Genomic DNA, 72,089 nt, shown 5'->3' with positions numbered 1-72,089 from the left:
GAACCATCAGGTACAACAAATGGAGAAGTTTCGAATGCTGTGTATAAGTTCACTTACCTTAGTAGTATACTTTCCAAGGATGAACACATTCACAATGAGGTTGATGTGTCACTTGGCAGGGTTGGCTCAGTGTTTGGAAGGTTCTGAGGAAAAGTTTGGAAGAGAAGAGGTATTAGACTGACGACCAAACTGAAGGTCTACAGAACTGTTGTGCTGACCTCGTTGTTGTATGCCTGTGAAACATGGACAATCTATCAGTGCCATGCCAGGAAACTAAATCCTTTGCATTGGAACTGTCTTAGGAAGATTCTGAGGATCCCCTGGCAGTATAGTGTACCAGACACTGAATTCATTGCTTGAGCTTAGCTGCCAAGCATTCAAACTATGCTTCAGAGAGTGCAACTCCTATGGACTGGCTACGTTGTTCTAATGCAAAATGTTTGCTTGCCAAAAAGACTATTTTATGAAGAACTCACATGGGGCAGGCGATTACATGGTGGTCAGAAAAAGTGATACAAGGACACTCTCAAGAACTTGGGATTTGACTGTGCAACATGGGAGACACCAGCACAGGACTGCTCAGCATGGCATGTCCACATCAAAAAACGTGCTGTGCTCTATGAGCAAAGCAGAATTGAGACAGAACAAAGTAAACACAGGTTGTGCAATTTGAAGTATCCACACCAAATATTCACGTGGACTATCTGTGCCCAACCTGTGGTAGAACATTCTGAGTTCATATTGGTCTGATCAGCCATAGTTAGACACACTGAAGTTTCACTTAATCATGGTGATATCATTTTGGTCCTCTTCGAGAACGAAGGACAGCAACCATATTTCCATATATGTGTAGGTATATGTGTGGTAACTAGGTGACATAACATATACAGAACCAATCTTGGAGTCAGGAAGATCCAAATTCAAATAATATCCTAGACAATAGTTGTGCAATTGTGGACAATTCACAACTTTTGTCAACCTCATTTTTTTTTTCCTGTAAAATGGGCATAATAATAACCCTTGCCTCCGATGATTGTTGTGCAGCTAAAATGTAATATTTGTTAACTGCTTTGCAAACTCTAAAGTACTTACAGATAGTAGCTATTTTATGCATATTTTTGTTATTAATATGAGTATCTGAATATGGATCTACTGTATGTCTATACATGTATGTGCATGTATTATAGCACCTCTTTTATATTATAATTGTGATATTGTTAAGTAGGTGAGTAGTGTCTGGCTCTTCATGACCATGTGGACTAATTGTCCATGGGTTTTTTTTTGGCAAAGCTTCTGTACTGGTTTACCATTTTCTCCTCCAGAGGATGCAGTAGATGTTCTCATTAGTCAATCAGAGGTAAAGTGATTTGACCAAGGTTACACAGCTAGGTCTCCCAGTTTTAAAGTTTAAAGGGAGAATAGTGTAAGCAATAACTAGGAAATAAACTTTAAATACTGCAGAGATATAATCAGGATCTCACAATAACTAACAGTTCCTACACAAAAAGATCATAGGGCTTGGAACATTTTATTTCAAAGAGCAAAAGAGCTGGAGTTGAGACCAAGACTAATATACCTAGAAAATTTAAATATAATACCAGATGGGGAAAAAATGGACATTAGATGAATTGAACAGTATTCTGGTATTTATGGGAAAACCATAACTCAATAAATTCAACCTACAAGTTCCAAAAGAAATATAAGGAAAAGATTAATAATAAAATATGAAGGATTCATTAAGAGCAAACTGCATATTACTCATGCATGAAAATATTATCAGTATTAAGACTGTCAACATTACTAAGATAAATTAAAAAAGAAAGTTGTGGATGAGATGAGTATGATGGGATAATTCTAAAAAAAAGGTAGGAAAAGGTAAAAAGAAGCAATTATCTCATGCAAATGGGAAGTGAAAGGAAAAACTGACACAAAGGAAGCAGATAAATGTCAACGGCTGGTAGTGCTGAAACCTTACTTCAGATCAGGGTTAAAAAGGAATAACACATACATCTAAAAAGGTATAAAAGTCTTCTCAAGTTACAAAAAAACAAGAGGACTAGGAGACAGCATAAGGGAAGGACTTTCATAAGGCTGTGTAGATTAAGATTTTAGAGGGTGTAGGGGAGAAAATATTGGAGGAGCTCTTTCAGGAATGGGTAGAAAAAAGAATAAGAGGGTAAGGGGAGACAATGTGCAACAAGGAGAGGAGTAAAAGAGAGGCTGAGGACAACAGTGAGTAAAAATAGCATGAAGGAAAACTGACGAATAGTAATTATAACTGAATGTAAATGGGATGAACTCATTCTTATAGTGGAAATGGATAGAAGAATGGATTAAAAATTAAAATCCAACAATAAGTTGTTTACAAGAAAAACATTTAAGACTGAGAGATACACACAGAATTAAAACAGAGGATTGGGGTAGAATCTTTTGTACTTCAGTTAATTTTAAAAAATCAGAGGTATCAATTATTATCTCAGTCAGAATTATGACTAAAATAAATTTATTTAAAATGGATAAACAAGGTAACTACACTTTGATAAAAGATACCACGGACAATAAAGCAGTATCTTTACTGAAACTATATCACTAAATGCTACAACATCTAAATAAAAACATTCAAAATGGACAGATGGAGGAAGAAAGATGTACTATAACAGTGGTGTGTGTGTGTGTGTTAATCTTCCTATTCCTGAATTAAATCAATCAAACCAAAAAATAAATAAGAAAGAAGCAAAGAAACTGAATATAATTTTAGATAAACTGGATAAGATAGACATCTGAAGAGAAATTAAAGGAAATATAAAGGAGTACTTCTCTCCCCAACCCCCGCAGTGGTTTATAGTAACAAAGACTGACCAAATATTATGACATAAATTGAAAATTAAAAGCAGAAATATTAACGGTATCCTTTTCAGATCACAATGCAGTAAAATTATATTTAAAAAGAGACCACAGAAACATAGATTAAAATTAATTGGATATTGTAAAGTCTAGTCTTAAAGAATGGCTGGATTAAATAGCAATTCACAGCAAAAATCAATAATTTCATATAAAAATGCCAGTATTGAAACAGTATATCAAAACTTATGGGATATAAAAAAGACAGTAATAAGGAGAAAATTTATATCTTTAAATAATTATGTCAATAAATTGAGAAATATGAAACCAATGAATAGAATATGCAATTAAAATAAAGCTAGAAAAAGAACAAACTAAAAAGCTCCCAATAAACACTACACTGAGAATACTAAAAATTTATAGTGACATTTGAGTGTAAAAAAACCCCATTGAATTAATAAAAAACTAGGAGTTTCATGAAATAAACAAATAAAATAGATAAATCATTGGTTAATTTGATTTTTTTAAAAAGAGAGAAGAAAGCCAAATCACTAGTATTGAAAAATAAGAAGGATGACTATATCACCAAAAAGGATGTAATTAAAGTAATTGTAAGGAGTTATTTCACACAATCACATGTCAATAAATTTCAGTATAATGAAGACTATTTACAAAAATACAAATTGCTTAGATTAGCAGAAGAAGAAATAGAATAACTAAGTTGATACATATTAGAAAAAGAAACTGAATGGGTCTTCCTCAGAAAAGAAGCACTAAGTCCAGGTGGATTTTAAGGTGAATTCTATCAAGATATACAGATCATCTAATTCTAATATTAAATAATTTGAAATCATAGCCAAAATAGGAATTCTACTAAACTCACTTTGTAAAATAAGTATGATGCTTCTATCTAAACCAGGAAGAACAAAAAGAAATGAAGATTAGAAATCAATTTCATTAATGAGTGTGAATGCAAAACTCTTAAAATGCTAGCCAAAAGATTGCAACTATATATTACAAATATTATACATTATGACCATATGGAATTTATGTCAGGAATTCATGAATGGTTTAATGTAGGAAAACTATTGTCACATTTGATAATATAAATAATACTAGTTTTAACATAATAAAAGTTTTACAGAAAGTCTTATATTTATATCAATAGATGCAGGAGAAGCTTTTGGTATGATACGGTACTCATTTCTATTTAAAAAAAACTCTTGAAATTACAGGCATAAATGTATTTTTCTTTAAATTAATAAAAATCATTTATCTAAAATAATCAGCAAGCTTTATTCGTAATAGTGATAAGTTAGAAGTCTTCCCAGTAAGATCAAGTAGGGAATAATACCCATTGTCACTAATTTTAACTAATATTGTATTGGAAATCCTAGGACCAGTAATAAGAGAAGAAAAAGAAATAGAATGAATTAGAAGAGAGAACAGTACAATAAAGATATCTGTTTTCACAGATATGATGATAAAATCGCAAAAGCCCAAAGATTCAACTAAAAACTTAGTTGAAACAATTAATAATTTTAGCAAAGTAGCACAATATAAGGCAAAAATCCATATAAATCATGAACACTTCCATTTATCACTAACAAAACCCTACACAGAGGTAGTAAAGATAGTAAAAGAAACCTTATTTAATATAAATCTTGGCACCATAAAATTCCTGGAATACAACTGCAAAAATAAACCCAGGAACTATAGAAATAAAATTACATTAAGAAATTTATACTAATAAAATTAGATTTAAATACTTGGAGAAATATCGTGCATGGGTAGGCAAGACCAATATAATAAAAATGGAAATTTTATCTAAACTACTTTATGATGTTAATGACATAACAATTAATCTACCAAAAATATTTTAGAAAAAATAACAAAATTCATTTTTAAAAAGTGTCAAGAATATCAAAGAAAGTAATTAAAAATATTAAGAAAGGAGGTTTAGCAGTAGCAGATCTTAAACTACATTACAAGGCAGTAATTATCAGAACTATCAGGATCTGGACAAGAAATAGAAAGGTAGATAAATGGAACAGAGTAGATACACTATGCATAGCAGCAATTATGGTAACCTTGCATTTGCTAAGTGTAAAAATAAATTTGGGGGATAATTGTTCATTGTTTGGTAAAATTTGTTGAGAAAGCAGTCTAGAAGAAAGTGGGCTTAGAGCAATATATTCCATCATTTACAAAGATAAGGTCAAAATGGAAACATGACCTAGCTACAGAAAGAAATTTTACAAGAAAGTTTGAAGAAGGTGAAATATATTACCATCAGACTTATGGACAGGTGGACAATTTATGAACAAAAAATAGAGAGCAATGTGAGATTTAAATTAAAAAGGTTATATTCAAATAAAACAAATGTAGTGAAGATCCAAAGGAAAACAAAAAATTGGGCAAACATTGTACAGGCAGTTCATCAGAAAAAGGTCTCATTTCAAATGTATAAAGAATGTTACCAAATCTATAAAAATTCACATCATTCCACAACTGATAGATAATCAAAGGATATGAACAGTTTTCCAATAAAGAAATTAAAATAATTTGTAGTTATATAAAATATTCTAAATCATTATTCGTTAGAGAAATACAGATTTTTAAAATGTTGAAATATTATTTTACACCTATCAGTTTGGTTAAAATCATTGAAGGTGAAAACAAGTCCTGGAGAGGATGTGGGAAAATTGGGATAGTAATTTATTGCTAGTTGAACTGTGAACTCATCCAGTCATTTTGGAAAGCAATCTGGAATTATGTTCAAAGAGTTGTTAAAATGCCTATAAGGTTTGTTCCAGCAACACTAATACTTCATCTATTTCAAAGATGATTAGGAAAAAAATGAAAAGAATCTTCATGTTCTAAAATATGTGTAGCAGCTCTCTTTGTGATGGCAAAGAGATGTGGGGATGCTCATCAACTGGAGAATGGTGAACTTAAATATGGTACAGTATGATGATGGAGTACTTTTGTGCTATAAGAAATAATGAACTCATTGATTTTAGAAAAAAAAGCATGGATATGCTTGTGCAAAATAATGATAAGCTAAATGAGTAGATCCAAGAGAACACTGTATATATTAACAGCAATATTGTTTTAAGAACAACTTTGAGGGACTAAGTCATTTTAACTATTATAAATACTTCAAACTACTACCAAAGATTTATGTGGAAAGATACTATCTGCATGCAGAGAATGATAGATGTGTAGAATGGTTTGTGTGTATATGTATATGTGTGTATACACACATATATAAGTCTAATAGTAGCCATCTCTGGGAAGAGTGGAAGAATAAAAAAAGGGGAAAGTTACATAATAACTTTGCTATAAATTTAAAAGGGATAGCAAGTTGTACATAAGAGATTTTCAGTTTTATTTACAATCATCTTTTATTTTAAATTCTACTATGTTATGGAAATGTTTATTCTAGTTTATAAGTTAAAAATAAAATAAATTCAAAATATTTTCCTATCTCTAACTCCTGTCTACTGTATCACATACAAATCTATGAATATTGAAAAAATTAAAAACATAAAAAAAATGAAATAACCAACCACAGAAGAAGAAGAATATCAAATCCAGCAAATCGGCTAAGATATTATTGGACTAGATAGTCAATGTTGAAGAAATTGTAAGAAGAAAGGAGTATTCATGTATTTTTGGTGGAATTGTGAATTGGTATATTCATTCTGAAAAATGATGTGGAATCACACAAATAAAACTAGTAAAATGTCCATACCCTTTGATCCAAAGGTTCCACTGCTAGCTATATATGCCTAAAGAAGTCATTGATAAAAAGATTCAATCTAAGTTGAAACATAGAGCCTTTCATAAAACTTATATATTGATATTTACATCAGTTGGCATGGTAGAAAAGAACTGGGGACCAAGGAAATATATATCAATTTTGGAGTGACTAAAGAAAATATGCTGAATGAATATACTGGAGAATTCACAAGTATGCTAAATACAGAGAGAGGAAAAGAATGATACTACTGGAAGCAAAGTGAATCAACAACATCAGGAAAATGAATTGTAGTGTGAATGGTTATATTAACATAAGTGCAATGAAAAAAATGCATAGAACTATTGAAAATAAATGTTACAAAATTATAAAGAAAATGTTTTCCTTATAGGAAAAATAATTTCTTATACTGTTCAGAAAAAACAAATACTATTTAAATTCAACCTTGTGCGATAAAAGGTTGTCTACATCTAGAATGTCTCCACTTAAATAACTTTCTAATACCAGATGACTACAAGGTATTTTTGATTTCTCTAGGCCTTGGATTCACCTAAAGTATTCTTATCCACCACAAGCTTCTGTTTTAGGTTACAATTACTTAAAACTATCTCAGGCCACCTTGCTTTCAAGTTGCTCTCTGAACAAAATTGCTTAACTGCGTGCATGGAGTATGCTGGATTCCTCTGCGGGAAACCTTTGTCAAAATCCTATGCATTGTAAATCTTCCAGGATTTAGGGAAAGTCACTCTTTTTCCTGCTCCATGTCCTTTACAAAATGACTGAATGTTTTATTTTTCCTACGGTATTTCAAATTTGGAAGTTTGTTCTCATGAACAACAGAATGGTGTTGGTGGTGTGATTCCTTAGTGGTCACCCAAATAAATCCAAATACTTTAAAAGGTCATAGAAGCTAAGTTTCTGATTCTAGGACTGATCATGCTTAGGACTAACCAACAGAAGGTTAAACACAATGAGAAACTGGCAAGTCTCCTTGGGTTCAGGTCAGACGCAGCCCAGGTCCTGACTCTGGTTTTCCATTAGATTAAAAGGCTGTGGTTGGCCTCAGCCCAGGAAAAAACTAAGTCAGGGTTAGAATCCACCCACATCACTCTAATTCCTAATCACCAAATGAGTAATCTCCTTGACACGATCAATCAGGGGCCTGGTAAACAGGTGCCAAAAACTAAAACTTTTTAAATTAGGATGGGGGCTTTTTGGTAGAGTCTTTTCCCCTCTTTTTCTTCTCCTTCCTCTCTTACTCCTCAACTCTCCCTAGATACCTGGTCTATGATTGGTTTGGAGCTGTCCAGATATACTGGTGAACATGGGCACTAGTTCTACACTCATTCATTTAGAATGACCCTAGTTTAGTGAGCGAAGTTTGTATTTGGCATTCAGTGAGGTGAGCTTGATGGGGCTTCCACTTCAGAAGTTCTCTAGCCATGTTTACCATGGAAAAGTTTGGAGGGGAACATCTCATCAAACCATAATAATTTGCTGTGAGATCACAGAAAAGGAGCTCTGAAGGGTAGGAAAGACTAAGGAAATCTCTACTTAAATCAATTCTCCAGGCTATGTATGATATGAAGCAGAGACTCTCACTAACTCTTTTTTTTTAAATTATTAGACTTTCAGTGGGAAAACAGAGGGAATAAGAGGGAATAAAATAAGGAGGGAAACTGCCAGTTTCTTTCTTTGTCTCTGCCTTCACAACCTTGGTGAGACTAGAGATGACAGAGATAAAAACAGGAAAATAAAGGATATCTTTTTCCTGATTTTTGAACTAATTAGAAACTAAAATTTATAACTGAAATGTGGTATCTTCACTATAACTTAATGGATTTTGCAGCTAGGTTTAATATTTAAGCACAAACAGCACACACCTCTCTCCTCTTCTCAGAAGGCAATAGAAGCATTTTATTCTAGAAGAAGGTGATTTCACCAACTAGAGAAAAGCCAAATTGAAGCCAGTTTGAAATGATTCAGCAGAATTTATTTAAGTAAGACTATTACCAAAGTCACCTAAGTTGAAATAGACTATGCAACTTTAGAAGTTAACGTTTAACAATTAATTGGTATTGTATTGGGAAATCTGGAGAGGTGAGATTCTTTGGAATGTTAAACTAGAATATGACTGGGGAATAAGATGAGATGTACTTAAGAAAGTAGTGAAGGTAAAGAGAAGAAGTTGATAGACTTTAATAAAAGTCCACTGGAAGGGGAAAAAAGTCAAAAGAGAAAATTTAAATAGATATAGGAGAATGGGTGGAAAGTTAGAGAGAATTGGAGCATGCATTGACGGTGTAAATAAGGATTTGGAATTTTGGGAAAAAATGTTTGAAAAGTTTTCATTCCATTGAGATAAGAAGGCTTTGAGAAATATTTTGGAGAAATACCTGTTGGCAATTTCAGACAGACAAATATTCTTCAAGTTATTACATTTATCAAATGTAAACCATAAAAATAAATTTTCAGCATGGAATTATTTCAGTATAGCATATTAAAATTCTGTCCTCAAAGACACATTAGAAGGGTATGTCTCAAAGCTCAGGGTGTCATGCATTCCAAAAGGAGGTGGGGAAGGGGATGTGAGATTGCCATCATAAATCCTTCAAAGTCAGCGGACTGAAAGTACTGGTCTCCAAAATTTAAAGTTCTAGCAGCTAATGGCCCTTTGGAAAAAATGAGATTTTGAGTACCACCATTAGCGATTGTAAATCTATTTTTGATTTGGATGAAATTTTTCCTGAAACTAAATTATAATGTTTTCATTTAATGTGAGATGTGTTCTCCTACTAGAATAATTGCGGTAAATCAGAATTTAATGCAAAACCCATTTAACATTTCACACTGAGGCACTATACTGGGAAACTCTATGGATGAGGAAAATCCTGAATTCTGTTCCATCTCAGAAATTTAGTAACTGTGTGACCTTAAGCAAGTCACTGTATCTGTTTACTTTAGTTTCCTCATTTTTAAAATGGCATCATAATAATATCATTTACTTCCCAAAGTTGTTTTGAAGATCTAGTGTGATAAATTATAAAGTGCTTAGCACGGTACCAGGAATATGGTAAGATTTGTATATAAATATGTATGTACATACATATATATGTGTGTGTATGTGTACATGTTGTATGTATGTATGTATATATGTGTGATTTATTATATTAACTGCAATTATTCCATACTTTTTAAAATATGATTGGTATTGTGAACATGACCTCTGTAATGCTTGTACTAACCAATTAAATACTCTAGAGATTCACTTTGTCACAAGAGAACCAGACAATGGAGTAGCACAACTTTCCAATCAAGAAAGAGAGGATTCTGAGAAGATGGCAGAGTAGGTCAGAGAATTTCAAGCTCTCAAGATTTTTCTCCACAAAAGAGACAAAATAGCACCTCTGGGTGAACATAGATCTGTGAAAATGAATAAGAGTAGGGGCAAAATTGGGGTACTCCTGGGACAATTTGAGAAGATCTGAAGAAAAATTCCAGTGATACATTTCCTTCCTGTGAAGAGTAAACACCTTGAGGCTAGGGTTCCCTTTAACAATAAGCTGTTAGCTGCTTAAACAAGTTTTAAGCCCTGGGAGTAGCTAAATTGGGAGTCTGCCTCAGCCAGCCACCGAAACTTTTACCCCCTAGAGAGTGAGAGGAATTGGATATCTGAACTGGGGAAGATCTAGGGAAGCCCTGTTCACAATGAAAGCCAAACCCAGCTGTGCTGAGGAGAGTGGTGGGGCAAGAAAGAATCAGCAACATTCCCAGTGAGTGCAGAAGCCATGGGGCAGGTAAGCTGCTGGCAGTAGGTACTCACAGGAGGCTGGAGGTCTTGGTTGGAATTTAAGGTCAGAGGAGGAAACTGAACAGGATCAGAGACCAGAGACACCATCCCCCATACTCCAGGACTAGAGGTGATTATAGAAACTAAATTATTACCAAAAAAAAAAAAAAAAAAGCACAAAGGAGAAAAAAATCCAACCATAAATCCAACCAACACTATGGGAACAGAAAAGATCAGGGTTCATCTTCAGAGGATGCCGACGTAAAGAAATCCTCTTCTACCCTGAAGAGTAATGTCAACCGTCACCTGCCCAAAAGAAATTCATTGAAGAATTTAAAAGTGACTTTAAAATCAGATGAGAGAGACTGAAGAAAAAGTAAAAGGAAAAACAAGACTAATGCAAGGATAACAAGAAGATTATGAAAAGAAAGTCAACTAATTAGAAAAGGAGATCCAAAATCCTAAGAAAATGAGTCCTTGAAAATCAGGATTGGGAAAGGAGAAGTCAGTGAAGTTATAAGAGATGAAGAAATTAAATATATACATACATACACACATATAGATATACACATATACATATACAGAGAGAATGAAAAAATAGAAAATAATATGACATGTTTCATAAGATCAAGAAGAGAAAACATAAAAATTGTTGGACTACCTGAAAGTTCTGATTAAAAAAAAATCTTGACATAATAATACAAGAAATAAATAAAGAAAATTGTCCTGAGGCATTAGAACAAAAGGGGGAAGTAGAAATAGAAGAAATCCAGCCATCACTGAGAGCTCTAAAAGGAAAATTCACAGTAATAGTAGAGACAGATTCTGAAACAGATCAAGGACTAAATATTACAAACAACAACAAAAAAAATTCATATGACAGTACTACAATTAGAATCACACAAGACGTAGCATTGGTGACACTAAAATATCCCAGGTCTTCTAACACTATATATGGAAGAACAAAAGAATTGGACCTCTGGCCAAAAATATCATACTCAACAAAGCTAGGCATGATTTTGAATGAAAAAAAAATGGACATTTGATCAACTGTCAGACTTAAAGGGGTCTGTTAAAAAAATAACAACAAAATGACAAGAACCTCAACTCAATAGAAGATTTGACATACAAGAGCCAAGAGAAATAAAAGGTACATAACAATGACCAATAAATAGGGACTAAATAAGGAGAGAATACTTATCATTTATGTATGGAAAATGTAAAACTTATCTAAGATTGTTACTAGTAATTAGGCAGCTTATAAGAAAGATTAAGGTAGATCTGAGTATGATATGACTTCAAAACGTAAAACCATTCAAGAACAGCTAAAAGAATAATCATCTTATACAAAATGAGATAGAAGAGAAAGAAAGAATACAGAGAATTGGATAGGGGAGGTGAGTCATTAGTTCTGGAAACCTGCTTTCATCAGGAATGGGTTTAAGTGGGGAAAATAGATGCACATCTAGAAGAGTTTAAAAGTCTTCTAAATTAAAAAAAAAGAAATAAAACTCTAAGGGAATAAGGGAGTTGAGAGAATAAGGGAGAGCTATTTAGAGGGGAGGGGGAGGGAATAGGTGAAAACTGGGGTATAGGAGCCTGTTTACATTTTGAGCAACACGAGGATAAGGGAGGGAGCTTTAGAGGGCAGGAGATGGAATAGGTCAAAGGGGTGTTTGATTTAGGGAAATTGGGTGGATAAGGAAGGGACTGCTGGAGTGAGGATAGGTTAAGTAATAGGAATGCAAGGTAGCAGTAAAGTAGAAGAGTTAAGGGAAAGGAAAAAAGAGACATTCGCAAACATAAAAACAAAGACTAAGAGTAGAATGTCTCAGGGAAAATATAGGCTTTATTGGACTATACATGCATACTGATGAAACCAATCTTGACCACCCCAGAAAGAAAAGCAAGAATCTTGATTTCTGACTCATCTAAAGAGAAGGGGACATCTTGGTTTCTGACTAATCTAAAGAGCAGCAAACATCCTGCTTTTGGATTTATTGTATTTACAGATACCTTCTCGCTAGAGCCTCATTTCCACCTGACTTCCCAATTTACTGTGTTTTTCCATTAATCCTGACAACCATAAATACCTCAAGTCCTAAATACCTCAAATATGTATAAAAGCCTCACCCTTTCCCACTTCGCTTTGGGCAGATGAGAACATGGGCTCACTTGCAAAAAAAAAAAAAAAAAAAAGCTTGCAAGCTTTTTATTCTCAGGCACTAATTGCAGTTATAATCTTTGTAAACTGTGACAGGATGGATGGTGGTTCATTCCAGATACCCCTTCAAGACCTGGGGTTTCTTCCATTTTAGCACTTTACAGGGGCTTTTATTTAAACTGTATAGAAGGTCAAACTGTATTTAAACTGATAGATGGTGATTTTCTATATGATGATTTGGAAATGCATTCAAAAGAATTGATATTATTTGACTTGCAAAAAGTTAAACAACAACCACAAAGAAGAGATGTGAGAAGACATCTTTCCTCCTTTGTGAAGGTCAGTTGTGGAATACAGTATATGGTGTCTCATTTTTTAAAGACATAATTTGTTTTTACTGATTTTTTTTTCCTTTTGTAATTTATTCTTTGTTATAAGAGATGTTTCTCTGAAAGGAGAGAGAGGAAAGAAGATGAGGGAAATCTAGATGATATAAAAATAAAAGATACGTTTAAAATCTGAGTAAAAAGTTGCCAAACATCTAGGAAGGAAACAGTTAATTTATTAGAGCTGTACTACTGCTTTGTCAAGGATCATATTTGAGTGCTTTTTGTGTTTTTTATTGGCTTATGTAAACCTGTTCTAGGAATGGTTTGGTATTTTATTTGTTTGCTTTGTTTTAGCTAGTGTTTGTAAATTGTTCGTTATGCCCAGAGGGAACCTTTACATTTCTCTTTTGTCTCTGTCTTTTAATTTTCTGCCTCCTTATGGTCTTCTTCAGATCTTTGAAAAGGTGAAATCAACAGTAAGAATAATTCACATTTATATAGTGACTTAAGATTTATATGACATTCTTCAAAGAAACTGTGATGTAGGCAGTACAAATATTATTCTCATTTGATAAATGAGGAGAACAAAGCACAAGAAAATTAAGGGATGTAGGCACGTAGCTGGAACGTATTGGAGCTGAAACTCTGGTCTGAATCCAAGTTCACATATCTTTATACTGTGCTATAATCCACAGGTGCTCATGAAAGAATGTGCCACAGATCAGTAGCTCTTAATGTTCCCGTGAGTTAGCTCCTACTTTTCCAAATGTCTATATGTGTATATGTATGTATATTATATGTGTATGTGTGTATGTATATATGTATATGTATGATCAGGTAGGTAGCACAGTAGATAGAACAATGATACTGAAGTCAGGAAAAATATTTTTCTGAGTTCAAATCCAGCCTCAGATGCTTCTAGCTGTGTGCTCCTGGGTAAGTTACTTAACCCTGTTTTCCTCAGTTCCTCAACTCTAAAATGAGCTGGAGAACGAAATTGCAAATCACTTCAGCATCTTTGCCAAGGAAATACCCGGTGGGGTCATAAACAGCTGGACTGAAAAGATGGAATAACTACAATAACACATACATGTCGTGCCTTGGTTATTGTTTTGCCAAGAATACAGATTAGGATCACAAACCCTCTTAAGTTTTGTCATTATAATATAAATTCTTTGAGGGTAGGGTCTGTCTTTTCCTTTATATCCCCAAGATTTAAAAAAGCGTCTATCCCTACTAAGTACTTGTTGATTAAGGCAGTGTTTGATAGCTAAGTAAAAGATGGCCCTTCAACAAACAGACTCCAGATGGGAAATCAGCCTCCAACAAGAAGACTTTAGGACTTTCAGAAATCTGGCTGTTCCTAGTTAGTGCCAGTATAGAAAAATAAATAGTCAGTATTGAATGTAGTACCAATAAACTCATAATGACCTTGTGCTTATTGGTCTTCCAACCTGAAGTTTCTCTATTCTCCAATCTACACTCTACAAAGCTGTCAAAGTGATAGCCCCAATGCACCTGTCTTCCATTTTTATTTATTATTTTTGTATCAGTCCTCTATTTTTCTGAGTCAGAACCTGGTGGCCTGCCACTCACTGGAGCTTATCATTTAGTGTTGGACTTCTCAGGGATATTTGATTGACTTTGGTACTGGTAACACTCAAAACTCCTGAACTCAAGTGATCCACCAGCCTCAGCCTCCCCCAGTAAGAGTGATGATAGGCCTGGGCCATAATGCCTGGTTTCTCTCTTACTTCTAAGATCAAGTAAATACACAATCTTCTTTTTTGACATTTAAAACCTTTCAAAAACTAGCCCCATTCTGCCTTTCCAGGTTTATTATACACTACTCCTCTCCATGAACTCCATAACCCCCCAAAAATGAACTTAATATTCTTCAGACATAGTATTCCATCTTACATTTCTATGCCTCTGTGTAAACAGATATGCACCCCCTCACCATCCATCTTCCCTACGGCTCAGAACCTCTAGTTTCTGATCAAACTTGGGTCCTGAATCTTGTCTTAGTTTGAATTTTTCTGATCTCTATGTTTTCCAGTATTTCCCCCCCGAAATTATTTGTATACATTTAAGTATGATAAAATGCATGCTGTTTCCCATGATAGGATGGCAGCTCCTTGAAGGCAAGGGTTTTTTCATTTTCTCTTTCTATCCCCAATAACTAGCACATTTCTGGCTTTGTAATCCCACTCTCTAGTAATGAATTGATGATTAATTATTGATTGTGGGACAAAAGTAATAGTTAGATTCAACATTTAAAAAAAATAGCATGGGCTTCCAGTTGTATCTTTTGTCAAGTTTTCTTCATAATCATGTGTCAATTTCACTCTTTATTTGATAAAAAATCTTTTACTTGGAAGTCAACATGACTGCTACTTGATTTCCTTATGGTAAAGAATTTAAAATATATTAGTTCTAGGTCAATGTTTTTAAAAAATCATTTTACTACCAAGGTTTCTGCAAACGTTTTGCTTAAACTGTAAGTTTCTACCACTGGAAAAAAAAAAAAAAAGAACCATTGATCCAGGTCTCTGGATATTATTGAAACGGTGAGCAGGCCTGACTTCATGTTGAACAAAGAACTACATTAGCAAAATGAACTTGTAAGTGACATCAACTGCAGAAATGCTTATGAAGCAAAATGTACTAAGGATAAGTTCTTTTCTATTTCCTAATATGATCCAAGAACCACAGAATATTTTAATTTTCATTGTAGATGCTTTCCTGGTAATACATTGAAATTTATAAAAGTATATAACTATGCTTTGCAAAATGGGAACATTGCTTAGAGAAATCCCACTCTCTCCCCTTATTTAAATAAGAAAACTCTTTCTTTGCCTTATGTATCTTGTCTCAGTTTGCTGTTCTTTTTTTTTTAACTGTTCATAAATATTTCTCTGGGGAGCTCAACAATTTCTGCTGTTTGTTGAATTTTAACTAGATTTCTTTGACCTACAATACAGAAATCAACTCAATCTTTATTTATCCAAATTTTATCGCTCCTTCAAGAACCATCTCAAATCCCACATGATCTTCCACTTCTGTAAATTTTCATCACATCACTTATCACTAAATAACATGCTGCAATAGTATTTTTCTATTAATTCATGTCTATCAGTCTTTAAATCTTGTCTCTAACACACAGTAAATTGTTGAGGGGAGGTGTAATCACTCATTAATTCATTATATAGTGAAAGACAATGATCTACACATATGAGTTATTTGTTAATTGGTAAAAACATGACATTCTCAAGTTTTGTGAAAGCTTCTTTCTCTGCCGGGGATTTCATTAAAAATTTAGGGATCAGATTTTTAACAATAATGGTTACATCTCATCAAACTGAGTAGGGGAATGTGGGTACTTCAGTGGATCAAAAAGACAGCCAGGACTGGACATACCAGGTCTTAAATTGTATCATAAAGCTACATTCATCAAAACTACTTGGTACTGATTATGAAATAGAGTAGTGAACCACTAGAAAAGGTTAGGTACACAAGCCATAGTAGTCAGTGACTATAGTAACCTACCATTTGATAAACTCAAATACTCCAGCTTCTGGGCTAAGAACTCACTATTTGGCAAAAACTACTGGGAAAACTAGAAAATAGTAGAGCAGGAACTAGACAATGACCAATATCTTAAACCATATACCAAGCAAAAGTCAAAATGGGTACATGATTCAGACATAAAGGGTGATACTATAAACTAATTAGGAAAACAAGGAATAGTTTACCTGTCAGATTTATTGAGAATAGAAGAATGTCTGACCAAACAAGAGAGGCAACATTAGGAAATGCAAAATGAATAATTTGAATTACATTAAATGAAAAGATTTTGCACAAACAATGCCAATACAATCAAGATTAGAAGAGAAGCAGAAAACTCAGAATGAGTTTTTACATCCAGTTCCTCTTATGAAGGCCTCCTTTCTAAAATATAGAGAAAACTGAGTCAAATTTATAAGAATACAAGTCATTCCCTAATTGATAAATGGTCAAAGGATATAGACAGGCAGTTTTCAGATGAAGAAATTAAAACTTTCCATAGTCATATGAAAAAATGCTCTAAATCACTACTGACTAGAGAAATACAAATTAAAACAACTTTGAGGTAGCACATCACATCTATCTGATTGGCTAACATGACAAAACAGGAAAATGATAAGTGTTGGAGAAGATGTGGGAAATCTGGAACACTAATTCATTCCTGGTGGAACTCTCAGCTGATCCAACCTTTCTAGAGAACAATTTGGAACTATGCCCAATGGGCTATTAAAATGTGCATACCCTTTGATCCAGCAATACCACTTCTGGGTCTGTATCCCAAAGCGATGATGAAATAGGACAAAGGACTCACAGGTACAAAAATATTTAGAGCAGATCTTTTCGTGGTGGCCAAGAATTGGAAATTGAGAGGATACCCATCAATTTGGGAATGGCTGAACAAATGGTGGTATATGAATGTAATGGAATACTATTATATTTCCATAAGAAATGATGTGCAGGCAGACTTCAGAAAAACCTGGAAAGACCTATATGAACTGATACTGAGTGAAATAAACAGAACCAGAAGAGCACTGTACTCAGTAACAGCCACATTGTATGATGACTAACTTTGATAGATTTAGCTCTTCTCAGCAATGCAATGAACAAAGACAAATCCAAAACTCATGATTGAAAATGATATCCACATCCACAGAAGGAAATATGAAGTCTGAATGCCAAATGAAGCACACTGTTTTCTCTTTTTTTTATTCCTTAGTTTTTTGGGTTTTTTTTTAAATTTCTTTCTCATGGTTTTTCCCTTTGGTTCTAATTCTTCTACACGATGTGACTAATGTGGAAACATATTTAATATGATTGTACATGTATAGCCTCTGTCAGATTACATGCCATCTTGGGGAGGGAGAGAAGAAAGAGGGGGAGAAAATTTAAAACTCAAAATCTTATAATGATTCCTGTAAGCTAAAATTAATTTTTAACGGCAGCCAGAAGAATAGTAAAATATAGTACCTAGGTCATATCACTTAAGGAAATCTATCCTTTGATCTTCTTCTATATCATTCTATTCACTGCACCTTTGGACCTTGGTTTAAAAGCAGGTCCTTCACCAAGGTGTTCATCACCTGAGCTAAGTCTATGTTGGAGCATTTTATGTTCCTAAAGACACTGCTTCATCTCTGGAGATTTGAAACTATGCTTCTGTCTAGTGTTTTGTACTTCTCACTTGCTGCTTCTCTCAAAATATTTCTGCCATGCCATCTCATTCACTGAGCACCAGTCAGTCATGAGTACACTGCTTCTGGATGACTGGAATTCAGGAATCACAGAAATTCAAGAGTTCAAGGAGACCACAAAGGTCATCTCTATGAATTGATGATGAAAAAAGAACTTTTGTTTTTTTTTTTTCCTCTAGCATCTGTGACATGGGCCATTCAGGCTTTACTCATAGCCTTCCCATCTGTAGAACTCATACCTCCCTGAAACAGCCCATTCCAAACCCAGACATTGCTAATAAAAACTGGGGAAATCTGACTCTATGCAACTTCTACTTGTAAGCTCCTCTTAGCAAAAAGGGTCTAATCACTTTCCCAAATGATAGGTCTTTAATATTTGAAGATAACTGCCTTGTCCTTCCCTACTCCCTGCATGTCTTATCTTCTCCAAGATAAACGTATATCAGTTTTACCAGTGTTTCTTACTCTTGTTGCTTCACTTTGATGAAATGATCTCTGGACTTCCCACAGTGAAGGCCTTCACACCGTGAGACATCCATCTGCTATGCCATCACTTTTCTCTCATTGGTGAGTTCCTCTTGGGAGCCTCCACTTGGGGGACAGGTCTAGTTTAGGTATGCTTCATTTCCCGGCTGGCTATGATTCTGACTCTCAGGAGTTTAGACACCATGTTCCTACACAGGAACTATCCTTCTTCCCACCATTAGCTTTCATTTTATGTGCATTTCCCACCATCTTTTTTGACTGCATTGCATTTTGTGATTATGTCCCTTTGATAAAGGTGGCTTGCTTTACTATCCTGTGAGATTCATGCTTCTTTTGATTTTTCCAAACTTAATTGAGTCTGTATTAATATAATTGTCTTCCTCCATTAGAACATAAGCTCTTTGGAAGCTAGACCTGTCTTTCTGTTTGTTTGTATTTCAATCTCTAGTGCTTACTAAATACTAAACCTTTTGAATGGTACATAGTAAGCACTTAAATGTGTGTTGTCTATCTACTTCTCCTCCTTTCAAAGTCACTTTTACTCTATTGACACTTTCAATAATTACATGTATTTTATATGGACTATTTTATGGACCTTCATCTTTTCACACTGAAGTATATGCTTTGTGACAGCATATAGATAATTTAATTTTTGGTGACATAAAATGAGGAAATATAAGTTGTTTTCCATAGAAATGAACTAAGTGAAATGCTAATGCATTTCTAATGAAATATTTGTATGCTTATTATTAACTGTTACATCATGACTAAAATCTTGTAATAGAAAAATTATCCAAAGCTGACAGAAAACAAAAACAAAAGATAATCATAGCTTTAACAAATAGAAATTCATAAACTGAATATTTGTGTACTATAAAGCAATTCTTCATGAAGTGAAAACTTCTTCTCCTACTGAACACCCTACTTAAAATTGCCTTAGCTACAAAATTGGGTCTATAAGCAAGTACATTCCAATAATGCCTACCTACTGGAGAGTTGCCAAGGAATAAAGAATATTTCTTAAATCACCTTAAAGCTTTGGACATTTAAAACTTATAAAATATCTTTGCAATGTATTCTTATCATAATGAACAACAATTCATCATTTAAAGGGAATGAGCTTACTGAATAAATGAATAATGTAAATAGGAGAATATTTGCTGACTTAAGAGTTGAAATATTTAAAAACATATTTAAGTATCCATTTACATAGACTGTGTCAGATAAGCAAAGGTTAGGAGTGCTTAGACTGGTATTTTAATACACCAATTAAAAATCATCCTTATCTCTTAATTAAACTAAGTCCTATCTTCTGTCTTCTGCTTATAGTCAATTTAGCTACAGATGTTCTGTGTACTTAAGTTTACCTAGTTTTCAACATATATTTACTAGGTATCTGATATGTGCCAGTCCCTGAGATATTCTTGGAGGAAAAATGGAAGGACAAATATAGCCCTAGTTTGTTTGCCTGCAAGGAATATACAATCCAATTGACTTTAAAATATGTATTGACATGGTTATGATACAAGACATAATATGCTAGTGCCTAAAAGAGGTACAAAGTGCTATAACATTTCCAAGCAAAATTGAATGACTTCTGTCTGATGGACTAGGGAAAGTTTCAGGAAGGCACATACTTGAGCTGGAAATTGAAGAATGGGTAGGGTTGCAACAGGTGAAAATGAGGAGTAGGGCAACAGGTATAAGTCAAAGTACAGAATCAAGGAAACAGGGAACCCATTGAGGGAACACCTTGTAAGCCATTTTGTTGTTGATGGTGTTGGCTCTCGTAGGTAGCATACAATGCAAGTTTAGGGAGGGTATGGAAAGGAAAATAGCATGAAAAAAATAAACTAGGAAGCTAGTTTAGGGTCAAATTGTGGGAGCCCTTCAATTCTAGGCAAAGGAATTTGGCATTCTAAGATACTTGATAGTATTAATTTACATGTTTAATAATAGTCTAGAATTAAAATACACCTATCGTTGAAACAGTGGGTTTTTTTTTTTTTTATTCTTACTAGCCTAGATTATACATTTCATGGATTATTCAAAGAAGAGAGTAAATAAACTGAATGTGTCCTACAGAAGAAATTAAGGAACCTGGGATCTAGTCTCAGCTTTAAGAATTTGATCAAAACAATTCACTTCTCTGGACCTACATTCTCATCTTTAAAGTGAATGAATGCTCGTTAAGTGTTTACTAGAGATATCATGGTATAGTGCATGGAAAATTGGTTTTAGTGTAAAGAAGACCTGGGTTCAAAACCTTCCTCTGACAAATACTAACCTGGAAAAATTACTTACCCATAAAGTGCAATAAGGAACGCTTGAAAACTATCAGTTGAAGAGAAAGTGTCAGCCTGCATTGGTAGAAGGAATTTTCTTATCCTGGAAATTCTTTATACCAATGACATCACAGGTTCAAATCTCATAATCTATTCCTAAATAGTTACTATGTGTCAAGCACTGTGCTAAGTACTAGATTACAAGTAGAAAAGGGAGATAGTTCTTGCTCTCAAAGTGCTAACATTCTATTGGGAGAGATAATAGAAAGAATACAGAAATACAAAAAAATACATACATAGTACGCACACATATATAATATGTTATATTATATATATAATCTTAATATATGGTTTTATATATTATATGTAAATATGATTATATATATTATATGTAAATATGATTATATATATTATATATATAGATATGTGCATATATTATTATACTTTTATTTTATTCAATATTTTCCATTATATTTCAATCTGGTTGGGGTCACACTCAGGAGGGAGCCACATATTTGACACCTCTGTTCTAGATGACAATCTATTTTTGATAAATGTGAAGGAGAGATAAGAGCAGTTAGGTGGCCCAGTAGATAGAGCACAGGACTGGAGCCAGAAAGACCCAAGTTCAAGTCCAGCCTCAGACACCAATTACTAGTTGTGTAACCAGGGGCAAGTTACTTAAGCCTGTTAACCTCAGTTTCCTTAGCTGTAAAAATGAGCTGGAGAAGAACATGGCAAACCACTCCATATTTTTGCCTAGAAAACCTTAATGAGTTCATGAAGATTTGGACATGACTGAACAACAACCGAAAAGGGGAGAAAAGGTGTCATGTACAAATAAATCTTATGTACTGACATTTCAACTGAAAAACAAAATTTTTATGACTTTGAGTCACAGTAGTACATCTGTAGCAACAACTTTCTTTTGGAGGACTTCAGTAGGGCTGTGGCTGCAGATAGAGGTGCATATCAGTCCTGCAGAGGAAACTGTTGAGCCCTGTTTCCCTCCATAGGACTTGCTTTCTTGTATGATGCTGGAGCATAAGATTGGTGACTTGAGAGACACTGTTCCTCATAAAACTTTTGGACACAATGTCTTGGATCACCTCCACCAGAATCTGAAGTGAAGTGATGGTAGTGGTTTTACCTTCTTCTCTCATCTTACCTCAGTATGTCTCACTACTTTAACCTGCTGGTGGATGGATCTACAATAAAACAATAAACACCATGCACCTACAATGCATGAGAATTGTGCTTTGGGTTTGGAAATACAAATGGAAAAGTGATATAGTCCTGCCATATACATATATTAGTATATCTTCTACTGGATACAAAATGTTACACATAAGGGATACATACAAAATGAATGCACAATTAACGGAGGCAGGAAAACAATGAGGGGAATAAGGAAAGGTATAGGAGGTAGACTTAGAATTGAGCCTTCAAGAAAACTAGTGATTCCAAGAGGCAAAAGAGACAAGGAAGAACATTTATGGAAAAGGAGTTTGGACAAAGAAGAAAACTGAAAACTGTTGTTATATAAAGAGAAGTACATAATTTTGGATCATAGATTTAGGGCAGGAAGGGACCTTAGAGGCAATCTAGTCACAGAATCACAGAATTTATGATTTGGGAGTAACATCAATAACTATTCATTCTGATTGGTATATGAAAGCAATCTACTCTCCAAAATTGTTTGGGTGACCAGACTCATAGAGGAAGAGTTAATGGTACATTATCAATGTAGCAGGAGGTTCCTAGTACTCCAGGGAATTGTGATTGACTCTGCGCTATTTAACATTTGTATCAATAACATGCACAATGGTATAAAATACATACTCATTAAATTTTCAGATGATACAAAGATGAGACTTCAGAATCTAAAAAAAAAAAAAATCTTAAAAGAACAAAAACTATAATAAATTGAATTTTAATAGAGATAAATGTAAAATCTTTCACTTTGGTACAAGAATATCAGTATCAAAAAGGGAGGCATGGTTAAACAACAGGCTGAAGAAAAAACATCTGAGACTACAAATCCAATATAAATCAACAATTTGATGTGAAAAGTGTAATGCGATCTTGGGCTTCATTAAAAGAGAGAAGCTTCCATCAAGAGAGAGAGGAGACTGTTTTCTTCCCTTGTCAAAACTAACCTGGATTATGATTTTCAATCGCGGGCACCAAAATTTAAGGAAAATAAAAACAACACAGATAAAATGAAAACTATCTAGATAACAAGGATACTAAAGGGTCTTAATCCCATGTTATGTAAATAGAAGTTGAAGAGACTGCCCATGTTCAGCTTAAAGAACAAAAGACAAGGGGGATATATCAGTATCTTCAAATAAGTGAAGGCCTTCCGTGTGGAAGAGTTAATCATCAACTATCTATTGGGGTGAGGGAGGCACAAATTGTGATAATAATGATAATAATAATACGTGATGCATACTTCATCACAATTAGATTTGCCCCAAAGTGGAATGGGTGCCTCAGGAGTTGGTGGTTTCTCCCTACTTATAAAATAAGTGGAGTCTAAATGACAATTGATGAGATATTTTATATGTGATTCAAACTGGTAGCTGCTAAAGTCCTTAAAGAATCAAATTCTTCGTGTCCAAAAGTTTTGTGAGGAACGGTGTCTCTCAGGTCACCAATCTTATCCTCCAGCATCATGCAAGAAAGCAAACTTCACTATAAAACATTTTTCAATGAAGCAAAACACATTTTACTGTATTGATAATTGAAATGTACTAACATAATTAATCTTTATTCTGATAATGAGGCAACCCAAATTGATCAAGTCTGAATAACTTTAATTTATATTCCTGCCCCAGAGAGTGAGATGTTGTTCACTAGGTGGCATGGATATAACTTCTTCATACATATCATTGCAATTAACTGATAAAACCAATTACTTTTCAATGTACAAAACCATAAGTCCATTAAAACCCTCTGGGTACAGTGTGCTTTAGAATTTTTTTAGATGTTCTAATTTTGATAGAGTCTTTCACATAACTATCAAATAAGAGGTAATACTGAAAACCACTAAATAGATTTACAAAGGACTTGCTACATGGAAGATCAATCTGATTACAAATGAGATACTTTTCACAGTGCTACCCTCAGGAACAGATTCATCATAATCCCAAAGCATTCCGACTTCAGCTTCCAACTCATCCATCTTCATTAATTTGCTGGCAATGATCCTCACATTCCTGCACATGTCTGAGTTCAGCAATTATGCTGTTACTATCAGATTTTGAAAAGACCCCTGTTTAAATCACTGCTCGGTGTTGGTAAATATGGAGTCCAGGAGTGGGTGAAATGAAGTTATTTTATCCTGCTCAATTTTTTGTACTTAGGTGATGCTGGGACTCAAACGTGTCATAAATGAATCAATATTTTTTTCTTCTTAAATTGGGAAATTTATATATCACTCTATACACATTTTTTCTCATTGAAAGAGAGACAGAAATATCCTGGGCCACTTCTCTCTAAAAACAAAGAGTTATGTGATCCTTTCACCTGTCATTGAAGTAAATGCAGACTTGGAGCTTGAAAAGGCTTCTTTACTTTTACCACTACCTGGAGAATAAGGTACATCACTAGACAGAACATACATACATGCATACATATATGATATATAATATGTACACATGGCTTATACCCATAATGTAAACATGATATATGTACAAGTACATGCATATACATGCATCTATATGGATATACATATACCATATGCATACAAATTTATGTGCATATGTATACATACATGCATGTATGCATACATACATATATGCATATTTATGAGATTGGATGATTTAACTCATGGATAAGACCTCATATTTTTGTTTTATTATTACCAATGCAAGTTATATTGGTAGTCTCATACATTTTACGAAATCATGGCGTGTTTTGTATTCTAGAAGCCCCTGCTCCTGCTCTGCATACCTCCCTTGTACTTGATGATAACTTCAATCTAGGATTCTATTTCTAGTGTATTCTTCTCGATTACTATAGGCTGCATAGAATGCCTTTCCATCAAGGCATAATCAGACTAAATAATGCCAAAAGAATAAAGAGCAATTATTTTCATTTACTTAAAACACTTGCATCTACTAGGAAAAGAATGAAAAAAATAATGTACACATAAGGATTTACAAAATATATCTATGACTCTTGGAGTTTTATTTGAACTCCCATAGTCCATGCAGACATAATAAATATAACACCATAATGAAAAGATAATACTGATTTTTGACTTGAAGAATGGCACAGATGTCATTTAAGGGATCAACATTTAAGCGTTTATCAATAGTTTCTGAATGGGCACATGACCTACTGAACTGTTACTCTGTCAATAGCACTTATTAAGCCATTACTGTGTTCTAGACACTATGCTATATACTAGAGAGGAAAGGCAAAAACAAGGTATCTATCCTCAAGGATATAATTTTATTTATCCACATTCTATTGGAGGAAATAACTTTTAATGTAACCATACATTTGTAATGTTAGCTTGGAGCATCCCTGAAAAGTTTGTCACAGAGGAATCCTATTTCTTTCTGTTTCTCTACCACTGGGTGTGAGTGGCCTCTTGTCATTTGGCAGTGTAGCCAGATTGTCTTAAAATATATCACAACAGCACAATCCTCTCTTCTGTGTGTTCTTTCCTACTGCATTTAGAGGATGAAGATCATTCAGTTTTCAAACACATTATGGGCTCTGTGAATTGATTGAAGAACAAGGGTACATTCTCCACTCCCCACTGCCTGTCCTGTTAGGTCTCATGGTTTTGGATATCCCAGTTTTTCTTCTGAATTATTTATCCTCAGTTTCACGTGCAAGTAGTGATCTTCTCTGAGCCCAGGTCAAGTCATGGAGACAATAGAAACAAAATTCCAGGTAGGACATTGCAACCAGACATCTTGGAAAGGAAGCTTTGAGAAGCCAGGGTGTCTGGAACTTGAGTTCAGAGGGGAGTTTTAGACTTGGAACTGAGACTGGGCTAAAAAGGAAGTGAGCGAAAAAATGAATCTCACCCCTTTCCTCTTCCCAAGACATTGAGGCAGTATGGGAGGTTGAGATGAGGATTTTGCCTCACATGTTAGAAAAGGGGGTGGCTGTTTGTATATCTGTTAATGGACCTCAGAGATAAATATTTATTTGCAAAAATAATCTGTTAGTTGCTAAATGTAACTGGATCATGGAGCCTCATCAGACAGGGTTGAAGCCACTGGTAGATAAACTAAACACCTTCAAAACTCCTTAAGGCTACTGGAAAAAGCTGGAAGTGGGAATGAAATGTCACATATCAGACCTTCTAGCAGTGAGATCCAAGGTAGTCATGCAAGGTATACAAGTGAAAATGGAAGATAATTTCAGAGGAAATACACTACTACTATAGACAAATACATGTGGATTCCGTCAATAGTTTCAGCAGAAATTATTGTGAACTTTTTCCAGAAGATAATAGTGATGTGCAACATTGTGTGAGATAATAATTAAATTATTCTGCATGGAATTATGCAAGTAGAATTTTTAGGAGAGTTATGTGGTGTTATGGGAACATAATTTTGTAGAATATGGACATTTAATAATATACCTTTCTCAAAACCATCCTCTTTTTCATTGTGCCTCCTGAATGATCTGCATCCTTTTGCCAAACACAAAGCAATGCCAGTAAGTCACTCCATTATGCTTAAGTTCTGACTCAATTCTTTCTCTTGTTTTAATAGATACTGTAAGCCAACTTGTCCTCATACATGAACAGGTTTGACTTCATTAAAGCTTAACTGTAAAGAACAGCTTAACATAGAAATGTTGACAGTGGGTGGTTTAAAAACACCCATTAGGCCTATGTCAGTTTCCAAAAATTTTATCAATAAATACAGGACCAGTGTAATTTGTTTTCTCTGTCATTGATAGGGAAGAAAGAACAGTAAAGCAAAGGCTACAATGTTTTGATGGGTTGGATTGTTGGCGCTATTCTTACCAATTGGAATGAAATTTCTTTGTTTACTTTCTGTTTTAGTTCTCATAAATAGTCTCAATCTAGTCTGATAAGAACTTCTAGATAATCAAAAATGGTATTTAATCTTTTTTTTCGGAAATATTACAGTTAAAGTTATGAGATGACTGATGGCTTTGAAGAGGCACTACACTGACCTGAACTGACTGATAAGGTATTTTTGGCTGCTGTTTTTCTGTTCTTCATGACTCAGTCTATCTATTGAAACTCATACCACCCTTTTCTTCATTTAAGTTCTTAACTGAAAACTGTGAGATATCTGCCTCATCAGCACATTCAGTATAACACATTTGAAATACTCCTTATCTGAATAAGAATAGCTAACATCTATATAGTACTTACTACGTACCAGGCACTGTACTAATTGTTTTACAATTAATATCTCCTTTGATATTCACAAACAACTCTGGGAGGTAGGTAATATAGATTATCTGTATTGTACAGATGAGGAATTGAAGTAAACAGAGGTTAAGTGGCTTACTCAGGGTCACAAAGCTAGTGAGTGGATGAATCTGGATTTGAATTCAGGTCTTCCTGACTCCAGGCTCAATGTGTTATTCCCTGAGTCACCTAACTGCCTCATTTTAAGAATCAACCTCTTTATGTTTAAAATATTTAAAAAAGGAGGTATCCAAAGATTGAATTAAAACATAAAGTCATGCAATGGTCATGATGCTTCAGTAGAGTGGTAGGGTCAAAAATTAAATATATTGTATTTACTGCTCAGGTTATACTTAAGATAGCTTATTTTTTTTTTAAAAAAAATTATAGTTGCAGGAAAAGAAAACTACCCATAATAAGGCAACCCTTTGATATTGGACATAAGTACTGTAAGCAAACACAGGTTTTCTGTACATTTCTATAATGTGTATGTGTGTGTGTGTGAGTCTGAGAGAGAGAGAGAGAGAGAGAGAGAGAGAGAGAGAGAGACAGAGAGACAGAGAGACAGAGAGACAGAGAGACAGAGAGACAGAGAGACAGAGAGAGACAGAGAAAGTGAGGTGGCCCCAGAAAAATTCAATTTCACTTAAGGCAGGTGTTCCTTTATGTTTTCGTTTTTGTTTTTTTCTGCATCCCCAGCACTGAGCACAAAGTGAGTTCTTGACTGGTGTAGGTTATTATTGGATTGAAGATCTAACTCAAACTGTACTTAAATTCTTAATTATATCCTTTAGCGCTTCAAATCATAGGTTCTGATCATTTTATTCATTCTCTTTTTAAAAAGATACTCACTAGTGTTCTTGTCTCTCTCAAATTACTCTCTATTTTATGCTTCTTTTTAATTTACTTAAATGTATACCCATTCCTCCCCAGAAGCATGTAAGCTCCTTGAAGCAGAGTGTTTTGCTTTGTTCATGGCCTTATTGAAATATACCTTTTTGATGTATTTCCTTATCATCTTTGAAGACAATGAAAGTAGATCTCAGATTAACTCCTCCATCTGTGAGCAAATCTAGGCCTAAACCAATTTTAAAATAATTTTTTTATTTCTTTCAAAAAAAAAAAGAAAACATTGTTAGTAAATTTCTAGCCATATTCTAGAAATGGAAAGAGACTTTATTTGAAAGATAGAAGTATTTTTGTTACTAGGAATGCATATTATATTTTAGAATAAGGATAAATTGCCAAATATCATCTTTACTTCAATTAAATAATCTATAAGATTACTTTATTTTAAAAATGATGCAGAAACATCTAGGTAGTATACTGTGTGGAGTGCTGGATCAATAATCAGAATGATCTGAGTTCAAAGTTAGCCTCAGACACTTATTTACTGCTATGTGACTCTTAAAAAATCACTTAACATCTCTCAATCCCAGTCTCCTCAGATGTAAAATGTGGACTACAATATTATTTGTTATAACATTTTATATATATTTATATAATGTATAATATATGTATGTATATATGTGTGTATATATACATACATACATACATATATATATATACTCTGAGCATCCAATGGGGTAACCCATATAAAGTGTTTTTCAAACTTAAAAGCGCTATTTAAATCCTGTGATAACGATGATGCTAATCTTATATTGCTAAGAAAGTGTATATTTTTCCTTTTCAAACTTCTGGTGTTCGTGCAGATGCCTGTATTTTAAATCATGCATCGTTTTTCACAGTAAATAGACAATGAGCTTATTCAGTATTTGTAGGCATCAGAACATTTTCATATGTTACAGTTAACACAGTGTTAGTTTCTACAACTACATGTGGGACTTCTGCCATGTGAATATACATATAAGAGAGATAATTACTGTATGTGACTTCAGGAGAAAAATCGTGTGACACAGTTGGTCTCCTTGAGAACTATATTCTCGTATTATAATGCTTGTTTCTTTATTTTAGTGCTCTTCAGGAACCAGGAGTTTACTGGATTTTTTGAAAGAAAAAGATGTCCTTTTTTCTATTGCTTCTACCACCATAAAGAAGACTCAAAGGCATAAAACATTTTATATGGAACGAAAATCAACAAAAACATATGTCGGATGATAAACTCTTTGCTTCCTGGCATCCTAGAACCTGAACTCTATGAACCAGCACACTCAGGCATCTACAGCACAATGATGTGTGATGATGCAGCTTGATTCTGAGACACTAGAAGACACTGATGGGACTTCTGTATGGTCAAAGATTAAATTATGTTCCATACAGTTTCAGTGTTAATTAAACATATACTGAGCAATTATCATGTCAAAAGTACTGTAGCATGGATACAAGAGAAACAGAGAGTATAAGCTTAACTGAGGCCATATTTTTTACACATTCTTTTGAATTCAAAGCTCTCTTCCTTCTCCATTTTTGATTCCCCAAAAAGGAAGGTTTCCATGTTTTACTCTGCTAAATCCTTCATTGAAACCTATTCATAGGAAAGAGTATTGGAATTGGATCTATTGAACTTGGGTTCAAATTAAAGCTCTTCTCTAATTTTATATTTGTATCTTTGGCCAAGACGCTCCATGGATCTAGCCTTCCTTTGATTAATCTGAAAAAAGGAGGGGCTGGATTAAATCACCTTCCATATACTTTTACCTCGAAATGCTGTAGTTTTCTCTTCATGATGAGGTACAACTAACTAAAAAGAGGTCAAAATATTATTCGTTCCATAGACCTTTCTATTTTAATAGATCTGCAAATTTTAAGATCAAGGATTTTAATGTTAACAGCATTCCAAGGAATAGTCTGAGTTACAGCTTTTTAGTACCTGAAATAACACCATGGAAGTGATTAGTTCTTCAACTTTTTCATTTATACAAGTCCTGTTGACATTTCTCATTCCCTCAAGCAGGTTATAATTTAGTTAGGAAGATAAAATATGTAAAAGAAAAAATATTGAAGAAACTTCCAATATTTCAAACACCTATAATTTGTTTTTACTTTTCTAACATAGTACAAGACCCATGCAACGTTAGTAGATGACTTTCATGTGTTTCAATGCATCCCTTCCTATACATTTTTTTTTCTGATGCAGAAACTTCTTGTGATTACTTCTTTGGAAAGTTGATATATTTTGCAGCAAGTAATACTAAGGCATTCAATTCTAATCACAGAATTTTTAAATTGAAAACTCATAGGACAATTGGGGTAGATATGTTCCTCTCGAGAGGACCTTGAGATTTTGTTCAGAGATTTTTAACCTTTTTTTGTTGTTATGGATCTTGTTAGCCATTTGGTGAAGCCTATAGACGTCTTATAGAAATATGTTGAATGCATAAATTAAATAATAGTATTACAAAGGAAACTAATTACACTGAAATACTTCAACCTTTTTTTAAAAGTTAATTTTCCCCAACTTTAAAACTTCTAATCTAGTCCAACTCCTTCGTTTTACAGATGAGGAAACTGAGGTACAGAAAGGTGATGTTATTTGCTTAAAGACTTGCAGTAAGGAAAGCTGTAATTTGAACATATTCCGATTGCAAATTTAATGGTTTGTTTTGTTCAGTTTTTGTTTTCCATTACAGAGATGATTTTACAAAAGTCCAGACTATATCCAAGTGCCATATTTTATATAGTTACAACTTTGAATATTGTGACTTCAAAAACTTTGAAGTATCTGGACCAAGCTTTATTCAAGATATCCCCATGTTTATGAAGATGATTCTGAAGTTCTAAATCTAGGATGCTGAGTGAATCATAATATTCCCTACAGAGAAAAAATGATTATTATGAAAAAAATGTGTTAGGGAAAAATTGAATTTGATTGAGTCGGAGGTAATGGTGGTATATCCAAGTGGGCATTTCTAGAAGCTAATTAAAAGTATTGTAAAGTATGCATGGCCGAGGAAAACTTTGTGATTTATCCACAGAGCTGATATTTACAGCTATGAGAAGAGATGAAACAACTAAATGAAAGATTTTAGAAAAAAGTGTATTTCTAAAGCCTGAATTTTGGATGATTGCAATATTTAGAGTAATGGAGGGAAAAAAAATCTCAAGAGAAAGAATCAGAGATAAAATGCTCAGATAATGAGAAAACACCAGATCAAATAGTATTAGAAAATCAAAGAAAAGGGTTTTACAAAGGAAACTGACATTGTCAAATGCTACAGAGGTCATGCATAATAACAGCTGAAAAAAGTTATGTTCATTTGGTTCCCAGCATGCTAATATTTTAATATAGTATTTATCTAATTAAATATAAAATATTTAACACTCATTTTTTAAAGTTTTAGTTCCAAATTCTCTATCTCCCTCTTCCTACTTCCATTTATTGAGAACATAATTTGATATCCATTATACATGTGCAGTCATGCACACAATATTTCCATATTAATCAGGTTGTGAAAGAAAACACAGACTCCCCCTCCCAAAAAAGAAAAAAAAAGAAAAACAACTCAAGAAAAATAAAGTTTAAAAAATATGCTTTGAGGGGGGCGGAGCCAAGATGGCAGAGTAGAAAGACGCACATACACATAGCTCCGAACCCACAACCCACAGAACGGCTAGAGGGGACCAACCCATGGTGAATTCTGCACCCAGACGCCATGGAATATTGGAGCGAGGGAGATTTCTGTTCCAGAGAGACCTTCAAACCTCTCGCGGGGGGTCCTTCGCGCTGTGGACTGGGCGCCAGGACTGGGAGCTGAGTGCAGCCCTGCAGTGGCCGCGATACCGTGAGGAAAAGATCTGAACGGGCTACGGGGACGAGATATCCTGCGGCCACGAGGGTCCCTCCACCCACAGAGGGACCTGCAAACTTCTCGCAAAAGGTCCATCGCGCTGCAGACGCAGAGCCCAGCCCAGACCTGCGGTGGCCGTGGCTCCGAGAGGTACAGATCCAAGCAGGCTTTAGGGACGGGATCTCCAGCGGCGGCACAAACCCCCCCACCCACAGGTGACGAGGGTCGGTGAGAGAGTCTCTTTGGCGGGTCGAGAGGGGAGTGGGGGTGCCCCCATGGCTCGGCCCCCCCCCAGGAGATAGAAGCTGAGAGGTGGCTGCAGACAGGGGCTCCCCAAGCGGGCGGGAGCCTGGATCAATTGTGGAAGGTCTGTGCATAAACCCCCTGAGGGAACAGAGCCTGAGAAGCGGCCCTGCCCCGACCTGACCATCTGAACTTAATTCTCACACTGAATAGCAGCCCTGCCCCAGCCAAAAGCCCTAAGGCTGGAAGCAACATTTGAATCTCAGTCCCCAAACGCTGGCTGGGAGGACCAGGAGGCGAGGTGGGTGTGAAGAGAATATTCAGAGGTCAAGCCACTGGCTGGGGAGAATGCCCAGAAAAGGGAAAAGAAATAAAACTATTGAAGGGTACTTTCTCGGAGAAAAGACACTTCCTCCCTTCCTTTCTGATGAGGAAGAACAATGCTTACCATCAGGCAAAGACACAGAAATCAAGGATTCTGTGTCCCAGCCCACCCAATGGGCTCAGGCCATAGAAGAGCTCAAAAAGAATTTTGAAAATCAAGTTAGAGAGGTGGAGGAAAAACTGGGAAGAGAAATGAGAGGGATGAAAGAGAAGCATGAAAGGCAGATCAGCTCCCTGCTAAAGAAGAAACAAAAAAATGTTGAAGAAATTAACACCTTGAAAACTAGCCTAACTCAATTGGCAAAAGAGGTTCAAAAGGCCAATGAGGAGAAGAATGCTTTCAAAAGCAGAATTAGCCAAATGGAAAAGGAGATTCAAAAGCTCACTGAAGAAAATAGATCTTTCAAAACTAGAATGGTACAGATGGATGCTAAGGACTTTATGAGAAAGACAGATATCACAGAACATAGCGTGAAGATTCAAAAAATGGAAGATAATGTGAAATATCTTATTGGAAAAGCAACTGACCTGGAAAATAGAATCAGGAGAGACAATGTAAAAATTCTGGGACTACCTGAAAACCATGATCAAGAGAAGAGCCTAGACATCATCTTCCATGAAATTATCAAGGAAAACTGCCCTGAGATTCTAGAACCAGAGGGCAAAATAAATATTCAAGGAATCCGCAGAACACCGCCTGAAAGAGATCCAAAAAGAAAAACTCCTAGGAACATTGTGGCCAAATTCCAGAACTCCCAGGTGAAAGAGAAAATATTGCAAGCAGCTAGAAAGAAACAATTCAAGTATTGTGCAAATACAATCAGGATAACACAAGATCTAGCACCCTCTACATTAAGGGATCGAAGGGAATGGAATAGGATATTCCAGAAGTCAAAGGAACTAGGACTAAAATCAAGAATCACCTACCCAGCAAAACTGAGTATAATACTTCAGGAGAAATAATGGTCTTTCAATGGAATAGAGGATTTTCAAATTTTCTTGATGAAAAGACCAGAGCTGAAAAGAAAATTTGACTTTCACACACAAGAATGAAGAGAACCATGAAAAGGTGAACAGCAAAGAGAAGTCATAAGGGACTTACTAAAGTTGAACTGTTTACATTCCTACATGGAAAGACAATATTTGTAACTCTTGAAACATTTCAATATCTGGGTACTGGGTGGGAGTACACACACACACACATGCACACATGCACACATACATAGAGACAGAGTGCACAGAGTGAATTGAAGAGGATGGGATCATATCTTAAAAAAAAAATGAAATCAAGCAGTGAGAGAGAAATATTGGGAGGAGAAAGGGAGAAGTTATATGGGGCAAATTATCTCTCATAAAAGAGGCAAGCAAAAGACTTATTAGTGGAGGGATAAAGAGGGGAGGCAAGAGAAAAACATGAGGTCTACTCTCATCACATTCCACTAAAGGAAAGAATAAAATGCACGCTCATTTTGGTATGAAAACCTATCTCATAATACAGGAGAGTGGGGGACAGGGGCACAAGCAGGGTCGGGGGGAGGATGGAGGGGAGGGCATGGGGAGGAGAATGCAATCTGAGGTTGACACTCATGGGGAGGGCAAGGATCATAAGAGAATAGAAGTAATGGGGGTCAGGATAGGATGCAGGGAAATATAATTAGTCCTAAACAACACAACTTATGGAAATCTTTTGCAAAACTACACAGATTTGGCCTATATTGAATTGCTTGTCTTCCAAAGGGAAGGGGTGGGGAGGGAGCAGATTGGTCACAGGGACAATTAGAATGCTTGGGTTTGGGGGGGGGAGGGGATAAAAGGGGAGAAAATTTGTAACCCAAAATGTTGTGTAAATAAATGTTAAAAGTTAAATAAAAAAAAATATGCTTTGATCTGCCTTCAGACTCCATCAGTTCTTTTTTTTCTGGAAGAATCATCATAATTTCTTTGGAATTATCTTAGATCATTGTATTGCTGAGAATAGCTAAGTCATTCGCAGTTGATTATCATTCAGTATTGCTACTAATATGTACAATGTTCTCTTGGTTTTGGTAAATTCACTTTGAATCAGTTCATGTAAGTCCAGGTTTTTCTGAAAGCAACCTGCTATTTATTTGTTTCTTATATGGAAACTGTATTCCATCAAAATGATATAATACAACTTGTTTAGTCGTTCCTCATTTTGGTCCTCTTCAAGAACAAAGGACAATAACCAGTCATTCCTCAATTAAGGGATATTTCCTTAATTTCCAATTCACTACCATCACACACACACACACACACACACACAAAATTACACACAAACACACACACAGCTGCTATAAATATTTTTGTACATATAGGTCCTTTTTCTTTCTTTTTTTTTTTTTATCTCTTTCGGATACAGACCTAGTAGTGGCATTACTGGGTCAAAGTGGATACAGTTTTATAGCCTTCTGGAATAGTTCAAAATTATTCTTCTGAATGGTTGAATTAGTTCACAACTATACAACAATGTATTAGTGGTCCAATTTTTTGTACGTTCCCTCTAACATTTGTCATTTGCTTTTTCTGTCCTATTAGCCAATCCAACAAGTGTAAGTTTATACATTAGAGCTGTTTTAATTTGCATTTCTCTAATCAATAGTGGATTTAGAGCATTGTTATATGATTATATATAGCTGTAATTTTGTTTTGTTTTATTCTTCTGAAAACTGATTGTTTATATCCTTTTACAATGTAGCAATTGGGGGAAATGATTTGTATTCTTTTAAGTTGTACTCAGTTCTCTATATATTTGGGACATAAGGCTTTTATCAGAAAAACTTGCTACAACTTTTTTCACCTGTTTTCTCCTTTTTTCTAATCTAATCTAATTTGCTGCGTGTGTGCGTGTGTGTGTGTGTATGTGTGCAAAACTTTTTAATGTAAAGTAATTAAAGTATCCAATGTCTAACCCACAGAGCTCTCTATCACTTCTTTGGTCCTAAATTCTTTCCTTATCCATAGATCCATAGATCTTACCAGCAAACTCTCACATGCTCCTCTAATGTTATCATTCTTCTTTCTAACATACTCTTTTCTCTTTATCTCGGTATACAGCATGAGATATTGGTCCATACCTAGGTATTGTAAAACTTCTTCCTAATTGTGTTAGCAGTTTCTTCATGTTACCTCTTCAAATAGGTCTGTTACCTCACTAAATCAGTTCCTTTCTCCATTGGTACAGATAATATAATATCCTGATCTCATCTGATGATTTTAGTCCAGCAAATAAAATCAAGTTTACACAGTTTCTACAGTGATTGAGGAAAATGACCATTTTAAAAAGATTGTTTTAAATTTACTTAGTCTTCCTCTCAGATTCAAATGTTAGAATACTATAGTATTATATTTAGAAAAACCTACTTGGAGTCAGTGAGAGCAGAGTTCAAAATGTTTCAGTAATCTCGTATGTAAAATGATGATGAGTTGCATTAGAGCATTGTAGATAGACTATCCTCAAACGCCAGAACTCCATATTCAAGTTTATTCTAAGAAATATTGATTATGTGAGCCCCTCCCTGTTTTTTTCTTGAATTGAGTTTATTTCACACAGGTTAGAAGTGTGATGGACATTCATGAATCCAATTCCAACATGGAAGTTTGACCTGCTACATTTTTTTTCCAATCTGGGACTAATTGGTCTTCCTTAAGCACTCAGAGGAGCTCCTACTCCCTATATTTTTGAAGGACTTAGTGGGGACATTTGATTAATTTACACCTGTTGAACCTCAGAACTCCAGAATCCAAGCAATTCATCACCCTTAATATCCTCTAGAAGCAGGGATTATAGATGATAAGTACTATATCTGGAGTGTAAGCCATATCAAGACCATGCCATCTCCACTCTGATCACCTATGACTCCCTCCTATTGGAAGTATGTTAACTTTAACCCCTGATTTCCTAGACTGTCATAGGTAAAATTTCATTTTATTTTGCCTGTAATTAGTCCCTCTACTTCACTTTCAATCATTTCAAAAAGAATGTCACTTCCATGTAGCATCACAAATGCCCTGATAGTCTTTTAACTTCTCTTTATGTATCTATTGCTCCATTAAAATGAATTTTCCGTGAGACTAAGGACAGTCATGTTTTCATTACATACACACATATACATAGATGCATAGATATATACATATATGTATGTATTTCATATATGTACATGTGTAAATATAGATATACCTATCTACATACATATATGCAAATATAATGTGTGTATGTATACATATATAATATATACATATATAGTATGTATATATACATACATGTATATATATATGCATATGTACTTACACACATATATTACAGTTCCTGGTAAATAGCATGAATTTTATAAGGTATTATTGTTAATTATTTTACTTAACATCTTAGTGCACCCTGCAATTGTTTAAAATCAGTTTATCACACTGGAAGAGGAATTTCTCTCACTTGATTTCCCCACACCAATGTAATCACAAGGTGATTTAAAAGGGGGAATAATGATGCACATAAAACATCTCTCACATTTACGTTGAATATCTTGCAAATTTTAAAGCTATATTAATGACAGGAATTATCATTGGAGTCTGACTTTTAAAAAATTAGCAAACCTGAAAAACTGTAATAAATTATTTGCTGAATAATTAGATAATTTTCAACATCATTGGCTGAGCAAATACTAAAATATTTGCTAAAGATATTGGAAACGTCCCTTCTTTGTGTGCTTTCAATTTGTTTAACACATTGAAACATTTTTATTTTCTAAAACGTTTTAATTCTAAATCCAACACTTATAATTCTAGTATTGCAAGCAGAACTTCTACTGGAATAGATTTTAATAATAATGGGAAAAGGAATACATTTCTTAAAGCTAATTAAAATGTTCTCATTTATATACTCTTACAGACCTACTTCGTTTTCATTTATATTCAATAATAATATTGAATTCATGTTCAATAATAGCTGATCTTTACACTGTGTTTCAAGATTTACGTGACCCCTCATAGATTACAGGTCCAACACAGCGTACTACAGCAAGCTGCAAAGCTCTTTCAACATTCCTCTCCAAAAAAATTCAAAATGATGCCTCAAATCATATTCTTGAGTGACACGGTTAATCTAAGGTTTGGTAAGAAATTATTCCAGTTGGCCTTCGCTCCGCCGCCGCCTCCACCTCCACCTCCCCCAGCTCCCCCAGACCCGGACGTGTGCGCCCCCCACCCCTGCCATGAACCTTTTCTGATTCCTGGGGGACCTCTCCCACCTCCTGGCCATCATCCTGCTGCTGCTCAAGATCTTGAATTCCAGATCCTGCGCCGGCATTTCGGGCAAGAGTCAGGTCCTGTTTGTCATGGTCTTCACTGTCCGCTACCTTGACCTGACCACCAACTACATCTCCCTCTACAAGTCCATGAAGGTGGTCTACATTGCCTGCTCCTTCACCACCATCTGGAGGATCTACAGCAAGTTTAAGGCCCACTCTGATGGTAACCACGACACCTTCCAAGTGGAGTTCCTCGTGGTTCCCACTGCCATTTTGGGCTTAATAATCAACCATGACTTCACACCAGTGGAGATCCGGACCTTCTTCATTTACCTGGAGTCCGTGGCCATCCTGCCACAGCTGTTCATGGTGAGCAAGACGGAAGAAGAGGAGACCATTATCAGCCACTACCTGTTTGCCCTGGGCGTCTACAAGACACTACCTGTTCAATTGGATCTGGCGCTACCAGTTTGAAGGTTTATTTGACCTTATCGCCGTTGTGGCTGGCCTGGTGCAGACTGTGCTCTCCTGCGACTTCTTCTACCTCTACATCACCAAAGTTTTGAAGGGGAAGAAGTTGAGCCTGCCTGCATAGTGGTGACTCCCCAGGGCATCTTCACAGCAGAAACAGGGACAGGGAGAGGAAATCAGCCACAGCAGCATGGGTGGGGTGAGTTGGGTTGGGGGGGGGGGGCAGGACCTGTCCAGCCCAAGGGGTCCCCTCCCCTGCTCGTCTGCTCCCTAGGGCGTGGCGCAAGGGGAGGAGGGCATGGGCCCCTCCCAGCCCTGGAGAACAAGAGCTCAGGGCCTTGGCTCTTTTATAGCGTTTTTGCCTTTTAGGGAAACAAAGACGAAATCTTATTTGATTTGGTTGGGATTTAGATAACTCCCTGCTTTTCCTCCCGTCATCTTGTCAAGCTCCAGACCCTGTGTTTTTAGAAACTGCCTGGGGGATGGATGGGGAGCCCCCCAGCTGAGAACCCAATTCCCTGCTGTCTGTTTCCTCCTCCCTCTAGGCTTTGCCAAACACAGCCTCTTCTCTGGCCAACAGGGCCTGTCCTCTAGCTTTTTTTCTGGAGAATCAGAGGGGCCCATGGGGTGACTCCTCCCTTCCATCTTTTCTATCTTTTGTCAGTTTTTTGTTTTTTTTTTTTTTTTTTTTTTTGTCCAGGGGCATGGGGAGGGAGGAAAGGGGCCATGCTTCATTTTTGTACAGAATTGATGGTTAACTCCTTGTTCACTTGAAATAAAGACAAAAATGAACTTTAAAAAGAAGGAAAAAAAAAGAAATTATTCCAGTCCAAGACAACTTAGAAGGTGGACAGGAGAGATCTGTGCCACTGAGTGGGGGCTGACCTGGAGAGTTCCTGGAGACATCACCAGCTAACTAAGTGCGTTGGAGGCAGCCACGGCAGCAATTGTAGCTTTGGGAGTTTTCAAGCTAGAGATTGTAAAGGATATGGTAACTGGTCAGAAAGAGATTACAGAAGACTCCTACACTAGTGCTGAATGTAGGACCAGATGAGGACCAGATGCTGTTTGGAATCTCCACTGCCTACTACTGCCTCCTTCTGGGTCAGGTTTCTAGGACAGAGATGAGTGCTTACTGTCACAAAGGAAGAGGGATCCAGAAGAACAGTATCACTTTCAGTCATAGGAGTGCAGTGGCCCTGAAGAGAAGTATCACTTGTCCGGTGGTCCTTTTTTGAATAAGAAAAAAACAGTGATAGCAGTGACTACACTTGTCCCCAGATCAAACCACCCTGGGAACACTGAAAACTTCCAAAACTCCAGAACTAGTTCTCAGAACAATAGTGTGAAAAATCCTGAAGATTGAGTCAATGCCCAACCCTTTTCCCCCACCTCAGGAACAGAGTCCAACTTCAACATAGAACTCCATGAAAAGAAATGAGTTGGAAAAATGAATAAACAACAAAAAAATAACCTAACCATTAAAAAATTCTATGGTGGTAGTGTAAATCAAGACAAAAATTCAGAAGACAACAATGTTAAAAATACCTACAAGTAATGAATCAAAGTAAAATATTAGTGGAATACAACCCCACCAAAAAATTCCTGGAATAGCTAGAAAATTATTTTCAAAATAAAAAATTGGGAAAAGAAATGAAAGTGACAGAAGAAAACTTTGAAAAGACAATTAAAAGCTTGACTAAAAGACAAAATAGCTGGATATTTTTTTTTCCAGTATGGAGTAGATGGAATTGGGAGGGATTCTGTAACTTGAATTTAGAGTTAAACTATTTCCACTTTGTTTTTCCTTCCTGCAGACATTTTACTTTGTGTTACTTACTTATGCATCATTGGTTTCCAAAAGGTATTTGCTGTGGTCACGTAAAAATAACAGTCACAATTGTTGCAATGTTCTTATTGGGCATCTTTTTACATAAATTATTAGGATGCCCACTAATTGAAGAATTCATTCCAATTCCATCTACTTTATGATGAGAAAAATACAAAACAAAAAGAAAGCAAAATTTTATTGATTGAAGGAAAATGCTCAAAAGTCCTAGAGTTGGTGATTGTTAGATCTAACAAGGCCCTTCTGCAGTTAATGAAATTGAGGCCTAGGGAAACAAATTCTTTGGTCAAGGCATTGCTGAAAAGAGCTAAGTCTATCCGTGTTAGTCATCACATAGTGCGGCTATAACTGTGTACAATGTTCTCCTGGTTCTGCTCACTTAACTCAGCATCAGTTCAGATGTCTTTCCAGGTTTTTCTGAAGTCCACTTTCTCATCATTTCTTATAACACAATCGTAATCCATTACATTCAAATACCACAATTTGTTTAGCCATTCTGCAATTGATGGACATCCCCTCAAATTCCACTTGCTGGCCACCACAAAAAGAGCTTCTATAGATATTTCTCCTACATTTGGGTGCTTTCCCCACTTTTTATAATCTATTTGAGATACAGAATAGAAGTGGTATTGCTGGATGAAAAAAGCAGCAGAATTTTGTAACCCTTTGGTCATAGTTCTAAATTCCTCTCCAGAATGGTTGGATCAGTTCACAACTCCACCAGCAATGCATTAGTGTACCAACTTTCCCAAGTCTTCTCCAGCATTTATGATTTTCCTGTTTTGTCATGTTAGCTGATATGTATGATGTGGTACCCCAGAGTTGTTTTGATTTGCATTTCTCTAATCAATAGTTATTTAGAACATTTTTCATGACTATAGATAGCTTTAATTTATTCCATTGAAAACTGCCTGTTAATATCATTTGACCATTTTTGCTAAACATTTATTAGGTGATAGGTACTAAGCTAATCACAGGGGATATGAAGATAGGCATATGACAGTTCCTATTCTCAAAGAACTCACAATCTATTCAGTAAGATATATAAAACATTGAAAAGGTGGAGGGGGATAAGTATCCTGCAGTGGGACAAAATAAAGTCCTACAGTTGGTAGAGAAAAAACTGAGGAGGTGTAAGTTTCATAGTTGATTACAATGATAAAGTAAATTTCCTGAACACTTTTCTTAAATAGTCTAGGATCTCACAGGAGCTTTCCAATGTGTATTCCCCATCTTCTTCAGCCAAAGGGAGCTAAGGGTCCCATGGTTTAGGGATAGAGAGGAGTACTGACTTTAAAAGCTGATTTGATATTCAAGAATGAGGAGGTTCTGAAGACTAGGAAGTCCAGGAAAGCAGCTGAATAGAATAGAATAGAAATAAAATAGAATAGAAAATAATTAGGTGAATGCCCTGGATGTAGAGACAGGAGAGGATGGAGGGGAAGAGAATGAAATATCCATGGTGAAAGTTATCACAGCAGATGACATCTAGAAAAATAAAGGAAATTACCAGGTTTGGTAAGGGGCAGAAGACCATCATCCCCTAAGATAGGAGAGAAAAGGGGGACAGAACAAGGGCATTAAAAGACATTTTGAGGTACAGTGTAGGGGAAAAGAATGAGGAAGAGAAGGAGGAGGAAGAGAAGGAAGAAGAGGAGAGGAGGAGAAAGAGGAGGAGAACAAGAAGAAGAAGAAGAAAAGATGAAAAAGGAGGAGGAGGAGGAGAAGAAAAAGGAAGAGGAGAAGGAGGAGGAGGGAGAGGGAGAGGAGAAGAAGAAGAAGAAAGTTAATTTCTGTTTCCTCTTCAAACTAAGAAGTATGGTCTTCATCCAAAAGGGAGGATGAAATTTGGTGATTTGATTCCTGGGATGTCTGAGGAAAAAGAGCAATGTTTGGAATAATTGCTTTGGATAGTGATAAAGAATCAATTAGGGAAAAATAAAGAGACAATTGTGTAGTAATGAAGGTACTGTTAAAATTAAATAGCTGACTGATTCCCAGTCAGCATGATTTCATGACTTTTTCAAGGAACATTTACCAGGTTGTGTTGCTGAAAAATGGTAAATGAAGATAAAAGTAGATGTTTAGTATTTGGTAATGCATGCCCATGATAGTAGGAAGGGCAAGAAATCCAAAGTTAAGAAAACGTGTAATGCTGATTGCTTAAGTAAGTCAAGATAATTAGTCAAGACCATCAGGGTAGGGAACATAAACCCAAAAAATGGCATGAGTCAGAGGGAATAAGAAATGACAGGGTATCAAAATGAGGTATAAGAATATATTTAGGAAAAGGAAGGCAGAAATGATTGAAAGAGGTAATAGGGGCAACCTGGTGGTGCAGTGGATAGAGCAGTGGCCGGCAGTCAAGAGTACTTGAGTTCAAATCTAGCCTCAGTCATTTGATAATTGTTAGCTATGTGACCTTGAGCAAGTCACTTAACCCTAATTGTCTGTGAAAATAAAGAAAGAGGGGTAGGGGAGGGAAAGAGAGAGAATAAATTGTCAAATATAGGAATTTCAGAGTACAAAATTATGAAGGAAGACAACTTAAAGATATTTGATAAACCAAATCACACCATCCCTGTATGTGATGGAGGTAAGTAAAGATAAAAATTATGGACAGTCCAAGTACATAGACTCCGTGAATTACATAAAGTGAACTCACTTCCTCCCATAGTTCATGGAATTCTTCTTGGTTGTTTGTTTTATTTCTGTGTTTTGTTTTTTATATTAAAAAATATTTATAGATTATTCCCACTTCATGAGAGGTCTCGTAACAAAATAAAAGTCAAATGAACTAACCATGCAGAGACCTCATCTGAAAATTCATGCAACGTGTAACAACTGTAGCACCCTCACATTTGCATTATTTTTTGAAATTAACAAATCTATCTTCCCTCCTTCTCGTTCCCTATAGCAGTGTTACTTAAACTTTTTCTACTCATGACCACTTTTTTACCTTTCTGCAGCATTCCTTCTTATCATGTTACCTGAGAGCATGCACAGTGTGAAATGTATATACTTTGTGTTCAGAATCAAGGTTACAGTGAAGTTGAACAATGCAACATGAGCAAATACTGCCAGAAATGGCTCAGATTCATTACACTTTGATTTTGAAATAATTTTTAGTTTTTGTACACTGAGAAAACTTTCATAATTTCCAAAATTTTTTGATCCCATATGAAGTTGCAACCGACAGTTTAAGAAGCACCGCCCACACCTTTGGGGAGGAGCAGGAATAGAAAAATAAAAACCAAATTCCTTGTAACAAATATGCATAGTCAAGCAAAATAAAATTTCTCAATGAATTTATACAAAAATATATGCCTCATTCTGATTTCTAAATCCATTCAAATCTCCGTAATGGTTAAAATGTTTCATAAAAATATTTATAGTAGCTTTTATGTAATGGAAAAGAAAAATGTAAACTCACAAGACATACATCAGTTGCGAATTGACTGAACACCTTAAGACGTATGTGTATGAGGGAATGCTATTGTAACGTAAGAAATAAGGAAATATATGAGTTAAAAGAGACATGGCAAGACATATGATCCACAGAGTGAAAGGAGCAGAACCAGCTCAGTGATTTATGCAATAACATCCATATTGCACAAATGAAAAATTTTGAAGACTTTTATAAACTGATAGAGAATGAGATAAGAACTAGTAGAACAATTTATATGACAACAATACTTTAAGAACAAACCCCTTTGAAAACGACAAGTACCTATGTAGAACAACTATTAATAATTCCAAAGGCTAGTGCATTTTTCTTTTTGTCATTTGGTAAAAAATATGGACATCTTACATCCTCCATCTATGTCCTTTTGATGGCAATACAAATCAAAGAGTGTCATTCATATTTGAATGGATTGGAATTGGATGGAAGTGGATCAAACAAGGGTGACAAAGGATGGATAAACAAACCACACAAAATATTAATCTATTGCAGTATGAAATATTGAAGAGATTTCCATGAAATCAATTCCATTTGACCGCTTGAGCATCCTGTTTGTATGTTTGTTTTACTATTTACATTTTTTTATTAAATGAGTGAAATAAAAATATTCAAATGTTTACTATACATTAGACATTGTGTTAAGTGCTAGAAATATGAAAAGAAAAAACATTATCTTGTCTTCAAAAAGCTTCTATTATTTTATCTTTTTCTGAGCTTAACAAACACCCATAAATTAAGCATTGTCATAAAGTACAATAGAACAAAAAGGATCTTACAAGAAAATGCAGATTTAATTACTTGCAGCTTGCGTTTTTTTTAAATGCTGAATAAGTTCAGTAGTCCTACTTGCTTGTGTTTCCTTTTAGTGTCCCTTCTTTTTTCTTCTGTGTACTTTAAAAAAATATATTTATATGACCTTTTACTTCCCTTATTTTATTGAGAGAACAAACCTATTCCTTGTGTCCCTTCTCCATTCATCCCTTCTAATTAAAAAAAAATGAAATCCCTTGTAAAAAAACACTAAAAGTAAACAAAACAAACTACCCACCCTAGCAATATAAGAAAATATATGTGTATTCGTACACCTTAAATCTGTCACTTCCCTGTCAGGAAGGTGAGCGGCATACTTCATAATGCAGAATCATGCTTGATCATTGCATTGATCCAAGTTATTAAGATTGTCAGTTGTTTTTCTTTACCATTTTTTTTATTATTAGATGCTGATTTTGCTTACCTAAAATTGTCCCTTTTGTCATTTTTACACAATAATAATATTATATTGGGGCAGCTAGGTGGTGCAGTGGATAGGTTACTGGGCTTAGGAGTCAGGAAAATCTGAGTTCAAATTCAGTCTCAGATACTCACTAGCTGTTTGACCCTGAGCAAGTCATTTAACCCCATTTACCTCAGTTTCCTAATCTGAACAAGGAGTTGGAGAAAGAAATGGCAAACTACTACAGGATCTTTGCCAAGAAAACTCAAAATGGATTCACAAAGAATTGGACACAACTGAAAAAGGGCTGAACAACAACAAATCCATTGCATTCATGTGCTATACCTTATCCATCCATTGCCCAATTAATGGGCAACCCTCATTTTACAATTCTTTTCCGTAACAAAATGCTATAAATGTTTGTACATAGATGGAAGAATTCACATTATAATAGAGGAATAAAAAAATATTTTAAGTAGCAGTAGCTGCAGGTATGTTTTGATCAGACAAGTCTCAGAAATGGTGATTGTAATCCTATGATAATTGACTAAAACAATAAAAGAATATTGATACTACAAAAGTAAAATATTTGTTTCAGGGTGAAGTTTGGGTCATTAAAATAATTTTGAAATTTCTAAAAGACAAATTAGTTCATTCTCCTGTTCCTTCTCTTTAATTTTGTATAAAACCCATTGTTCCTTTGCACTGTGTATCTAAGACATATATGTTGGTGTATGAGCTTTGTAGTCTGTTCATTCCACTGTAATGTAGCCTGGGCAGGAGGCATTCTCCACTTACATTTTTTTTTTATTTCCCTGGTGGGGATCATTAGCCCAAACTCTTGAGTAGTTTTGGAGGATCTAAGACTTAGTATAATCAGCACGATAATATTTTCAAAAGATAAGTTCATAAGATGAACCCTTTTCCAAATAATATTTTCATGTACAGAAAATAAAATATATAAGATTACAAATAAAATCAAGCATATTGAAATATCAGTAGTAAATTAAAAAAAAAAAAGTTCATGATACCTGATCTAGAGGACCTAAAGAATCCACCTTTGCTTGAATTAAGCACTGAACATCTTCTGTAGCAATAAAAATATTTGGCAAGAATTTTTCCTGAGTTATATGTATCTCATCTGTCATTAATAACCAAATGAAAACTGAATAGGGCTATTTTATTCTTATATTTTTCAGAGACATTTTTTTTTTTGTATTTGTGGGAGACATTTTACTGGCAGAAAGTTATAAAAATGGTGATTTCCTGTACTTAATGAATTTTTTTAAACGTTTATTTCTTTACTTTTAGTTTTCAACATTCATTTTCACAAAATTTTGAGTTCAAAATTTTCTCCCCATCTCTCCCCTCCCCTTACCCCAAAACGTCGAGCATTTTGATTACTCCTTCCCCCAATCTATTCTCCCTTCTAATACCCCTCCCTTCTCTTATCCCCATCTTCTCTCTTTTCTTATAGGGCAAGATAAATTTCTATACCCCATTACCTGTATTTCTTATTTCTCAGTTGTATGCAAAAACAATTCTCAACATTTGGTTGTAAAACTTTGAGTTCCAATTTCTCTTCCTTCCTCCCTCCCCACCCATCCCCACTGAGAAGGCCAGCAATTCAATATAGGCTATATGTGTGTAATTTTGCAAATAACTTCCATAATAGTCATGTTGTGTAAGACTAACTACATTTCCCTCCATCCTATCCTGGTCCCATTTCTTGTGTTCTCTCTTTTGACCTTGTCCCTCCTCTAGAGTGTTTATTTCTAATTGGACACTCCTTCCATTTGCCCTCCCTTCGATCATCCCCCCCACTCTGCTTATCTCCTTCTCCTCCACTTTCCTATAGTGTAAGATAGGTTTTCATACCAAATTAAGAGTGCATGTTATTCCTTCCTTGAGCAAAATATGATGAGAGTAGGCTTCATTTTATCCCTCACAACTTGAAAAAGTTTTTCTTGCTTCTTTTATGAGATAATTTGTCCCATTCCAATTTTCCAACAAATATATTCCTCTCTCACCCCTTAATTTTATTTTTTTAGATATGATCCCTTCCTATTCAATTCCTCTTGTTCACTCTGTCGATGTGTGTGTGTGTGTGTGTGTGTGTGTGTGTGTGTGAGAGAGAGAGAGAGAGAGAGAGAGAGAGAGAGAGAGAGAGAGAGAGAGAGAGAAGTGTCAGGGGTTACACGTATTATCTTTCCATGTAGGAAGGTAAACAGTTCAACTTTAGTAAGTCCCTTATGATTTCTCTTTCCTGTTTACCTTTTCATGCTTCTGTTGATTCTTGTGTTTGAAAGACAAATTTTCTATTCAGTTCTGGTCTTTTCATCAAGAATACTTGAAAGTCCTCTATATCACTGAGTGATCATTTTTTCCCCTGAAATATTATACTCAGTTTTTCTAGGTAGGTGATTATTGGTTTTAATCCTAGTTCCTTTGACTTCTGGAATTTCATATTCTAAGCCCTTAGATCCCTTAATGTAGAAGCTGCCAGATCCTGTGTTATCCTGATTGTATTTCCGCAATACTCAAATTGTTTCTTTCTAGCTGCTTGCAACATTTTCTTCTTGACCTGGAAACTCTGGAATTTGGCCACAATATTCCTAGGAGTTTCTCTTTTTGGATCTCTTTCAGGACGTAATCTGTGGATTCTTTCAATATTTATTTTGCCCTCTGTTTCTAGAATATCAAGGAAGTTTTCCTTGATAATTTCATGCAAGATGATGTCTAGGCTCTTTTTTTGATCATGGCTTTCAGGTAGTCTCATAATTTTTAAATTGTCTCTCCTGGATCCATTTTCCACGTCAGTTGTTTTTCAAATGAGATATTTCACATTGTCTTCTATTTTTTCGTTCTTTTGATTTTGTTTTATAATTTCTCAATTTCTCATAAAGTCATTAGGTTCAGTCTGCTCCATTCTCATTTTTGAAGAACTATTTTCTTCAGTTAGCTTTTGAACTTCCTTTTCCATTTGGCTAATTTTGCTTTTTAAAGCATTCTTCTCCTCATTGGCTTTTTAGACCTCTTTTGCCAATTGAGTTAGGTTATTTTTAAAGGTGTTATTTTCTTCAGCAATTTTTTGGGTCTCCTTTAGCTGTTGACTCTCTTTTCATGATTTTCTTGCATTGCTCTTGTTTCTCTTCCCAATTTTTCTTCTACCTCTCTTACTTGATTTTAAAAATCCTTTTTGAGCTTTTTTGTGGCCTGAGACCTTTCCATTATTTATTTTGGAGGCCTCTGATTATAAGCTTTGTTCTTCTTCATCCAAAAGGATAGAAGGAAGTACCTGTTCACCAAGAAAGTAACCTTCTATAGTCTTATTTTTTTTTCATTTTTTGGACATTTTCACAGGCAGTTACTTGACTTTTGAGTCCTTTGTCAAGAGGAAGGTATACTCTGGGGACCTCTAAGTCTTAGTTCCTCCAAGGTGGTACAGTCAAAGGAGAGGAGTTTACTCCCTGGCTAGGCTTGCTGCTGAGATTTAGATCACTACTCTATTCCCCCAGGGGCTTTAAGCTGGGACATGCCACCACTCAGGGCTGAGGTTTAGATCAGCTGCTCAGTTCCCCCAAAGCCTTTAGACTGAGAGCTCCACAAAGGGACACTGATGCTGCTACTGCTGCCACTATGACCACTGCCTGGGGCCAGGGCCAGCAGGGGACCCTGCTCCCCTCTCACCCTTTGAAAAAGGCCTCTCACTGGCCTCTGAAGCTCTACTTGGGGCTTGTGGGTTGCAGGATCTGGGAACCTCCGCTGCTGGGGACCCCACCCCTGAGGCCTGCACCAGTATCACTCCCCCAGATGCTGTATGGCCAAGGCCAATCTATGCTCTACCCCGCATCCAGTGCAACTGACCTTTCCTGTCAGCCCACCAGGCCACCCTGGGCTGGAGATCTCTTTCACTCTGTTGTTCTGTGGCTTCTGCTGTTCTAGAATTTGCCGAGTCATTTTTTACAGGTATTTTATGGGCTGTGGGGAAAGAGTTAGCATATATATGTCCTTCTACTCTGCTATCTTGGCTCCACCCCCCCTTAATGAATTTTTTTTAAAGAATAATCATTATAGCTATTATTATCATCATTTTATAATCAATATAATGGTGACCTTATGTATTTTTAATGCCATAATCAATGCATAATGTTGAAGAAGGTCAATCTATTGTGGGATATTAATTAAGAGAGCCCGCTTATTTCCCTTTAATAGCCTTATTAAGAATGTTCCAACCAAATATGACAGTGGAACTTGGTTTGGAATTACAAAAGAAGCTAAAATTTGAAGGGAGAGAGGATGTAGCTTATATTTGAAAGGAGACATAATAAGGGGAGATACAACTAGGATAGAAAATTGTTTTCTTTGCTTTACTTATCTCAAGGCATTCTTTAGTTTAACATTACAATCCCACACGTGTTTTTTTGCATCTCAATTTTTCTTTATCTATTATTGTTTAATCATGTCAGTCATGTATGACTCTTAAGTTCATGGGCTTTTCTTGGCAAAGATATTGGAGTGTTTTGATATTCTTTTGCCACAGGATTAAAGCAAACAGAGCTAGTAAGTGTCCAATGTCAGATCTGAACTCAGATCTTCCCAATCTACTAAGCCACACAGGTACCTCCTAGGCAAACAAAGTTAACTATCTTGACCAAGGTCACACAGCACAGTAGTAAGCGTCAGAGGCTGAATTTGAACTCAGATATTTTTGACTGTGGGACCAGTGTTCTATCCACTAAGTTATCCAGCAGAAAACTTTTCCTTATAAAATTTTATAATTTAAAGCCACATATGAGGCTTATTTTGAATTAGTGAATGATAAACATGCAAATGTTTACTATGTATCAATCTCTGTGTTTTAGTGTTATAGTAGCAATTTGCAATGTTGAGGCTTTCATAGATTATGGGATGTGTTAACACACAAATACAGGGAGGCAGGGGTGGAGAAAAATTCATTATAACTGGTGACAGATGAGGCAGTCTACAATTTTGGGGGCATAAAGAACACGAACCTTTTTCAAAAAGGGTTTTTTTTAAGTATTAGTAATAGTGTACTATAAATTAATGAGGAATATGATTTGCTTTTCTTAGTTATCCTTCTCTAATTGTCAAAATATTAATAAATACCAAAGTATCAGACTTTGACTTGCCATTAAGTATGGTACCTTCCACTAGGGCTGGATGGACAAATTTGTGAAAATGCAATGAAGAAAGGCCAAAGTCTAACTGGTGAACAGCACGCCACAAAGAGTTGACACTGTCTTTAAAGATTAAGAAAGAAATTAATTTGAGTGAGACAGTGTCATGATCAAGTTTTCAAACAGTATTTGAACATACTTATAAGACAGGTAAAGGAATAAAGTGCACAAAAAAAAATCAGATGTATAGTTAGGAAAGTACATACCTGTTATATAAGGAATCATATCACTATAAATGCAAAACTCATACAAATATTATACACATAAAGCATCATATTCAGACAAGTACGGATTAGTGCAAATAATGACTCTCTTAAAGTAGTCCCATTATTCAGATCTGAACTATATATTTCCATTTCATGGAACCAATTATCATATTTTACATAACTGTAACTTTTAATAGTGAGAATTCAAATAAATGGGACCATTTTCAGGGATATCTTCTGTCTAATCAGAACCTAGCTTTAGTTACTTTAATTTCCTTTTCCACCCTCATATCCACTCATTGCCCTTTTCCTTCAATCTCTAGCCTCTATTTTTCACCTTATGGTGTTTTTCTTACTTGAGATAAGTCTGCCAAAACTTTTTTGATTTTCCTGACTGGTATCATTTCAATGTAACAAAATAATCACATGAAAATAATCAAATAGTTCAGAATTGTAATTCCTTTGATTAGATCCTCAAATTACAAAGTATCTCTTTTCCATTTTTTTAATCAAATAATATCAGATCTCTACGGAAACTAATAAATCTGCAAGAACAGTACAATTCTTTTGTTGACTGGTACACTAAGTAGAAAGTTTACTTCTCAGTAGACTGACAGTGTTCAATAGAGAAGTCTTTTCAAACTTTTCTATGTATTCAATTTATTTTAAATTATAATAGAATCACAGATTCAGAGATGAAAGTGATTTTACAGATCATCCTAATTCCTTATTTTACAGATAAGAAAACAAAGACAAAAAATGTATCCTATTGAGCATGTATAATGTAATGTACACACACACAAAAGAACAGATTCAATAAAGGCAATGCAAACACATTTAGAGCTAAGCTCTGTTTGTATTTCATATATGGATTATCCTATTTTAAAACTTCTGCGGAAAATGTATTTTTATCAGGCTGAGCAGCTTACACTATGTCTCTCTCTCTCTACTATGTAATGTAAGCAGGGATTTTGACAAGAAGGTACACTATTTCTTAATGTATTCTTTAGAGTTCTCAGAAAGAAAAGAATTGAAATTATTCTACTACTACACAGCAAAGGATCTGACCTCTCAACCAGATAATCCAAATTTTTTTTGTGTGCTATTAAGTAGAAAGTCACTCATTATTTGAGCACATCATGTGGATCATCACAGTAAAAAGGGAAATATATGTTTATCCATGGGAATAGTATTTCATAATTCAATTCCTAAAGAAACAATTTAAGTTGCAGTCACTAGCAGAGAGAAATGGTTTAACTTTAAAATGAGTACTAAATATCTGTACACCTAGAATGTATTGTTTTCATTGATTTGTGTTAATTTTGTTCCCCCCGATAGAAGGCATGCTCCTTGAGGTCAGGGACAGCTTTATTTTTACCATTGTATCCCTAGGGTCCATCTAGGACAGGATTTAATCCTAGGTCCAATATTTTGGACCTATGCACCTAGTTGCCCTAGGGTGCAATGGGTGGAGTGTTGAGTCTGGGATCAGGAAAACTCACCCTTCTGAATTCAAATTCAGCCTCAGACATGTACTAGTTAATATGACCCTGGGCAAATAAATTAAAGGGAATAAGTGAGACTTATTCATGGGATTTGGCTTAAGGAGGGAATAACACAGACTCATTTAGGTATGGAAATTTATTTTAACCTGCAAGAATTCAGAGGGGAAAGGGATAGGAGGAGAAGGATAATAGAAGGTATGGCAAATTGGGGGAAGGGGTAATCAGAAGCAAACACTCTTGTAGGGGGATAGATCAAGGGAGAGAATAGAATAAATAGAGGGCAGGACAGGACAGAGGGAAATGTGGTTAGTCTTTCACAACATAACTGTTATGGAAGTGTTTTCCCAGCTATACATGTATTACCCATATTGAATTACTTGCTTTGTCAATGAGGGTGGGAAGGGAGGAAGGAAGGGAGAGGATATGAAACCCAAAGGTTTAAAAATGAATGTTAAAATTGCTTTTGCATGCAACTGGGAAATAATATGTACAAGCAATGGGATATAGAAATCTATTTTACCCTACAGGAAAATAGAGGGGAAGGGAATAAAAGAAGGGGGAGTGATAGAAGGTAGGACAGACTGGAGGAAGGAGTGGATAGGGTGCACACTATCTTGGAGTACTACTCTAAGTCACTACTGATAAGAAAAATGCAAATCAAAATGACTCTGAGAATCCACATCACACTTATCAGACTGGCTAACATGAAAAAATAGGAAAATAATAAAGGTCAGAGAAGATGTGGGAAAATGGGAATACTAATGCATTGTTGGTGGAGTTGTGAATTTGATCCAATCATTCTGCAGATCAATTTGGAACTATGCCCAAAAGGCTATAAAATTGGGCACACTCTTTTACCCAGCAAGACCACTTCTAGGGCTGTATCCCAAAGAAATTATAAAAATGGGAAAAGGACCCACATGCAGAAAAACATAGCCACTCTTTTTGTGGTGACCAAGAATTGGAAGCTGAAGGGATGCCCATCAACTGGGGAATGACTGAATAAGTTGTACTATATGAATGTAATGGAATAATATTATGCTGTGAGAAATGATGAACAGGAGGACTTCAGAGAGGCCTGGAGGGACTTATGCGAACTGATGCTCAGTGAAATGAGCAGAACCAGGAGAACTTTGCACACAGTAACAGTCACAGTGTGCGATGATTGTTTCTGATAGACTTAGCCTTTCACAGAAATGCAAGGACCTAAAACATCCCCAAAGAATCCTTGAGGAAAAATATCATCCACATTCAAAGAAAGAACCATGGAATCAGAATACAGAATGAAGCAGAGTATTTTGTCTTGTGTTGTGTTTTGGTTTGGTTTGGTTTTTCTCATGGCTTCTCCCATTCATTTTAATTCTTCTATGCAACTTGCAATAATGTGAAAATGTGTTTCATAGGAATATATGTGTAGAACCCATACAGTGTAAAGGGAGAGGGAGAAAATTTAAGACTTATGGAAGTGATTGTTGAAAACTGATAACAAATAAATTAATTTAAAAAAATATAGCAAACTTTATAATTTAATAGATTATTTCTAAATTGATGGAAAAAAAACTAAAAACCAAGCAACTCAAGAGCATACTATCCACATCTGACAAATCAAAATTGATAATAAATCACAACTCCAGGCTCAGTTTCTCCAGAAAACATCTTTAACCCTGAACATTCTTTAATACTGATCCTACTAATTCACCTAATATATATTTATAATTAGGAGGATTGTGTGTATTTCCATGTATTAAGGTACTGAAATTTCATCAGTAGAAATTGATTCCTTTGAGTTAAGCCTTCAAAAGTTACCTATAATTTTTTCCCTAAGCATTTATAATAATATTTAAAGAGTCCTTATAAGCCATCTAGTAGACCACACCTCACTCTGGCAAAGAAGAAAATCCATACCCTCAATAGAGCTTATTTTAATCAGTTATTATCTTATTAGTAATTGTTTATCCTGACTGCACTGTGAAGGGGAAAAGGAAATAATCATTTATATAGTGATAATCACTTGCCATAAACTGTGCTAAATGCTTTATTAAACTATTTCATTTGATCCTTACAATGACACTATGAGGTAAATGTTCTTATTATATCCATTTTATGAATTACATATATGAATTATATATATGAAATATACATATATGCAAATATGAAACAATTCCAAAGAACTAGAATATATTGAAATATAATTATTACATATTGCACAGATTATTAATATTATAAATATTTAAGCTTTTTATTGAGAGTAATTCAGGATTTCAAAACAAGTCCATTACTATTATATTCTTGATCTGTAAACATTCTGTTCCATACAAATATCTGGTTGATAAACCTAAATTAGTTTTTATTGTTTGTTGTCATATCTTTGGAGATGATTTAGTAATAAAACCAATTTCCATTAATTTCACTATTGTCTTTGTATCCCTAATCGTAGTAGTAGTAGTAGTAGTAGTAGTAGTAGTAGTAGTAGTGGTAATGATTAATAATCATAATAAAAGCAATAATAATATAACAGCTTTCATATAGTTCTTACCATGTGTCAGGCATTATGCTAAGAGCTTTGCAAATATTATCTCATACAGATACTATTCTGTCATGACTAAATTTTAACAAAAGGGTAAACCGAGGCAGATCTTGTAACAAAATAATATTTATTGACAGGGACATGCTACTTGTCAATAAATGCATCAGTTGATCACCTCTATTTATGCCAAAGATCCCAAGCAAAAGTACAGTTCCCCTGATATAGGATTTGAGGAGTACAGAAGGAAAAAAAACAGAACAGGATAGGTAATATCAAGGAATTGAGGAAAACATGATTGGTTACAAAGCTGAAGACATGGTACAATATGATTGGTCAGAAATTTAGAAATGGTGGCCAGCAATTACCCTGCCTTTTCTCATGAGATTAAGAAGTGATCATTGTTTGAATTTAGCTGTAAGAGAGCAGCCCAGACTTTTGGACAGCAAACTAAACATTCTTGTAGGATAGCTTGGTGGAGTAATGATATCACGCCCAACTCCCTTTCTTTCACACACATTCTCCAAGTTTACCAAAATTCCTTTAAGCAAAAAGAGCTCAGTGATTAGTAGGAGAGTGGGATTTCTACAACTGACTCATTGCAGGCCAGCTGAATTTTGATCTAAGTACAGAGACAAAGAACAATTACTTAAGGAGTTTCTGGACAAAAGAAGTTATAATACAAAAGCTATTACTTGTAAATAGGACCAATGAATAAATGATACAGAATCAGTCTTAATCTTCTAAATAATTAGCTTTATTTTACAGTTGATATAATTAAGATGAACAGAGATGAAGTGCCTTTTCCTAGGTCACACAGCTAGTGCCAGAGGTTGAATCTGAAATCATGTGTTCCATATTTCAGGCCCTGTGCTCTAACTAGTTGTCCCTGCAGAAATACCTAGTATAGAGCAGAAGTTTAAGGTGTGCTGCTTGATCTACCATCAATGAATACAGAACTCTCTATTTTTTAGCCATAGTTGAAGGACCACTTACTACAATGGACCCTGTACAAATAGGTTTGTAGGATTAGACCTAGTATCTAGTTATGTAACTATTTTTATGGTTAATTTGACAAGTATATCAAGCATAAAACTAAAACTAACTAGAAGATATTTGCTAAATACAATTAGATTTTGGCAATTTACCTTTTTATTAAGAATGAAAAACTCAATATAGTAAATTCCCAATTAGTTGGTTCAATATTTCTACATGAATTTACAGTTAAGATAGTTGTACATGGTCAAAAATATGTCAATTCAATACTTCATTTGAGTATATTTATCTGCAAATAGGACAGTATCTATTTTGTACATATGGATGTATATGTGTCATCTTGTCTTCTTTAATATAGTATTTCAAGTTCTTAGTGGGCAAGGATCTGATATTGCCTTAAATATAGACACCCAGTATAGCATTTTAACCCATAGCTTTGGTGGAACAGTTAAATTTGATAGTCTCTCTGATTTGATTTTTCTGCTGGGTATATGATCAAGATGTGAGAAAAATGGGTTCTCCTCTTAAATCTTAAAAGTAGAGGCTCTTTATTCTATGGCAAAATTAAAGGGTTCCTTTTCTGATACTTTGTATCAGACTTTCCTCCAATAGGATAATAGTAATGACAAAAGTAATCTTGGGAAAATTCATTTTAGAAGCTCTCTTTCTACTGCCCCAGAGAAAAAAGTGATTCATATTTGGAAAATCAGTATAATGCAATCAAGGAATCCCTACGGTTTCATTCTTGACCTTTAAAGCCAAAGCACATTTGCAGAATAGAAAGCTGAACAGGAAGTTAGCTTTTAGACACTCACCCAGGTGGCAGCTGATGGCTCAAAGGCTAGACACTGCTCATTATCTATGTTTCAGTGTCTAATGGAATAGGTGCCCTTTGAAACCAAAGGTCACATTAAGAATTGAAGCATATAGTGGCTTAAAAAATACATCTGCTGTAGACACATAAATACTAGCCAGGCTTAAAGCATTAAGCATACCTAAAGGAAACCTATTAAGATAAAGCAGCACCACCTAGCACTGAGTCTTTCACATGATAGGCACTTGCAAAGCCTCTTCAATTGAGAACAAAAAGATATGCATCCAGTATTTTGGGAGGGCAAAAGTGATGTATTTGCTAATTTCCCTTGATATTGAAGAGGAAGTATTTGAAGAGAACAAAAATGTCTAGCCTCATTATTATAATGGAACACCAAAAAAAGTGACAAGTTTTATGAGTTCCAACTAGTATGGTTATATTTTTCCCTTTAACCTGAAACACTATTTGACAAAGAGGAAATACAGTACAATGGAAAGAAAGTTTGCCCAGGAAGTGTGAAGACCTGGGTTCAAACCCCATCTTTGACATATATTGGTTATATGACTCTGTTGATTCATTTAACTGCTCAGTACTTTTGGCAACTCTCTGAAACTCTAAGTTACCTAGAAAATCCAGATGTATACTAGGAGAAGCACTTTCCTCATTTAGGAGTTTCCTATATCAAATAATAATTCATAGATCCAGTACCTCTCCTCATACCTGAAAACAATACCCTATATTTAAAATATGACAGTTTTAGCTCCAAGTTTTCAAATTATGCCCAGAATATTGGCAAAAATAAGAAAAGATGAGAATAATCAATGTTTGAGGGACTGCAATAAGACAGGTATACTAGTACACTGCTGGTAGAAATGAGAAGTGATCCAATCAGTCTGGAAAGATTAGATAGAGAGATAGATAGATAGATATATAGATAGATAGATAGGTAGATAGATAGATAGATAGATAGATAGATAGATAGATAGATAGATAGATGGAAATAAAACTGATTTTCACTTATTGGTAAAGAGCCCAAGAAACTGTAATATAAGAAAAGAAAAGAATACTAGTATTCCATAAGAAAAAAATAGATATAAATAACTTGGTATATACAAAGATATAGCAACTGTAATGAAGTGAAATAAGTAGAACTTGGAAAACAGTATATAGCACTAAACAAAGTAAATGGGAGGAAAAAACAACAGAACAGAATGGTATATAATTGAAATGATCATTTTGAACAAATAATGACTAATAATTAATGTCAAAATAATGACCAAAAAAATTAAAATTGAACTGAACATCCTTCTTTGCAGAAGTAAAGGACAATAGATATGGACAATAAGTATATTGATGTTGATTAGTCTATGAATTGGTTAATTTTCTTTTTCAACAAGAGAAGTAGGATGGAGAGAGATTAGGTTCACTGACTGACAAAAATAAAATTTAATTAAAATAAAGTTAGTGATTGCTAGCTGGGTAAAGGTGAGGAAGAACACCTCTTATCTAAGAAGGGAAAATTGTACAAAGGCGTAGAGATAAAAAGTTAAGCAGAATGTGTAAAGAACAGTAAGTATTCTAATTTGATTGGAGACAATGCACATTATTCTTAGAAGCATAATTTGAAGATATCTTTGAAGAAGAGGTGGAAGAGAATATTTTCATGATAGATTATTTTCATTTATATTGGCATGAAAATTATTGACTATAATGAACTCCCATAGATAATCCTTGTCACATTATGCTTTAGAATATTTTTTTTTTAATGTCTCACAAGCTTTCATGAAGGGGAGGAAGAGAACTGAATCTCTTAGAAGAACATGAAAGCAAGATATTGGCATCTATCATCTAACAGATAAGGAAAGATCTTGGGGCATATATAATCAAGGACACAATGAGTTCAGTAAATGATGAGAGGTGTTTTCTCCTCACCTCCAGCAAGCCAGTAATCACTAACTTTATTTTAATTAAATTTTATTTTTGTCAATCAGTGAAACTGATCTCTCTCTGTCTTACTTCTTCCATTGAGAAAGGAAAAAAAAAAATCTCCACTCTAAGTCCATCAATTCTCTATATCAGGAAATGGATAGAATGTTTTGTCAGGAATCCTTTGTAATCATGGGTGGTCATTTGATTAAATAGAATTCCTATGTCTTTCAACATTCCTTTTCTTTCCTATATTGCTGACATTTTTAAAATTATCTTCTTGGTTCTACTCACTTCACTTTGTATTTTTTCATATGACTCTTCCCAAGATTCTCTGAAATAATCCCCATAATAAAAATAATATTCTCTAAGTAAATATACCATAGCTCATTCAGTCATTCCCCAATTGTTGCACACTCTCTTAGTTTCAAATTCTTTTCCACCTCTAAAGGAGGAGATATAAATATGTTTGTACATATAGATCCTTTTCCTTGACCTCTTTGAGATATAGAGATAGCATTGGCATTGCTGAGTCAAAGTCAAAGTACAGTTTAATATATTTGGAGGAACTCTTCTAAATTGCTTTGCAGAGTGGATGGATCAGTTCATAGAATCACTAACAATGCATTAATAGACTGATTTACCCTACAATCTCACTAGCATTTGTCATTTTAATGTTTTTAGTCAATTTAGCCAATCTGATGGATGTGAGGTGGAAGGTCAGAGTTCTTTTATTTAGCATTTCTCTAATTATCATTATAAGAATGGGAATAGGTAGCAATCTGAAAATGTTCAACTATGAATCATGGCCATGACATTGGATCCCCCTTAGTCACTAAGCCTACTTGTTGGAAAGCCTATTAAAGACACCTAATGTTTTCAGTATAAACCATTACATTAACCTCAAGTACCAAATATGTATGTGTGTGTGTGTGTGTGTATACGTGTGTGTGTATATATATGTGTGTGTGTGCTCGTGCACGTGTGTGCATATATATCATAACTGATGCTTTAAAAAACACATTTTTTAAAAATTTCTTTGAAGAAACTACTAAAGAAGGAAGCTATTAGTTAAATAAATAAGCCATTACAATTAAGAATAGAAAACTCAGTAAGATATAATTTACTAATTATCTGATTAATTGTGACATCTGTGAATACAAAAAGGTGAACAGAATGGAAATTTTCCCCCATCCAAAAGAATTCAGAAATGTATAGGTAGCTATAGGGAAATTAAATCATAAATGCTTAAAGACACAACTTATCAAAACAAATAAACATTGGAATAACTGATCAATATATACCAGTATCTAAATTGGATAAAATTTAATTACCCAATAGTTAACCCTAAATGGAATCTTTTTAGGTGATATTGTTTTATGAGAAATACTTATGACTTCTTTGGTAAATTATACTCTCATGCCAATAATTAAATGTCACAATAAACAAATTTTATTTAGGAACAACACAGACTGTTGTGTCAATAGTCTATTATTTAGATATCATTATATCATGTCCAATTTTCTTGCAAGGTTATATTAATTTTTCTGGATAAACAAAGGGTAAAAATCCATCTTTTCATTAACATGCTAGGTTTCTGTAATGTGTATAAAATTGCAAGCCAAAGTGTTTCCTGTTGCTGTAGTAATCTATCCCATTTTTGTTTCACTTCATGGATCTTTCAACTTGCTCAGTTCCCATGAATTATAAATCTGATTAAAATGATTAGTTATATTAAACTGCCTGACTAAAGAATATAATTCATTCTATGTGCACAATTTATTCTGTAACTAGAGATCCTAAAGATTTTAAGATTTTGTATAAAATTTGAAATATATAATTGAGTATATCTAAAGCACTGTAATTTAATGGAAAGACCACTAGATGTGGAATAAGCAGAGTTTTACACTCAAATTCAACTTCTGACACTATGTCAATTAATCTCAGAGAACTACATTTTCCTCATCTCAAAACCTTTGTAACCCTAGGCAAGTCACTGAATGTCTGTTTCAGTTTCTTCTTCTGTATAATGTGGATAATAATAGCATCTAACTTGCATGGTTATTGTAGGGATAAAATGAGATAATATTTGTAAAGCACTTTGAATACTTCAAAGCTTTCTAAAAATGGTAGTAATAACAATTATAACAATAAGAATTATTATCAATATCATCTTCATCATCAACAACCAAAAGGGAATCATAATAAAATCAGCATTTACCTCACAAGGTTGTTTTTAAAGACACATTTGTTTGTAATATAGGATATATGTATATGGTTATACATATATAGTATATATCAGTTATTTAATAAATGCTTATGTTATGACAAGCTTAGGACCCAGCTTGCTTATTGGGCCTTAGTTATGGAAAACAGAATGTCTCTAATAAGTAAAAACAGAGGAGTGAAAAGAGAGGGGTGGCCTTAGCATGAGGATTCTGACAGCTTAAAAGATATTTGATGCACAACTTGAGACTTGATTGGCTCAAGGGACCAAAGGCTCAGGATGTTGATATCACTTTTTAGTCACTTAAGTACAAACAGACAAGGGAGGGTAACAGCTACTCTCCATGACTTGACTGGTGGATTGCCATGTAGAAAGCTCAGGAAATAGAGTTTCACTCAGCTAGATCAACTCAAGGTGTCTGCAATGGCTAGCTTTATTGCATATCATTCTTCTGCTATGGTTAAGTAAATCTTTTGCTAACCATTGAATGATGATTGTCTTATTTTCTTCTAATGTTGAACTGAAACTACTAGCAGCCTATCCCAAATCAGACCCAACTCAGAATATCTGTGTAACATAAATAAAATGTTTATTGAAACCTCATAACTCTCACCTTAGCACATAAATACCTAGTCACTAACCAGGTTGACTTACTCATACCAACTTGCCCATCCACCCTTGGGGTGTGGTTCCCAGAGAAAGACCATAACCACTGGGCTACACTAAAGTCATCTCAGACTCTTAGGGGGTAACCCTGTTAAGGGAAAATTCAATCCTCTATTAACCATGAAAACAATTGAGCCCCTATCAATGAATTTCTATTTCTACAACCAACCATTCACAAAAAATGACATTTTAAAATCTTAAATATATACACACACATACACACACAGAGACATCCATATATTAAAGCAAGTGTAAAGGTAATAAATATATAACAATTAAGATATAAGGATGGTTTCTCAAGAACACACTCAGTTTCTGTAGGATAGAGGGAATACATACTTACAGGAACTTGGCAGAAAACCACATGATGGAAGAAAGCCCATGAACCCACTGGAAAACACAGGTCTGTATTTCAAGCTTGGATGTCTTTGGTTCCATTCATAAATATCTCCCCAACACAAAATTAACTCTCTACAAACTGCCTTGATTTGGTTCTCACCATCCTTTCAGTAGATAAACCTATATTTGAATGAGGTACTCACAAATTCTTTTAAATTACCTTCATCATTTAAAGGATATTTACAAACTATTATTTCTTAATCTGAATGAGTTTCCTGTAAGTCAGAAAACTGTATAATTCATGTATCCCCTTTTTATACAAACCAGTTTTTTTAGCTCCTCCCTTACCAGAAAGCTGTGTCCAATCAGAATGCAGCTCACAGAAAGCAGGTGATGTTGACTCTCTGTTTAAAAAAAACAAAACAACAACAACAGTTTCAATAACTCTTCTTATATAGCAAAACAGTAACAGTATCTATATTTTCTCTTTCTGCTTTCCACCCATTCAAACCAGTGGAGGGAGACAGTAAAAGGGAAACAACTTGCTGAGAAGCTTTTCTCTAAAGCTTTAGCTGGTCCTGAAGGGCATTAGTTGAAACTGTGATCTTCATTCAGCCAATCAGGAATCAACAGACACAAAATAGTTCTAACAATCTATTTTAATCCCCATTTCTTTTCTCTTCACTTGTATTCTTCAGGATTCAGTGTCAGTTTTAGTTTTCTCTTCTACTTTCTGTGGATTTCAATGGCGTAAGTCAGTCTCTTCATTCTCAGTAAATCATTTAATGTACAATAAATCAAATAAATCACCAAATTTCCTCTATAAAAACCATAATTAATAATACTTAAATATCTATTTAATTATGGAATCTCAATTTTTTACCACATTGCCATAAATCATTTTATGCAAATGAGCTGAGGGACTGATAAGATCCTGCATCATTTAAATACTTTAAAGTTGGACCATAGTCCAACATCTCATTTTGTATCAAAAGACTTTATGACTTCATGCTCATACTTTTTTCTTACTTTTAATAAATAAAATTCCTTCTCTGTCCGTTTATTGCATCTATCTGTTCACAAGTACAAGAAACAGCATACTATAAGATGATTTGAGACTGTTTTTGGCACAGATAATTTTCCATCTAGACCTGCTCAAATCCTATCTGAAGGCTGTTCCTTTAGACTTTAATGGGGAAGTTTTGGGATTTTGGGGGGGGGCATTTAGTGGGCAAAACAGAGTTCTTTTCATTCTCCTTTCTGACATTACAAGTTTATAACACTGGCAATCTTACATCCTTTAAAACATTGATTTAAATAGTTCACTTTACACGAAAGTATTTTTGGCCCTTTTTAACACTGAAATATCCCATTTTTAAAGGACCAAAATGGGCAAGATATTGAACCAGAGGATTTCTAGACTCATTACTTATACTCCTCTCTTCTTACTCCTTAGCTCTCTACAACCCTGTTTCCAAGTCCATCACTCAACTCAAACTGCTCTCTCCAAAATAACCAATAGTCTGCTAGCTGCCAGAACTAATCATTTTTATTCACTCTTCATCTTTTTTTATTTCTTTTCAGCATTTAATAGTGTAGTCCATCCTATCTTTTCCTACACTTTTGTGATGATGCTCTTGTAATTCTCTACTTATCTGGATCCTTCCCCTCCTCCCAGTCTCCTTTACATAATCATCATCTGTATCTTGCTCTCCTTGTGGATATGCTCTAAGGCTTGGTCCTTGGCCATGCCTCCCTCCTTCTTCTTTGTCTCCATAATCTGTATATCAGTGATCTCACTTGCTCCCATCCACTGAATTTTCTTTTTGCAGGTCACTTTCTTGTTTGTATGGCCAGATTTAGTCTCTCTTCTGAGCCCCATATCGTCAATGGCCTATTTAGATATTTTAAACTACTCCCTTTAACCAGCTAAGTTTCTTCCTTTCTTCCTTCTTTCCTTCCTTCCTCTTTCCTTCTCTCCTTTCCTGCTTTCTTTCTCTTCCTTCCATCTTTCTTTCTCTTCTTTCCTTTTTTCTTTCCCTTCCTTCCTTCTTTCCTTCCTTCCTTACTTTCTTTGCTTCTTTCTTTCCTTATTTCTTCCTTTCTTATTTCTTTCTTTCTAACACTATTATCCTTCCACTCTCATCCTTCCAATCTCTTAATTTCACAACTTTTGAATCATTCTCAACTCTTCACACTTCCTCATCCCCAGTATCAAAATCACTTGTCAGCTCTTATTGACTCTGTCTTCATAATATATCTCACAACTACCTTCACGACAATCACACAACCACCATACTGGTCTTACTTTCTGGGACTATCATAATAACCTCCTAATCTGTCTCCTGCCCTCTACTATTTTATCTCTCTAAGACATCTCCTACACAGCTGCTAAAGTGATATTCCTAAAGTACAGATCAGCTCCTGTCACTCTGTCACTCAAAATAAATAAAAATCTCTCCAGGAACTCTCTATAACCTCTAAGATCAAACATAAATGCCTGTGTTTGGCATTTAAAACCCTTCACAACCTCAATCCAGTCTACCTTTATAAACATTCTGCACATCATTACAATAGTGTGTATTCTAGATAATTGTCCTATTTACTATTCCTCATAGAAAGTATTTTATCTCTTATTTCTATGCATTTTTGGAGACTCCCCTTTTGAGAATTCACTTGTTCATCATTTCAACCTTTTATAATTATTAGATTCCTTTGAAGTTCAGCTCAATTATCACCTGCGAGAAGAGGCCTTTACTGATTTTCCCAGGTGCAAGTGCATCCTGCTCTCTTTCATATTGCTTGATGTGTGTGTACAAAATACATGTATATATTTGTGTGTGTATATATATATATATATATGTGTATAGTACACATATATATACACATACACAATTATATATACATATGTATATAAATTTGTGTTTACATTTATGTGTACATGTTGTTTCCTCTGATTTAATATGAGGGTAGAAACTTTTTTTCCTTCTTTGCATTCCCAGTATCTCCTAGAGTTGAGGAAACATAATGAGTGCCTAATATATGGTTGCTGACTAATTTCAGATTATTTGACTCCACAAGTCTGAAATCATCAGGAAAAATGGAATACTACTTGGACAGAATTGTATCTGCCACACAGCACCCTGGAAAGTGGAAACTTCTCATCATCTAACTCCCTATGATTAATGTATCAAGATGTATCTTCAGGGAAATGAAAAATCTGAAGGTTCATGTAAAGTAAACTGGAGAATGGAATGGCAAACCAATCCAGGATCTTTTCAGAGGTTGAAGGATTTTTTTTTATTAAAATTGTGATGCAAAACTACAGTACCTAGAAAGGTACATTTTCATCATTTGCCAAAAGTGATGAATTTGCATTGCTTAGCCCAAAACACTCCCTCCATCTTGGTTTTTGTGACTTATGAACTACAACTGACAAGCAGAGAGCATCAACACCACTGAGAAAGACAAATGATCCTATGTGGGGAGTGATTCAGACATCTCACTCTGACACTAAGCCATATCCACAATCAGGTGTTCCCCATTATGTTGGGAGACCAGTGGTATCAAAATCAAATAGAACCAGTGGCCACTGAACCATTTACAAGGATTTCTGTGAGACTCAGTGAGCTAAGAAATCACATATTAAAACCTGAGGCAGAAGCCAAAATTCTGTTTCAAAAATGAGCCTGAAATATTTCAAAAAGCAGAAGCAAAGTTGATAAGTCTTTTGATCTCTCTCGATGGTGCGTTTGGAAATTATGCCATCTATGTACAGCTCTTTCCCTCTATTACAACTTGAAATCACCAGCCTATAGACCCCAAACAGATCCACAGTTCCTCTTCAGAGTTCTAAACTGCTGTTATCAATAATCTTCACTCTACAGTGCTGTCAGCACACTCTACTGGGGTTCCTTAGTGGAAGCTGCCCATTTAAGCCCTACTCCCAGCTGGGAAACAGGAGAGGAATATTAGATAGGTTGTTTGTCTTAGGAGCACTGTCATCCCAGGACCCAGCATGCTCCTCAGTTCTTTCCAAATTCTGCCCTCACAGCAACTTGTCCAGTGATATAGAATTTACTATATCTCTCAGATTCCAAATGGATCTCTGTGCCCAATACTAAATTGAATGATGGTGAATTCCCTTGTCCTCTCTTATTCTCTTATTACCCCAGAAACTTGAGATCTGTGCTTTTCTATATTGAACCTTACAAATTAGACATTTGTGAAATGGTCCCACCAGTGGATATGGGCATCTACTAGACTAAAAGCTCAGCCAAGTTCCCATTGCCATACTACTCTCCAAGGTCCCTTAGGGCCACTGATACAAGTGAGCAGGGTTATTCAAATTACCACAGCCTTGGAGGTAGATGAGTAAGCAAGGCTTCCCCAGTATTTCCATGGACTCTGTTCAGTCCTGTCCAACTCTTTGTGTCCCATTTAGGGCTTTTGTGGAAAAGATTCTGGAGTGCTTTGCCATTCCATTCTCCAGCTTACTTTATGGATGCAGAAACTGAGGGGGTGGAGGGTTAAGTGACTTGCCCATAAGTTTCTAGGGTCATATTTGAACTCAGGCTTTCCTGACTCTAGGTCCAGTATGATCTCCACCTTGCCACCGAGCTCTCCAACAACACTATTGCTATGGACTAGGGAGAAGAAAAATATGAAAGCTTCCTTCCAGTTTCTTCTTTTCCTTACTTTCTTCCTTGGCATTCACTGGGATTAAGAGTTGTAAAGGTAGCAAATGTTTTATTTTATTTGTTTGTTAGCTTCGTTTCCCATTAACTCATTGTATAATCTTGGAATTTCTATCCCTCAGTTCCTTCCTTAGAAAGATGAAAGTTGGATCTTGGACTTCTTTCCCTCATGCCAGGGGTGCTGTGCACTTCAAATGAGCTTTACGTGGATGAAATTGTCAATTGAAACATAAACTCATCAACATAACTATCTAGATGCTGGGAGGGTAGTAGGCAACATGTAATGGGGCAGGTAAGGGGAGCATAACTACTAGAGCAGTGAGGACACAAAGCAAATAGAGACAGGTGCATTAAAAAGAACTTCAGTGGATAGAGCACCTAAGCCTGAAGTTAGGAAGATCTGAGTACAAATCCAATCTCAGACATCTACTAGCTGTGTGACCCTGGGCAGTGGGCAACTAGGTGGTGCAGTGGATAGAGCACCAGTGCAAGAGTCAGGAGGACCTGAGTTCAAATATCACCTCAGACCCTTGACATTCACTAGCTGTGTGACCTTGGGTAAGTCACTTAACCCCAATTACCTCATCCTAGGTCATCTCCAGTCATCCTGATGAATATCTGGTCCCTGGATTCAGATGGCCCTGGAGGAGAAGTGAGGCTGGTGACCTGCACAGCCCTCCCTCATTCAAAACAAAATCAAGTGCAAGTCATGTCATCATTTCTCTGATTGCATGGTCTTCTTCGCAACAAAGGATGAACACACTAGACACTGGGCAAGTTACTTAACACTGCTTTCCTCAGTTCCTCATCTGTAAAATGGAAACATTAGAGAAGGAAATGGCAAATCACCCCAATTTCTTTTGCCAAGAAAACCCCATGGACAAAGTCTGTGGAGTCAAATAGAGTCAGACACAACCGAATGACTTAACAACAAGGGGAAATACAAAAGCAGGGGAAGACAGCAGAACTTGGAGGGTAACTCGAATATGCTAAGCTGTAGTAGGATGGCTACAGATTATTCACTGCAAGGGAGAGCTGAAAAGAAACAAGAAAGGACAAGATGGAAGGGCTTCAGATTGTGGTAGGAAGAGGAGGCAAAGGAAAAAGAGAAATAGCACTGCTTGTTTGGTCATTCTGTCTTCTGTAAGGGATAGAGGAGAAGAAGGAAGAAGGACGAGGAAAGAAGTAAATCTTCAGCTTCTTAAAGGGAAGCAGAGTAGTGGGAGAATCCCTTGAAGGAAAGATTTGCTATTAACAATTAATAGATGGCATATATAAACAACTTTAATGTTTGCAAAGAAGTTTGCAAACATCTCATTTGATCTTCACAACAACCATTAGAGGTAGATTTTACTGTTATTCCCATTTTACAGATGAGGAAGTAGGCTGACAAAGATTTTACTGGCTTGGGTAGGGTCACGGAACTAGTAAATATTTGGGGCAGAATTTAAACTGAAGGTCTAGTATTTGTCAGAGAAGTAGACAAACAATGAGAAGAATCTGAAGAGTAGGTCCTTCAAAAGTTTACTAAAAATCAAAGGATACAAAACTGGAAGGAAACACAGAGATTATCTAGTTTAACAGTACTCATTTTTTTTACATCTATCCCTTTGACACTCTAGCAAAACCTATGGAATTCCTTCTAAGAATAATGTAGTTTTTGTTTTTAATAATTAAGGAAATGCCAAATCTCAGTTACTAGTCAGTGAAAATAAAGAAACACATTTTTTTTGTCCCCATGCACTCTCTGAAGTCTACCCATGAACTCTTTGGAGGTTTGCGGGAGCCATGTTAAGGCTCTCTGATCTAATCCCACCATTTTATTTTAAAAATGAAAAAATAAGACTAAGAGAGCAGTAGAATGACAAGTGTCCCTGAGTTAAAATGGAGGAAAATATTTTAGAAGACAACAGGGTATGGAAACACAAGTAGCAAAAATGAGGGAATCCTTGCTGAGTTTTCTAGGTAACTAATGTTCTATAGTATTTTCAGAGGAAATGAATCTTCTACCCTGGGCTGCTGGTTTGTTTTTTCCTTGTTTGTTTTTAATTTTTGTTTTCATACTCTGTGGTAAGGTTCATATGCTTATTCATGTGACTTGTGGGCCTTGGCAGCTATACTCCAGGAGCAGGGAACTAATCAGTCAATACACAATGATTAGCTTTGTGGTATTTCAATTTAAAAAGTCACATCAATTATTGTCTATCAATTGTTTTCAGGATCAATAACAGTGTACAAAGGAGATGTTATGATATATTTAAAAGCTTCAATGCTTGATAAAGAATTCCCAGGAAGGTAATTGAGAGTCTGAGGGATATAAAATTTAGCAACACAGATCTGGAAGAGAATATTCCAAGAAAGGTTGAGGTTAGCCACCTACAAGGTGCTTTTCACAGGGGAAAAACAGTTATAGTTAGTAGTATAGAGACCATCAAAGATATGCTGCATGGATATATCCTAGGAAATTATTCAAGTGAAATATGCAGTGCAGAGAAGTTCTCAAGCTACCAAGACAAGGTCAGAGAAGGGCTTATAATAAAAAGTGGATCGTGCCGAAATACAGTGCTTGAGGTAGTATCCATGTAAATTGTCCAAGATCAAGGTAGAATAAAAGGAAGACAGACATATCTAGGCCTGCTTCTAGTTAACAAAATACAGCTAATAGAAACTTTGCAAATGAATTTCAGGGAGTCCCTAGACCTCTAAAAAGGGGAGGAGGAGGGATGAATCAGAAAGAAAAAGACTTCTGAAAAAGATGTGAGAAAGCAAAGAGAGTACATTCAAAGAGGCAGAAAAAGAAAAGACAGTTATAGGAAATGAATAAGAGGTGTGCTAAGAGGGTTTCTCATCTTCTTTTATGAACAAGAGATGGAGGAAGTACATGTCTTAGAAGTAACAGCTCTGTCTGTAGTCCAGAAAAGGTGAGAGGAGATAGAATCTAGGATAATGAAGGGAAATACCAAAGAGAATGAAGATAAGATACTTACCTTAGATGAAAAACAAATTTCAGAATTTGGAAATACTGGAAAGGGGGAGATGATGAAAACCAAGAAAAAAACATTTTTATTTCACTATTTTCCAATTACTTATCAAAAGTTTTAATATTTAATTTTTAAAATTTTGAGTAACAACTTATCTCCCTCCCTTCCACCTTCCACCCCTTGAAAAAGCAAGCAATATGATGTCAATTCTATGTGTGAATTTATGCAAAACACATTTCTATATCAGGCATGTTGCAAAAGAAAACACACACAAAAGCACCTTATTTTTGCTACCACAAAAAGAAGTTATAAATATTTTGTACAAATAAGTCTTTTTTGTTTTCTTCTTTGATTTCTTTGGGATACAGATATAGTAGTGGTGTTGCTGGCTCAAAAAGTTTGAAGTTTTATTGTTTTTTGAGGCACAGTTCCAAATTGTTCTCCAGGATGGTTGGACAAGTTCACAATTCTACCAACAGAGAATTAATGTTCCAGTTTTTCCACAACCTCTCCAGAATTTGTCATTTTCCTTTTCTGCATGTTAGCCAGTCTAATAGATGTGAGGTAGAATAGAACAGAATATCGAGAGCTTTGATTTCTGTTTTGTTTTTTTTTTTTTTTTCCTGAAAACTGTCTGGTCTTATCTTTCCACCATTTATCTATTGGGGAATGACTCTTATTTTTATGAAGTTAGTTCAGTTCCCTACATATTTGAAAAAGGAGGCCTTTATCAAAGAAACCTAATATAAATATTTAAGTTTCCTGCTTTTCTTCTAATTATTTTTTTTCTTGATTTCTTCTACATCTCCAACTTTATCCATAGATTTTAGTGGTACATTTTTGCCATCCTTCCCTAATTTACTTGTGACATAACACTTCATCTTTAAACAATATATCCATTTTGAACTTATTTTGATAAACATTGTGAGATGTTGGGCTATGTTTACTTTCTACCAAACTGTTTTTCAGTTTTCCCAGCAAATTTTGTCCAATGGTGAGTTCTTGCCTCCCAAAATTTGGCTCTTTGGGTTTATCAACATTAGATTACTCTAATCTACCACTTTATATTGTATACCTAATCTATTTCATAGGAAATCTGGCTTCATTCGTTCACAGTTTTCATTGGTTATCTTAATATTCTTAACTTTTTGTTTTTTTTCCACCTCTATAAAATACGTATTTGGTAACGTGAGTGGTATGACACCAAATAAGTCAATTAACTTAGGTACAAATGTCCTTTTTATTGTATTGGCTTGGGCTCTTCATGAAAAATACTATTTTTCCAATTATTTAGATCTGTCTTTATTTGTGTAAAAAGTACTTCACAATTGTCTTTATATAATGTCTAGGTTCATCTTGGCAGGTATACTCCCAAGTATTTTATATTGCTTATGGTTATTTTAAAGGGAATTTCTTTTTTTTCTATTTTCTCCTGCTGAATTTTGTTGACATAGTTATCCCTTCCACATTGCGACTTTCCCCAGCATGATTTCAATATATCATAGGTCAGCATAATAAACTAAATGGGAATTTTGGGGGAGTTTTGTGGAAGCCACAGATGACACATGAAGGCCAGCAGATGCCATAGAAAAAAAAATTTAGAATCTCAGAAATGCATAAAACATATGTTTAATATCAACCCAAATTTTACAATAAGGTACTATAAATACTCTATAAAATAAAAATTTTTTAAAAAGTAGACTTCTTTTCTGGTACAAAGGGAAGGCCAAAAAACTTTATGCAGCTTTTCCAGATTAGTCAGGGTTAGAGAGGAAAACTGAACCCCTAAACCTCATGATGTGGAAGAGATAACTGTAGTAGGAATCTGAGGCAATTAGAAAAGCATTCAAGAGACTTTGAGTAGGAATTTAAATGAAACATGGAAGGATTTCATAAAACCATGTAGATACAGACAAACACAATATAAAATAGGAGTACTTGCTTCAGTTCTTAAATATCCATGATTTCAGTATCAATAGTTACTACCTCACTGCAGATCATGACTTTTCTACACTTTAAGTAATTGTCTTCATGCTTTGTTGGTCTGAAAAAAAAAGTACAGATAAGAAGTTAACCTTCTGTTTCCAACCTGCTCAGGATATAGGTCTACCGGTTCTCAAAAGGATAGATCAGATTCTGGATATTAGGGAGTGCTTGTCTAAAGCCACAGAAGTTGGGGAAGGGATGTTTTATATGAGGAACTCGCAGTAAACCAGTTTGACCAGAACACAGTGCTGTACATGAAAGGATGTAAAGTAAAATAAAACTAAGAAGGTAAGCAGAATCCCATCTCTCTTGCTTCACGATTCAGCATAAGAACCACCTTCTACATTCAATGTTTCTCAATGCCCCTCCCTGCCAACTGCAAATTCTTCTACTCCTAATCTACCTTGTATTTATTCTTTGCACTTATGTGTATAAATTTGTATTGCTTCCTCTCTCATTAGAATATAAACTTATTGAGAAGGAGGTTTGTGGGGGTCAGCTAGCTGGCACAGTGGATAGAGCACTGGCCCTGGAGTTGGGAGGATCTAAGTTCAAATCCAGCCTCAGAAGTTTACAGGCTCTGTGACCCTAAACAAGTCACTTAACCCAGATTGCTTCCAAAAATAAAAGATTAAAAAAAGAGAATAAAGATTGTTTCCTTCTTGGTATTTGTATCCTCAAAAGTTAACGCAATGCATGACAACAAGTGGGTGTTTAATAAATTCTTATTTATTTATTGTCTGAAGTAAGAGATTGAAAAGGAGCCAAATAGAAGGCTACCACAGTTTTTCAGGCCAAAAGTAATTGGAGACTGACTTAAACTAGAGGCTATGTGAGTTGAGACAGTGGAACAGATGTGAGATGTTTTGCAGGTAGTCAATCGTCAGTCAATAAATATAAGAATTGGAAACAAAACACAAATCTGTGCTTTGAGAGAGAGGGGAGAAGGCAAGGATGATTACAAGGTTGAAAACCAGAATAAGTGGAATAAAGGGGGACAGAAATTAAGTGTGAAGAAAGGATAGATTTGGAGGGAATATGAGTTCTATTTTGGGTAT

The 72,089-nt window shown here is 35.2% G+C and overlaps 1 pseudogene; it reads left to right on the top strand.

The window, feature by feature from the left end:
* The first annotated feature begins 37,931 nt into the window (after nucleotides 1-37,931).
* On the top strand, nucleotides 37,932-43,607 carry LOC140498521 (ER lumen protein-retaining receptor 1 pseudogene; annotated as a pseudogene).
* The last annotated feature ends 28,482 nt before the right edge of the window (nucleotides 43,608-72,089 follow it).

The sequence above is a fragment of the Notamacropus eugenii genome, chromosome 4 (genome assembly GCF_028372415.1).
Source record: "Notamacropus eugenii isolate mMacEug1 chromosome 4, mMacEug1.pri_v2, whole genome shotgun sequence".
NCBI classification, from domain to species: Eukaryota; Metazoa; Chordata; class Mammalia; order Diprotodontia; family Macropodidae; genus Notamacropus; species Notamacropus eugenii.
The sequence above is the reverse complement of the archived record's forward strand: the minus strand, read 5'-3'. Positions and strand labels throughout refer to the sequence as shown.